Here is a 72,089-nt window from a genome sequence, read left to right on the forward strand (position 1 = left end):
TCTTCAGCTCTGGCTGTCGGTATTCCAGCATCACGCCACAGGTTTTCAAGCCTCTCAAAGTCTTCGGAGGTATCCCTGCTACATGCCAGGCAGAGCAGCATCCCCACCAACCAAACACCTGGCGAACCTCAGGAGACCAGCAGAGTTAAAACACAGCAGAGAAGAAGTGAACTCTTTGCAGTAAGTATCCGAACTGCTAGCAAGATGCTAGCTGAACATATCTCCGCGCTCATTCCAAGCCAGGGCTACATAGGGAACATGAAGGAATTCCGTAGAGGCTCAGCTGCAGAGGAGGGCAGAAACAGCCATCCTCATAAGGGCACTATCTTGCCTCACTCCGGAACCCAAATTTCCCACACTATGGTAATTCCTGTGCATTCTGAATGAAGGTTGTAATGTTTTGTGTGAAGATCAGTGCCTTGCCTACAGACTACCAGATGATGGCTTATGTGTGGTAAGACTACTTTACTTTCGATCCCCTATCTTACAATTCTATAGTATTGCATTTTACTTCTTTTTTTAAACTGTGAGTATTACATTTCTCATGTGGTGGGTTAAATTATTATACTAATTTTACATTTTAAACCTGTACTTCTTTGCTTTACTTTGCCACAACCCCGGTTTTAAAATCATGGATCTTACTTGTTAACAGTGCAGCTGTCTGCAGATGGGGGTTTTAGCTACCACTCCATTTGCTTACTGGAATCCATCTTACTCTTGCTTTAGGTACATAGAAGCCTGTCTTCATTGGCTTGTAAATCCACAAAACAGAATCTGTTTTCATTATTCGAGGTCTCTCACTGCCCGGCTGCTCGTCTAATCTGCTGATAGACTTTTATCAGCCTTTTGTGGGAAAGTGATTTTACTTCCAGTATGGTCACAATTTTTTAGCATTGGCAGTTTAGTTAGTATTTTAAACTGGGTCTTTTATATTTTTCAAAATCAGTTGGTCGTTTCTTTATACTGTTTTACTTTTTTCTATTTTAAACTTATACCCAGATTTGCAAAGGTGTCCCGCAACACAGCGCAGCACCCTGAGTTGCTGTGCTGCATGACAGGGAGAGACAAGGAGAGTGCCATATCTACAGAGATATGGCAAAGAAGAGTGCCCTATGTACGGAGATATAGCACTCTCCTCCCCTTTCCCTAGCGTCACTGCAATATTTTGCTGAAAAGCACCATGCACATAACTTTGCACCATAGTGCAGGGTTTTCACACGAGTCTAGCATTGGTTTTGTACTGGATGGATACCTTTCCAGTACAAAACACTATAACTAGACATGTTTTAAAACTTTTCCTACTTTGTAAGTGTGCTGTACAGTACAGCACACATGCAAAGTCAGAAAAGAAAGGAGAAATAAAAGCATTCCTCCTTTTAATGCCTGCGTTCCAGCAGTGTAATTTTATGACTTGGAACCTTGTCTACTAATTCTAGTAGATAGGGTTTGGCATCAAAAGCATGGGTGGTTGCATGGAATGCTCCCTGGATGCTAAGTAACACAAAGCAAAGCTTCAAGCGGGTTTATATTTCTTTACCTTACAACCCAACGCAAATACAATTCTGTATTGATTTGTAAATCCTCAAAAAGGTCTTTAAATGGGTTTGCATCAAAAAAGTAATGCAAACCCTGCAAAAACCTTTGTAAATCTTGGTCTCAGAGTTCTTTGCTTTACTGTGCTGTCTTGCTGCTTGCCTGCTTTAAGGCCTTAATTGTTAGCTTTCCAGGGGCATAATGTCCTGTGTGCCTTTTTAAATCTGTTTCGTCCCCTCTTCTTAGCACAATAGAGACAGAAGTTCAAGTTTCCAGTCCCTGTAGGAGCTGGAGACCTGGATCAATGAGAATAACATCATCTTGCTCTACCAGACCGGGTTTAGGCTATTTTAAATCATTTTTTGTCATCAGCAATGTACTCTTTTGCCAGATTGGGGGCTTGCGGGTTCTTGCATCTGCTCCTTGATAATCATGCATGAATGTTTTTTAGCTGTTTTTAAGTGGGTGTGAGGAACTGACTTATGCCCGTTCACTAGTAGACTTAAATGCGGTGATTGTTTCATGTCGTCTACTGGGAACTGGTGGACACACGCTGTTTTGTCTAAAGGTTCTAACAGCACATGTATTTGCACTTTTGATCCTGCAGGCTCAAATCTTCGGTGACGTAGCCCCTAGCCTGCGTGGTAATGGTGGGCCACTGCATTTGTATTGTGCTGTTATGGCACTTGGCCATTGTAACCTCACATTAGTGTTTAGGTGTCGCCAGGTTACAATGAATTTGCTGCCTCACCATAATACTGTTTTCACTATATATTGGATTTGGATATTGTGAATGATTTTTGAAGATTTAAGTCATCTTGCATACACTTACAATGTTCACATTGCTGGGTTTTAATTAGTTTTTTTGTGTACATATATTGTGTATTGTTTCTGAGAAAGCACTGTAAAGATTTTAAGTAATCATGCAATAATATGAATCAGTCCATCTATTGCAGAAGTCAATTTTGCTTTTGCTGTCTGTCCAATTTTTCTACTAAGAGCCGAGCTAGATATTTGATCCTCTATCTTGGGTCTTTGGGCCACATGGTAGGCTCTTCATGCATATGAGTTCTGTTGCTGCATGGTCAAGCTGCCCCACACAAAATGCAAACCCATATTCACCAATCTGCACCCTACAGGGATGCATAGCACTAAGCGCCAGTTGTACAAAACATTTTCATGCAAACACACCAAATCATAGCTGGCAATGCTGGAAATGGTACTGTATGTATCAATTGTTTATCATTCTAATTCCAGTGTCAAACCATTGTAAAGTTACCAAACCCCAGTTTGGGAATGTTAACTGATTTACAAAAAGGAAGGGGCCTCATTTGGATCCCTCACCATTCTCTTAGTGAATTGTGCAAAAACGTTCCATGGAATTAGGCAGTGGTCGAGGTGAGCACTTGTAACTCTCCAAGAAACGTATATCTATTTAAGGAAATCTCTCTACATTTAAAAAAAAAAAAAAGTTTTTGATTTAAATAAAATCACAGACACGGTGATCTACTGGCCCTTGCAGGCCACAATTTCTTTTGTTGCAGGTAATTGGTGTGAGCTGCAATTTGCATCCTACCTAATGAATATTAATTAGGTAGGACTGTATGCCACCCGATTTGAATTTTGATGACCCGATTACATAGGTCAGTTTGAAAAATTCAAAACTACTGATAAAAATACCGGTCACAAATCTGACCGGTTTCTGAAACCCGTTTATTAAAAACCTCTGACTCTAAATTCGGTCTGTTTTCCCCATGTTAAGTCACAGACTCACCAAAACCGTAGTAAGCAATTTAATTCCTTCAATAATTCAAAGGATCTATTGTCTCAGCACACTCTGGTAAAAACTGCAACATTTGCATTGTTGACTAATTGAGATCCCTCACTCAGGGCACGAAGCATATTATCACTAGCGGGCTTTATTTGTATTTATTCCTTTGATCTGATGCAAAAAGTCAAAATCTATTGGATCCCACATGCTATGTTAATAAATGCACTGTAAATGGTAACACATGCTTAGGAAAAACATGACGTGACGATCGATCTCATTTTCTCAGTTCTTGTTATAACAAAAACAAGGGGAGATGCAATGATAATTAAATAATCTCTTTCTCAGCATCAAATAGGTACTGTCAGAAAGGCGCAGTGTATGTTCGTGACATATTTTCTCTCTTCTATGTTTTGTTGACTCTACTGTAACTGTTTTGGGCATAAGATTGCTTTTCCTCAAGAATTACCAAATCCATTTCTTGTTTATGTAAATCTTTAGGTGGAAGACCTGACTGATCTGTCCTCCTTTTCATCTCAGCTTTTTATTTACAGATGCTTGGTTTCACTCATATGGCAATTGGTCATAGGACTATGGACTGCCCTATTCTCATTTTTACTGAAGCTAGCCTATCCGGTTTGAATACTTTCACTTAGAAAGATTGACGGAAATTATATTAAATGTTCCTGATTGTAGGTCCATGTCCATATAATTTTGTCCTTGATTTTACATATATATATATGACATTAAAAATGTACATGAAAAGTAACTTGAAAGTGTTCTCTCCAGTCATTTGCTCCTCCAGTCTGGAAATATCATATGAAGACTCCCATTCTTGTATTGCTGAGGGTGGATCATCTGGCATCTCTCAATCTCAACCGTAAATCAACATGAGCTCATACCACCTTTTAGACCTGACAGCCTTAGGGTGGTCACCCCTAACTTTTTGCCTGCCTCCCTCCACTTTTTGGACACTGTTTTTGCAGGTTTTAGGACTCTGCACACATTACCACTGCTATCCAGTGCTAAAGTGCATATGCTCTCTCCCTTAAAACATGGTGACAGTGGTTCATACCCAATTGGCTTACTTAATCTACTTGTAAGACCCCAGTAAAGTGCACTACATGTGCCCAGGGCCTGTAGATTAAATGCTACCAGTGGGCCTGCAGCACTGATTGTGCCACCCACATAAGTAGCCTCTTAACCATGCCTCAGGCCTCAATTGCAAGGCCTGTGTGCGCAGTTTCACTGCCACTTCGACTTGGCATTTAAAAGTACTTTCCAAGCCTTAAACTCCCCTTTTTCTACATATAAGTCACTCCTAAGGTAGGCCCTAGGTAACCCATAGGGCAGGGTGCTATGTAGATAAAAGGCAGGACATGTACCTTTGCAGTTTATATGTCCTGGTAGTGTAAAACTCCTAAATTCATTTTTACACTGCTGTGAGGCATGCTCCTTTCATAGGCTAACATTAGGGCTACCCTCATATACTGTTTGAGTGGTAGATTCCGATCTGAAAGGAGTAACAAGGTCATATTTAGTATGGCCAGAATTGTAATACAAAATCCTGCTCACTGGTGAAGTTGGATTTGGTATTACTATTTTAGAAATGCCACTTTTAGAAAGTGAGCATTTCTCTACACTTAAATCCTTCTGTGCCTTAAGATCCACGTCTGGCTGGGTTAGTTGACAGCTCCCTTGTGTATTCCACTCAGTCAAACCCAAAACACGGGATGCTCAGTCACACCTGCACACATCTGCATATTTAATGGGTCTTCCTGGGCTGGGTGGGTGGAGGGCCTGACACTTACATGTCAAAGGACAGTAGCCCGCCCTCACACAAAGGACTGTCACACCCCCTACTGGGACCCTGGCAGACAGGATGGAACTGAAAGGCAACCTTGTGCACTTCTAAGCCACTCTTTGAAGTCTCCCACATTTCAAAGGCACATTTGGGTATTTAAGCAGGGTCTCTGACCCTACCAACTCAGACACTTTTGGACAAGATACCACTGGTGAAGAATCTCTGAACCAGAACCTGCAACCTGCCAAGAAGAACTGCCTGGCTGCCCAAAGGACTCACCTGACTGCTTTTCTGCAAAGGACTGCTGCCTGCTGTTGCCCTGCTGCCTTGCTGTCTTCTGGCTCTGCTGAGAAGTGCTCTCCAAGGGCTTGGATAGAGTTTGCCTCCTGTTCCCTGAGGTCTCAGGACCAAAAAGACTTCATTTCTGCAAAAGAACTCCTCGTGCGGCGAAAATCGATGCACAGCCTGCAAGAAGAGACACTCAGCCTGCATCACAGTGAGAAAATCACAGCACGCCGAACCGGATCGATGCAGCCCAATTTCCCGAAGAAGAGAACGATGCAGCGCCAGCGTTGCGACTGGAAATTCGATGCACAGCCCACTGGATCAATGCAAAGCCAAGCCACAACAATGCAGCCTGACTTCCTGAGAGGAACCAAAGCAGCGCCTGTCGTGCAGCAGAAATTTACACGCATCACCCATCCGATCAAAGCAGCCCCTGTGACTTCGGCCTGTACTCCCAGGATTTCAATGCATCGTCCCCGGGGCATCCACAAACCCCGCAACTCAAAGAGGATCCCAGTCTACATGCTGGAAATCTACGCAGAGCCTGCCCTGCGTGAAAACTCAACGATGCATTGTCTGTGTGCGCCGGACAAATTGACGCACACCTCCCCGTTTTCCACGCATCTCCTCCTCTGCGGTCGCTTGCGGAGGGTCTGAACCTAAACCAGGTACTTTGTGCTTGCCTGAGACACCTGTTGCTTTTTAAAGACTAAAGACACTTATAATTTTTACAGTGACATCTCAACGTATACTCATTGAATCTTGATCTTATTGACCTGCATCTTACCAGATAAATATTATAAACTTTTCTAAACACTGTAATGTGTATTTTTGTGGTGTTCTACTGTGTTATTGTATGATTTATTGCACAAATACTGTACACATTGCCTTCTAAGTTAAGTCTGTCTGCTCAGTGCCAAGCTACCAGAGGGTGGGCACAGGATAATTTGGACTGTGTGTGACTTACCCTGACTAGAGTAAGGTCCTTGCTTGGACAGGGGGTAACCTGACTGCCAACCAAAGACCCAATTTCTAACACCACCCCAAGGTCATTTTTGTGTTTGTAGTTTGGTCAAAAACGGAGTGGGACTGACCTTTCAATTTTTCAAGCCTATAAGTGAGCACTCCTTAAATGTGGTCAGCTACATCACTTCACTGCATACTCTGCATTAGCTACTGATAAAACAATGTATCAATTTAAAGGTTTACTGTGCCAAGCACTGGGTCTTGGATGATTGATCTCCTCTCATTATAAAAATAGAGTGTATAGGATGAAATAATACACTGTAATAATTATATTGTGTAAGATACTTGCTAGTAGACCCCCCCCCTTTTCTGACTGAAAGGAGCATTCTGATTGCATGGATTGCTCATTCCTTGATTCTTTAATACTGGAAGGTGGCGTATTTGGAAGCTGGCTCTTCTATGTTTATTTTATTAAAACAGACTTGTATTGAAGTTGCTTCCATGGTGGTAAAACTTAGAGTCATGTCAAAGGTGGGGGAGGTGACAGAAAATTGCAACCCCTTGATAACTGCCATTGAGCATCTACACTCCTGTACTGTAAGTTCTTCCTCACAATGTAATTAATTTTTTAAAAAAGAATTCACAATTTGTGAGTAATAATCAAATAATTGTGAAGTACTTATCTCTATCCTATGATTCTTTTCAGGGTGATCAAGTCTAATTGAATGGGGCCACTCACTCACTCACTCACTCACTCACTCACTGTAAAATTGGAGTATATCTCGTTTGGGTGGAGTTGGGACATACACTGTTAATGAGCCCCTAGTCCCTACAGGGCATACGTTCAGGAGAGATTAAACGGTTGATCTAAGAATGTACTCGTTGTTTGATGTATTTCTCCATTACATTAAAAAAAAATACTATAAGTCATCTAATAGTGCCAGACACTTCAAAGTCTCACAGTGGGAGGCTGCCCATTTAAAATTCAACTTCATACATGGGTGTGCCAAAATACCAGCATACTGACTCTCAGGTACACTCAATATGGATGCCTTTTAGAAACCTCTGTTATTAGTAAAGGTGGGTGGCTACCCCTTAGGTGATAAATGCAGCCCATATCAGGATAAACCACTAAAGTCACTAAATTAACCTGAGCTCAACCCTCTGGTAGCTATGACAAAGAGCAGACAGGCTTAACTTAAGAGCGATGTGTAAAGTATTTAATCAGTACCAAAACAATGATCAAGTTAAAATATCATACAATAAAAATCCCAATTCAATTTAGAAAAATAGACAACATGTTAATAAAAACAGTGATACCAAAACTGACAAAAATCAAAAGGGAGGCACCAGCTATATGAATTTTTAAATATTCAAATACAAACAGCATGTGAGAGTGTTAAGAGCTCAACTAGTCGTAGTAGACCGGGACCTGGGGCAATTTGAGGCTGAATGCAATGGAGTGTGTATGAAATACAGAAACCAAATTAACTCTGTTGGAGGTTTTACCTTAGGACTTAATCTCAAAAATGGAAGTCAAAACTCATCAGCAGAGCATGGCAGCAGGCTGTAGTTGAACAGGCTCCACAAGGCTAGATGGCCATCAGACAAGGTCACAGTGGAGCTATTGCTTTTTTCTGGGAAAGCTTTGAGCAGGGGAAATTTGAAACTCATGCCTAGGAAAGGTCACTTGTGGCCAGGTGGCACGTTGGCCTGGTCAAGATTTCTTCATCCTCACTTAGTCACTTTTTTTGGAGCTCAGATTAATCTAGCATGGCATGGCAGCAGGTTGAAGGCAAAGAGGGCTTCACAACATCAGATACTATCTCTACGAGGTCCAGCCAATGAGGATGTGCCATTGCGGTGAAAACCTAAATCTTCATCTCAGCAGCACTGGATCTGGGTCAGAAAGGCTTGACAGTTTGTCCTCTGGAGGTCTTTGAAGCCAAAATGTTTTTAAGTACCAGGTATTCAGAAGTGGTAGTAGAAGTCCAGCCATATACAGCCAAGGATTGCAGAACCTCAGGAACATCAATTGTGGGTCCGGATTCCACTAGTAGGGTCCAGGGCAGGTCCAGTTGAAAATGGCCAGCTAGGCAATTGCAGAAAAGGCCTCTTGTAGCTTTTGTGTCCATGTAGCAAGAAAAGAAGATCAGCCTTTTGACTCTTGGAGTCCACTTCTTTGTCCTAGGTACATGAGAGTACAACCCAGTCCTTCAGGGCTCTTCTCAGGACACAGACAGCAGGTTCAATCATCTTTTGATCTTTCTCAGGTTCAGTAGTGTTCTGAGGAGTGTATTGGAGATGTCACATTTATGCCTGGCACAGATCGAGGGGTGGGGGTAACTCCAGTCTCCTCCCTAACCAATGGGACAAAAGTTTCCAGGCGTTCCCCTACTTCATTTGAAGCATTTCCTATGTGCTTCACTGAAAACAATAATATAGGACCCCTCTGTACCTAAATCCAAGATAGTAAACACATTTTTCTCTTGTGCAGAGCACCCACCCTAGAGGCGTGGTCAGGAAAATGACTAGTGTAAACCAGCTATGGGGGCAGCTCCCTGCCACAAAAGAAAGAGCCTGTCAGGGTGTCATCTGACATCTGATTTTGACCCTTTTAAAGTAAATTAAGTTCCTGAGCACTTCTCAAATGATCTTCCTGTCACAGGCACAAAACATCTCTCCACACTCAGACCTTTGTCTTCACGCTGGGAGCAAATTTCATGCCTCATTCAGGGTTAGAGCACTTAGAGGTCTACAGCTGGAGGCTAGGGCAAATTAGCCTCTAGAAGCTTTAGGCAGGAAAGCTGTAGCTATTTAAAACTACATTTTCCTTAATATTTATTAAAAATCTGGCTTCACCATTCATCTGAGATTTTGATAAATATTAGAGAGGATTCTTCAGTTATGGTTTAGATGTTTCCTAGTCAAAGATAGAAGCATTACATTAAATGCACCCCCATGTTTTTCTACAGAACAGTCAGCCTTGCTATATAGTAAATAGCTGCTAGGTTCTAGTCACAGTAAGAATTTGTTTAACATTAACTTCCTACATGTACTCCTTTTAAATACCATGCTCTTTGCCTTTTCAGCTACTGGGCCTAAACTCTAGTTGCTTATTAATGCTTACAAAGAAGGTTTATTTTGACAGGTCAAATCACTGTTTTTACATTGTTACAGATAGACTACAATGGTATTCTTGATGCCCCATGTGCACTGTCATGCGAATAATTAGAACAATAAGTACTGCAGTCCTTTAGTAGAATTTAACTTACAGGCCCTTGGTACATATGGTACCATTAACTAGGGATGTATACATAAGTCATATGTGCCAATTAGGAGGTTACAAAATCAACCATGTTAAGAGGGGGAGCACAAGCACTTTACTACTGGATAAGGGTCCAGTTCATAAAGTTCTACGGCCAGCAAAAACCGAGAGGGCAAAAATATGGGTGTATACCATGCAAAAGACTGTCATTAACTACACGGCCTCTTTGAACTATGAAGGAAATCATGCCTCTGTGGCAACCCCAATTATACCTCTACAGGAAACACTGCTTCTGCTGACAGGGGTAACAGTGTTAGTGTTACCTGTGGGGCACAAGAAAGGGGAAAAGGCTACTTTTTTTAAACTTACATGCATTAATACATGCAGCATGGCCAAAAGGAGAAGCTTAATAAGAATAGATTTTCCTCAAACTGATTACACATAGCTAGAGCACATGGTTAAATTCTCCAACCCAGGTGTAAGACATTTGAATTACCACCTTTAGCAAAACTGTGTCTGCATTGGCTTAGAAAGTAAGAAAATGTTCTTGGTACATGCTGTAATGTATCTAGATTTACATTCAGCATTTGTGAAAATTGGTTTGTTAAGCATTTGCTCAGTAAGAAAAGAAGTGGTGCTAGAGAGCAGAAAAAACATCTATTTGTCATATCCAGAGTTCATTTGTATGCCAAAATATTATCCACAAAAATATGACAACATTATAATATCCTGACAAAAATATAATCAACAAAAATAGAAATTGTACATACTTTGTATTTAAGATTAAAAACAATTGAAAAATAATTGTGGACCAGCATATTGTCAAAAAAGCAAATTCCCAGATTTATTAAGGTTTTACATCACCATTGTGGCATGCAAGGTCAATGATGGAAAACTTAGAATGAGATTCACCAAACCTTGCATGTTCCTCTGTGGCTTGGCAAATAGGGAGTAACAAAAGACAATGCACTTACAAAGAGGAAGATGCCTCTAAGGATTGTTTTTGTGCAAGGAAGTGTCCCTTCCTGTACAAAAACAATCCTGCCTGTAACGCAGGCTCCCTTCCATGGCACAAGGGTGCCTGCATTGGTGCCTGGCCTCGGATTGCGTGCCAGCACAGGCAGAGGACAGGAATGCAGCATATTCTGTTACATATGGCTCATTCCTGGCCTCTCCCTTTCACACGGTGCAGCAAGTTGTCCTACACAACATGTTATGTCAAAATTGAGAAGACATACTATGTGAATTTAAATCATAGATATTTTGAACACTCGAAGGAATGGTGCAGTGGTCAGTTAATAATCCGCAGTGAAATGCAGTTTCTAAAAAAGGATACACCTGTTTTGCAGACACTGTATTTGTTCCTCAAAATTCATATGAATACTACCCACCCCATGGACAATCCATTGTCTCATCTAAAAACAGTGTATTGGAGAACACTTCCAATTACATTGATCATTTTTTTTCTTTCCCTTTTCTACAAAATGTAACATCTTATGTAAGGGACACCAAAGATTTAATAGCAAAAGTACAGAATTTGAATTGGGATGAATCTTACTTCAAAGTGTGCTTTGATGTTAAGAGTCTTTACATGAGTATCCAAAACAAAGATGGCCTTGGGGCATGTAATATTTTTTGCTAGCCTGGAGTATCAATTATTTAGCACGCACTCCCATGTTATTTCAAATGATTAAGATCTGCCCCTCCGAAAAAATTTAATTTTTGGGCCTTTATTGTATAAACAAGTTCAAGGCATAGCTATGGGGACATGCTTTGTCCCCAGCTATGCCAATTTTGTGGATGGCTGGTGGATGGAGCAGGGGCTGGGATACTAGCATGGAAAAGTGGACAGAACAGGTAGTTATTTGGTTATGAAATAGTGATGATGTGTTTTGCATTTGGAGTTGACAGAAAGATGAATTGCATCAGTTTGCAGCAGTTGTGAATCCGAATGTTTTAAATTTGAGATTTTCAATGAATTGGAGTAAGGATGCTGTTGAGTTCTTAGCTCACAGATTGGCTGTAAAAGACCATATTCTTGAGATGGAATTTTCAGGAAAGGCACTGTGGGTAACTCAATCCTACACACAGACAGCAACTACCCACCTAACCTTAGATGCAGTACTCCCTGTAGTGAATTCCTCCATGCAAACTGGGGGTGTACTCCAACAAAGTTTTGGGTGTGGCAAGTGAGAGAGACAGCAGATAAGGTCAGCAGAGATGAAGTCTTGTTCACATCCAAATATCGGAGGAGTGATAATGAGAATTACCCCATCCACTTTATCACAAAATGCACCCCTGGATCACATAAGCTAAGAATAATATTGCAGAAGTGGTGGGACATCTTCGTACAAGACCTCGTTTTGTAGACCGGGGCTGGGACACATCCCTCTATAACTAACCAGAGAAATAAATCCCTTAAGGACATTTTGGTGCATAGCTTTCCCAGACCCAAACAAAGTAATTGGTTACAAAAAAGTAAAGGGTTTAGCATTTGTGGTCACTGCAGGAGACTGTGTTGGCATGCACACACAGGAGGTTCTGAATAACCAAAGCACATCATCATGTGGTGTGTGTTAGTGGGAAGTGGTATATTGGCATCACCACTCTTCCTGTTAAAAAATGCATACTAGAACATTGGTGAGTGATAACACACAGCCAAACACTTTACAGAGGAACATGATAGAGACTGCAAAACAGGCCAAATGTTTTGCATTGATAGAGTACCTAAAACATCCAAGAATGGGGAGCGGGATGGTGTCCCTCAGAAGGTTAGAATTTAAATTATTCTGCAAGCAGGGAGCACAGCCGCCCAGGGGGATGAATGTTGATGAGGAGCTTTTTAACCATTTATGAGAATGGGTTCCACAGGGCCGCTCATCCAGTTGTGAATAGAGAACCATATTACTGTAGTTTTTAGTATTTATGTTGTTGGAATAAGGTGGTGGTTTGTTTAGAAACATAATCACTGTTCGCGATTGTTTTTAACTATTATTTTCCAGATGGATTACTATATTGTTACAGAGCTGCTTGATTGGTGTAGGATACAATTGGAAACATGTGACTTCTTCATTACTGTAGATATCAATGGGTAGATGTGGATTGAAATTCTAGCTACCTAAAGCCTATATTGGATCTGAAATAATTTTTATGTTAATCAAATTTGGAAATATTTATTTTCTTTTCATAATGCAAAATAACAATATGTGCAATAAGGTTATGCAAGAAATTCATTATGAACAATAATATGTTTCGATTATGAGATTCATATTCTGGCTACTTCTGCCTTTGTATGTTTTAATTGTGATGATTAGCAGTTATTATATAAATTATCTCATTGCGTAAGCGAGATCAGAATTGATAGTCTATGCACAAAGTGATAATTTTTGTTGTTAACTCATGAAAAGAATTATGAGCTATTCTAAGCACACATGACTAGCTTTACTGATTTTTGGTACCAAATAAAATCATTAGCTACCCTTTAAATTATGCTCTTGGCTAAGTGAGATGAGGAGTGTCAATACATTCACAAGATGATATCTTTTGTCTTCTTATTAGCAGGAATCAAAATTGTGATTGATCTTTAAACACATGAGTAATTTTGAAACCTTTTGAATTTCATTTGAAGAACTTTTGGAAAGCTTTGGTATTGTTTTTTCTTAGACATATGGTGTGCAACACAGTCTGCTTTCACTGGTTATTACCATTGTTGAAACATTGAAAAATGGAACAAATTACCTACAAGTCATGTGATCATGAAACATTGGAAGACAAAATTCTATGGAGCACAAAACTTCTGTGGAACATACTGGACATAAGTCGTCAACTATTATCTGCACACAGAGTCACTCTTCCATACAAAGATTTATAACACCTTCAATACCTCTGCAATCCTATGATGCATTAGGAGAAGATGCGTTTTGTAAACACTTACACCCATTAGTTGGACACAGTCTATACAAAATGAGGTAAAAAAGTAATATGGTAGTTACCGCCATCCTGTGACCTGTAAAACAAATTAACAACTCATTGGATTATGTAATCAGTGATGTCATAAATGATGTCATTAGTGATGTCATAAATTATGTCATAGAACATGTCATGAGTGATGTAATATGTGAGGTCATAAGCAGTTCATGGCAAGGCGCAAGTTATAGTTAGCTCTGATAACAATAACTGATTAATTTCTGTGTTTTGTTTTAGCTCAAAGCGTTACAGTTATCACTGACATATGCAGCTTACTAAAAAGTCAATTTAACTTTCGGTTTTTTCAGTGAATTTCTAAGGTTTTTTAAAAAACAGAAACAGATCTTTTCATCATACCTAACTATAATTTTACTTTAATCTTTGTATTTTTCAGTCAATTTCTATGTTTTTTTTAACAAAAACATAATTTAACACACCTATATGCAAGGTTACTTTAGTTTTTGGTTTTGTCTAGTCAATACTCTACACTATAGCTGTGTAAAGGACAAAAAGGTAATGTCTCTAGTGACTTTGTGTGTGTGTGTGTGTGTGTGTGTATTTTTGGAAATGTGGTTGTTCCTAAAGCGCCTTCATACAGATTTCAGTGACAAAATCAATCCTCATATAGAGAAGATAACAAGACTAGAGACAAACAGTTGAATCTCCACTTCCTCTTAATTATATGAAGTAAGTGCTTCGTTGTTTGGTGCAGATCCCTCAGATTCCTCTGCAACACAAATGTGCCATCAAAATTGGCAGGAAACAAGCTCGAGTCACTTTGGTAAGATGAGATGTCCATTAGGCTGGGAAATGACAGTAATGCAGTTGCATACTACTTATTAGGAAGAGGGTGAGCCAAACGGGGGAGCTAGTAGGTGATTTGGCACCTTTACATACTCATCAGCAAGTAAAAGGGGGGACTGTAGACTTTGCCAGTAGATGACAAGAAAGAACCCACTCCTCTTGGACAGTTACTACAGAAGAGATTCTGCTCTAATAAATCAATGATGCATTCACCACAATCAAGGATTTCAGATTTCAATGTGCAATCGTAGAGAAAACACACTGTCCATCAGCCTGGAAGATAGCAGGAATGCCATCGCATAATACTAACATGGAAGGTTTTGGGCCTAACAGTCTCAGATTGTAGGTGATTGGGTGCCTTTGCATCATAGTAGCAATTAAAAGGAAGAACCGTGGACTCTGAACTGAGACCATATTTTGAAGAGACGAGGGTCCGCACAGCCCCCTTCTTTGAGCCTATTATGGCTTTAGGAACCCATTCCTTGGAGCAAGCATTATTCAATGGGGGGTGGTCTCGTGCCCACCAAGGGCACCTACTATGCACATGTTTGAGGATGCAGGGGGAGCCCCAGGGCCCCCGCCACCCCAGCTGGCTCTCTGTTTGGTGCAGGAGAAAGCATTGCTCATTCATCAGTGATGGCATGGAAACAGAATACAAGTCTGCTCCCAGTTGGCCTGAACATTTTTAAAGTCCCAGTCAGCTGGGAGAGGACTTTGGGGGTCATTCTGACCCTGGCGATCATTGACCACCAGGGTCAACGACCGCGAGAGCACCGCCAACAGGCTGGCGGTGCTCTCAAGGGCATTCTGACCGCGGCGGTTTGGCCGCGGTCAGAAAGGGAAAACCGGCGGTCTGCCGCCGGTTTTCCGCTGCCCTAAGGAATCCTCCATGGCGGCGCAGCTTGCTGCGCCGCCATGGCGATTCCGACACCCCATACCGCCATCCTGTTCCTGGCGGTTCGGCCGCCAGGAACAGGATGGCGGTATGGGGTGTCGTGGGGCCCCTGGGAGCCCCTGTAGTGCCCATGCCAATGGCATGGGCACTGCAGGGGCCCCCGTAAGAGGGCCCCACAAAGAATTTCAGTGTCTGCTTAGCAGACACTGAAATTCGCGACGGGTGCAACTGCACCCGTCGCACCCTTCCCACTCCGCCGGCTCCATTCGGAGCCGGCTTCCTCGTGGGAAGGGGTTTTCCGCTGGGCTGGCGGGCGGCCTTCTGGCGGTCGCCCGCCAGCCCAGCGGGAAACACAGAATCACCGCGGCGGTCTTCGGACCGCGGAGCAGTGTTCTGGAGGGGGAACTCTGGCGGGCGGCCTCCGCCGCCCGCCAGAGTTAGAATGACCCCCTTTGTCTTTGCTCCGCTTTGGCAGGAGTTTTAAAAATGCTCCTGCCAGGTGGGAGCAAACACAAGGTTCCCTTACTGCGCTGGTGTGGATGGAGAAAGTTCTGTGTCCTGGGCCTGGGCTTCCTGGGACACAGCATGTGAGCCAGCCCAGAGTATAGGATCCCCGGGGCCATTAAAGGCTCAGGTGGGGGTCTGTGTGTCCCCTCCCTTTTTAAAAAAGTGACAGCCCTTGGAGATGGGTCCCCCATGGCCTTTTAAAGGCTTGGGGAGGGGGCCCACATGGTTCCCTTCCCCATATTAAATACTTTGGGCCCTGAGGCGAATCTGGCTTGGGGTTGTTGGCCACACATCCCCTTCCCTTATTTATTAAATCAGGCCCCAAGTGTTGAGGTCCCTGGAGCAGAAACTGGGTCAAAGAAGTGGTCAAATGCCCATCTCCTGATGGTTATTAAATCACACCTCCTGGGAATGGGGTCCTTGAAGCTGAATATGGCTCAGGGAGGGGGCTGCAAGCCCCTCCACTTATTTAAACAATGTGGCCCCAGACAGCCATTTTGGGGTTTTTGCCACTATCCTGCTGGAATCCAGTGGGATTGTGAAAATAACTGCTGACCATTTTGGAGATTTTGCCCCCAGGGGTGTTCCTCAGGGTCCCCCCATGGGCTTTAGGGATACCCTGCCCCCTTAAATGATATTTCTTTAAAGTTCAGGACAGGGGACTAAGTCCCCGAGTCCTGTAATAAATGCCAGCAGCATTTTTCTCATGTTGCTGTTAGCCAATCAGAGCACTCACACCCACAGCAATCTGATTTCCATGGGAGTGAGATGGCCCAAGGGATAAAACCTCCCAAGGCCAAGCAGATCTCTCTTTGTAAAAAAAATGCGTTCTATAATTGCTCAAAAACTACTAAATGCTATCAAATCACAAAAAGCATATTCTGGGGACCGAGATCTAACTTCCTGCCAAATTTGTTGTAATTCTGTATAGCAGTTTTTGCTGTAGTCCTGCCTAAAAATGTCTATGGAAAATGCATTGGGGTTTTGCCTTTTGGGATCCCTCTTTTCTCTTACCCCCAGCGTGATGGATCACCCCGAAAATTTACATGCACAAAATAGGCAGAGTAGTGGAGATTTGTTAAAGGAATATATATATTTTTATATATGTATATACACATATAAATATAGAGAGAAAGAATAGATAGATAGATAGATAGATAGATAGATAGATAGATAGATAGATAGATAGATAGATAGATAGATAGATAGATAGAAAATGGTCAAGTGGTCATTGATAATGGCACGTTCAGACTGCTGGTGCTAGCGTGGAAGTTAGACCTAACTATACCTAAATGACCTAACTATAACTACCCAGTGGCGACCCCCACTCCAACAGCACAAATAAATATCGCTGCACTCCAGGGGCCCTATTACATATAGGGTACACTTTCCCAGATTCACAGTGTGCAAGCAGGAAAAGTTCACCCTATTATGTGCAATGCATGCCCTCAGGGTAGCTGCAAACTCATGCTGCCCTGGGGGAATCTCAATCAAATGAAATATGGAGTGGCTCTGAAGAAGTTGCTTCATATTTCATTGAGCAAGCAGCAACCTGCCTGCAGGAACTTCACTATATTGTCTTTAATAGGATTTATCAACACTAAACCAATGTGATTCGGCCCTCAAGGTCTTTCTCATGTTTGATGTGTCCTTTCTTACATTTAATTTATAGTAACAGCCAACCTGCATTTAATGATACATTTTGGAAACTGAAGTACAATTGTATAATTACCTAATTTCTGCAATAGTTAAAATCAAAATTAAATCCAACTATTGTGAGATTGGCATAGATTTTTAACCTTAGCCGTTTAGCATAATATATAACTAAAAATGCTACATTATAATCATCAAAAAATATTTTTGTGATATGAAGTAATAATAATTATAATCATTTGGAAACATTCATAAACATTTCATTGGGTAAGCCCTTAACACTCTTTCTATTTATGCTTCAATGGCTTATCGTTTGAGTATACTGTATAATCTTCAATGTATTTCCTTTTATTTCTGATTACATTCAATTAGTCATTCAGTTGCACACATATGTGTGTAAATCATCATCCAGACTGAGCCCATATGACATATTTGTCCTTTATTTGATAAAACTACAGGACCTCATATTCCAACTCATTGATGCTTGCTCTGCAGTACTCCACACACAAGGCATTGCAGACCTCATCACTTATCACTAGCGCCCTCTTCATCATAGAAACATGTTTTACCCCTACATTCATATACATCCTAGATGTTTTTCTTCCCACTGACTACATCATTCATCATGGGAATGTGCACATAAGAAGGAAGGATGCCTCGCTGTCCTCCATAACACCTCCTGGTTGTGCATCCTAGGCAACCAAGTAACACTCAACTCTATGCAGCTGCTTACGTGCCATTTCCACCTCTCTGCAAATCAGCCCACCACCCTCTATCTCATCTACAGGCATTGCAGGCAGGGCAAGGATTTCATTGATGAATTCTCAGAATTCCTTGACACCTTGTCTCTCTGACATACCCATACCACCCTCTAAGGTGACCTAAAATTCCCAGGCAAAATTAGTTAAAAAAATAAGATACACCATCCTCAACCTCATCGACATACTGAAGGTAGTACCGCATGTCAAACAACCAATGTACTCCAAAGGCAGTATCCTTGACCCTGTCTTCACCAAAAGCCTAGCTCTTGCAGATTGCACCAACATATTCCTCTCCCTCAAAGCCACTTCTTATAAAGATCATCTCTTACTCTCATTCTTCACCAAAGCTCTCTCTGGGGATGCTCACTCACCCCTACTCAACATTCTCGATGCCTCCTTCACTCAAGGAATCTCTCAAGGTAGGCACAAACTTCCACTACAAAAGAAATGTACACTAGACCCTAATGACCTCTCTAACTATCGGCCCATCTCTCACCTACCATTCATCAGTAAGATCATTGAAAAAGCAGTCTGTTTATACTCCAAGATCACAATAATGCTAATCACCTCCTGCACAACTGCTATGGAGTCTCAAATGAGATTCACCAGCAATGTCCTTCATTGGTTCTCTTCCTACTTTTCCAGCTGAAACATGGGCACCTCCAGGTGTCACTAGATCCCTATCACCTGTGGAGTCCCCCAGGGTTCCATACAGTTACCTCTCACGATCAACTTCAACATAAAGCCACTTGGTGCTCTACCCACAAATAAATACATTAAGATTCATCAATAAACTGATGATACACAACTCTGCCTGAAAGTCTCCTGCTTCAGACATTCAGTGCCTGAAACCTTGTCTGCACATTATCCATACCAGGATGGTCACCACCTATTTGAAGCTCAACCCAATCAGGAGAGAATTCCTGTTGATTGCCATGAATAACAAACAAGGAACAGCACAAACCTTGCTCAATGACATGAACCTTGACTGCTTTGAACTCTAACTTTCACTGAATGCCTAGTCACTTAGATTCACCCTGGACAACAACTTTAACCACAACAAAGTCATTGCCAAAAAATAAAGGTGAACTACCAGCTTTCTCTTCTAAGGAAAGTGAAACCATTTCTCCCTGAAAGACACTTCATGACTGTGTTAGAGCTTTCATGCTCTCACATCTTGATGACGGTTACACTCAACTCTGTTTCCTCCCAAACACTACAGTGGCACTACGTAAGGACATCCTACATGCAGCAGCACATCTCACACAAGGCCTGAAGAAATCTGATCATATCAGCATTATCCCAAAGAATTCCATTGCCTCCCCTTGTCAGCCTACACCAACTTCAAAACCAGCTTCATTATTTACAAAGTGATCACAACAAGCACTCCACATTATTTTGCTGACAAGCTCACCATCTCTGGTGGTTCTCAACATACCCACAGACAGGACATTATCAGAGTGTTGAATTAAGTAGCTATAATTCACACACACACCCCACCATGGGCAGTGTTGTCATCATTGATTTCACTTTAGATTTTGCAGGTATGTTATCAATGATGCCATACAAGATGTTTTGAGTGATGTAATATCTTAAGTAATCTGCAGTTTATGGCCTGCGTACAGGCCCTGTGCCCAACCCCCTGTGAATACCCAATCCCTCTTTTATCATACCCCCATCTCCCGGGTCAAAATACAATAAAAAATGGGAGAGGGGATGCACCCCTCCCCAAGCCTTACCAGGCCAGTGTACTCCATCCCCTGGGGACAAAGTGAATTATTAAAGGAAGGGGCAGCTCCCCTCAGATTCTCATATGGTGTGTGAGCCAGCATTGCTTCCACCCGGATGGTGCAGCTATTTATGCTTGCTCTGTCTAGGTGGGAGCAATATATGTTTCCCTGTCCACAGGAGTCTGAGCTGCTGCAGGGAGTGAAGGCATATTTTACCCCTCTTGGTGGGAGATTTAAAAATGCTCCTGATAGCAGGAAGCAAACATATGTTTCTCTGCCCGCACTGATGTGAGCAGGGGAACTACTCTGTCCCAGGGGTTGGCTTCCAGGGGACAGATTAATTAATCTGGCCACAGGGAATCGCGTCCCAAAGGCCCCCGGGTGATTGGGTCTTTGGGACCTTTTAGATGGATTTTGATAAGGATAAAGAAGTTGGATTGACCACAACACCACAAATAAAGGATGGTCAGAATTTGAATGAATTAACTTGAATGACTTAAGCAATCAGATTATAGTACATACATATAATATGGGTTAGGTAGATGCCGGAATGTTTGATGAAGAAGCCCACTGGGGTATTATGAAGGATGAATTGTGTATAAATAAAATATTTTGTTGATAAATAATTGATTTAACGAGCATTGCATGATGGTAGTAATTGACCAGCAAATGCACTAGGATTATTGATTGTATTATTTTAATATTTTTGATTATGGAATAGTTAGTATCCATTCAATATAATTTAAAATTACGATTTCTGTTAAATAAATATTGTGCATCAACTTATTTACATCACTCCAAAAATGTTTTTAGTACTCTGTTTTTTAAATCTCTGCGAAAAGAACATATCATGGAGGATGAATGTATATACTGGTGTTGAAAAATTGTGTCTGTTTACTATGAACAAGGTTACTTTGTAGCCAAAACATGTCAAGTCCCACAAACTAATAAAAACATGGAGCATTACCCCGCCGGAGTTGTGGAGCCTGTTTGTTCAAGGGTGGCGACCCTTAAAGAATCCAAGCACCATAGCCATTTTTTAGCGGGTTGTCAAAACCATTATCAACTACAGCTTGTACAGCCTGCAGCATGTGTGTGTGTGTGTGTGTATATATATATATATTTTTTATATATATATATATATATATATATATATATATATATATATAAAAAAATGTATAGATAGATAGATAGACAAATACAACATTAAAAAATAATTTGATAACAAAATATATTAATTCATTTCATCAATATATAAAATAGTAAAAAATGAAAACACCAAAAAACAAACAACATTAAGGCCCTCATTATGACATTGGCGGTAAGCGCCGCTTATCGGCATGCTGACTGCTGCCAACATACCCCAACCGCGGTGCTATACTGCTACACATATTATGATCCACACAAATAAATCCGCCACTACACGGACACACAAACAAGACGTCAAGCCCAAGGGTCAGTGATAAAATGGCAGTACCAAAACCCACACAGTTACGCCAACAGAAATACACCCACAGCATTATGACCCACAAATCACCGTGGCAGCCATTCAACCGCACTAAACCATTGGCGGTACATACCACCGCGCTCAAAATACATACAAACTAACAATACAACACCACATTGGACAATTCAAACTACACACACCTGACACACATACACACACCACACCCACACCACTATAGAACACACACCCACACTACCCACAACCCTTTAGAACAAAAGAAATTGACAACTGAGATAGAGACACGCCAGGAACACCCACTGAATCAGAGCCACAGAACACCATCACCCATACACCATTCACGCACCTCACAGCACACACCCCAACACATCACCCCACACACCCTCACACACACCACACACATTACACCCATGGCACCACAAAGACACCCCAGGTTCTCTGAGGAGGAGCTCAGGGTCATGGTGGAGGAAATCATCTAGGTAGAGCCACAGCTATTCAGATCACAGGTGCAGCAGACGTCCATTGCTAGGAAGATGGAGCTATGGCAGAGAGTCATGGACAGGGTCAACGCCGTGGGACATCACCCCAGAACAAAGGATGACATCAGGAAGAGGTGGAACGACCTACGGGGAAAGGTGCGTTCCGTGGTTGCAAGACACCAGATAGCTGTACAGAGGACTGGCGGTGGCCCCCCACCTCCTCCCCCACAACTAACAACATGGGAGGAGCAAGTCTTGGCGATCATGTATCCTGAGGGCCTGGCAGGAGTAGCAGGAGGACTGGACTCTGGTAAGTCAACTCTTTACTACTTTCATCCCCCCACCTGCGTGCCACCACAAACTCCTACCCCTACCCTCACCCTCATCACTCCACCACCTCACATATACCCCACCATCACAACCCACCCATCCCAATACCATGCCCTGCATGCAACACCAATGCATGGACCCCCATCACAGACCTGCATGGACACCCATCACCACAACATGCACACTAGTGACAATCACTTAGCCAACCAAATCACAACTCACACAAACCAAAGCTGCCTTGGTAATAACAACCATAGAGTGAAACATACCCATGCACAAGATGTCACAGGCAGAAACAATAACACTGCATTTACATCCCTACAGGACCCCCACATATCGTCACCAGAGAGGAGGTACCAGCAACATCCCATCCCCCTCCAGAAGAGGCCCACAGTGATGACAGCAACTCTGCACACCTAGATCAGGATGACCAACCTGGCCCATCAGGGACCTCTGGATAGTCGGTGACCCAGCCACAGTCCCAAACCACCACACAGCCTCCCCCCTCAGGAAATACCACCACAGCACCTACCCATTGGGACCATACCTCTGTCCCCAGGACACGTCAATCAGCAGTTTGTCTTCCACTACAGCGACCCCAGACAACCCCACAAACACAGGATGATCAGGGAAATGGGTTCAGGGGACAGAGGCACAGGACAATAGGGGACCTGGTTGGACAGCTGTGCGACAGGGGATGGACAGGCCAAGGGAACTGACTCTCCACGAGGCACTCACTTACATCCTGGGAGCATATCACCATTCCCAGGAGACCATGGGCCAGGTACTGGCCAAGTTTCAGGAGAACCAGCGGCTGTAGGAGGGACAGTACCTGGGGATCAGGGAGGACCTGGGGGACATCCACACCACCCTGGTCACCATTGCAGGGGTGCTGACAGACATGGCCAACACCATGAGGAAGGCAGTGTCACACCAATGGGCCCCTGGCACTAGCCACACCGAAGAACAGCCCTACACCTCTGCCGACACTAGTGGGCAGGAGGCCCCACCACAGGAACAACAGGCCACCACCACCCCTCCTCCTGCAGAAGGAAAACCACCACGCAAAAGGTCCCTGTGATCCAGGCTTAAGCCAGAGAACATTGCCAAGACCCACTCCAGGAAATAAGACTCTCCTGAATGTCACCCTTGTGTCCCACTCTGTCTCCCTGTCCACCTTGAACTGCCATTGCCCCACTCCCTATGCCCCCTTGGACAATGCATCTGTGATACCAATAGATTGGACTCTATCCTGGACATTCCTCCACCATCAACCCAGCCCATTGCAATACCCCCTACATTTATTATCACATAAATAAACACCCTTGGAACTAATACAAGTATGGAGTCTGTCAATTGATGAAAAACTATATTAGTTTAACATGCTGTAAACATTGCAATTCAAATGTACAGTTATATATACATAGGTATGATCTGTAGTGGGCAGCAGTAAACACACCAGGAGCAAGAGTGGGGCACAGATATCTGAAAATAGAGATGCCAAAGGATACAGTAAGTGCCCATAGATTTTGGAAAATCAGTCTGCCATGTACAATGTCCAACACAAAACTGCAATGGAAGGTGAAGTTACAGTGTCTTACCTGTGTGTCACTGGAAGTACTGTTGAATTATAGTAGTTCTGTTGTCCACATCCTCTTCTTCTGCCTCCTCTTCGTCACTGTCCACAGGCTCCACGCTGCCACACGCCCATCTCCAGCCTCATCCTTCTGCAGGAAAGGCACCTGGCGTCTCAAGGCCAGGTTGTGCAACATGCAACATGCAACGATGATCTGGCACACCTTCTTGGGTGAGTAGTACAGGGATCCACCTGTCAGGTGGAGGCACCGGAATCTGGCCTTCAGGAGGCCAAAGGTGAGCTCAATGATCCTCCTTGTTCGCCCATGTGACTCATTGTAACATTCCTCTGCCCTTGTCCTGGCATTCCTCACTGGGGTCAGTAGCCATGAGAGGGTGGGGTAACCAGAGTCACCTGTAAACATCAAGGGATACCTGTTAGCCAGACACTCACCCTTAGGGCCAACCCCACACCCATATACCAACAGGCACTGGGTGGGGACCATGGGCTCACCTATAAGCCACACCCTGTGCCTCTGGTGTTGAGACATCACATATGGGATGCTGCTATTCCTCAAGATAAAGGCATCATGGACAGAGCTAGGATACTTTGCATTGACATGGGAGATGTACTGGTCCGCCAGGCACAATATCTGCACATTCAGAGAGTGAAAGCTCTTTCGATTTCTGAACACCTGCTAATTTCTCCGGAGTGGGACATAGGCAATATGTGTACCATCAATAGCACCAATGATGTTGGGGATATGTCCCATTGCATAGAAGTCAGCCTTCATTCTGGACAAATCCTTCACCTGGGGGAATACGATGTAGCTGCGCATGTGTTTCATCAGGGCAGACAACACTCTGGTCAGCACGTTTGAGACCATAGGCTGTGACATCCCTGATGCCATGGCCACTGTCGCTTGGAAGGAACCACTTGCCAAGAAATGGAGCACTGACAGGACCTGCATTAGAGGAGAATACCTGTGGGCTGGCCGATAGCTGAAATCAGGTCTGGCTCCAATTGGGCACACAGCTCTTGGATTGTGGCCCTATCAAGTCTGTAGGTTAGGATAATGTGCCTGTCCTCCATTGACGCCAGGTCCACCAGGGGTCTGTACACGGGGCTATGTCTCCATCTCCTATTCATCCTCAGCGGTTGAACCCTAGGGTGAAAAACGGTGAGCAGATGGTCATTTTCAAAGATATACTCAGATTAATATGCCTTGCTTTTTTTTACAGAAATATAATGTAAACGTGTAGGTCCATTGATGTGCCTATGTCTGCTGTGACGCAGTTAGGTGCCATGGCCTGTGCCCCCCTGAAATGGCAGCCGCCTGACCTGTGAGGAGGGACAAGTGGAAATTAGGTAATTACGCTGATGTTGTGCGTCATTGCAGGAGGCGGTCGATGACAGCCATGCAACACATCATTGGTTATCATTGGGGCCTACGGGTTCCCAGAGCCAATGGTGATGTCGGCCGGCAGTGACGGTACGCACTGCCGCGGACGTGACTGCCATTTTCTATCTGTTCACTCTAATGCTACCTAACCTTCAACAGGAGAGGACCTACACTGCAAGTGCTGCTGTGATCTGTGTCTGGAAGCGACCATGGCTCGAGTGTCTGGGGAAAGGGCCCCTGCCTTCACTTCCGAGGAGTTCGAGAGACTAGTGGATGGGTTCCTACCCCAGTACCCTTTACTTTATGGTCCTCCAGACAAACAGGCGAGTTCACTGTGAACACGATACGTGGGGCATGAATATATGGAGTGCTGTGTGTGAAAGCCGCATGTGGGGGGGGCTGAGGGGTCCTGGGCAGAGTGCTGAATGTTCGGTGGGCAATGTCTGTGTGTAAGGGGACAGGAGGGATATGGTGGGCCATGAATATAACAGTCCAGATGGTATGAATAATACCTTTTCTTCTGTATCTTTTTCTGCAGGTCAGCGCCCATCAGAAAAAGGATATTTGGGGTGCCATCACCAAGGAGGTGCGGACCCTGGGGGTCTTTGACAGGCAGAGCACCCACTGGTGCATACGGTGGGAGAACCTGTGCCGCTGGGCAAGGAAGACGGCGGAGGCCCAGTTGGGGCTGGCCTCCCAACAAGGAAGGGCTGCCGTCGTACCCTGACCCCCCCTGATGTTCTGCATCCTGGCGGTGGCCTATAAGGAATTGGATGGGCGCTTGAAGGCATCACAGCAGCCACAAGGAAGTGAGTACAGATTCAGAATCATGAATTTGTGCGCGTTAAGGTGTTACCAGGGTGGGGGATGTGGGTCTGTGGGTGCCCCTAGGCCAGAACGAACATGGCAGGGTAGGTTCCATGATGGGCAAGCTCAGAAGCACTCATACCCCAATAATTCTAGTGGGCATCTACTACTGGGCAGGGTCCTGTGGGTTTCAGGTGTGCAGCTAATGACATTGTACCCCATGGCCTGGTGACTAGCATTGTAACTGATAGTGCATGGCCTAGTGCATAGGGCAGTTCCCCGTGAGTTGTGTACACCAACAGTAGTGTTGTTGCTGGCACTGACCAAGTGTATCCTCTGTCTCTCCCCCCCTTTTTGTTTTGTCACCCTGTCCTTGTGTGCATTAGCATCATCAGGCGGAGTAGCAGACAGAGGCACTGGCGACGGAGGGAGCTGCATCCGACATGGGCCTGGAGGCCGAATCCACCGACGGTGAGGGCACCAGTGGGACAGAGGGCGAGGGGAGCACCACGACGGAGACAGAAGGGGACAGTTCTGACAGCGACACCTCCTTCGATAGAAACTCCCTGGCAGTGGCGAACACCACTGTGCCCACCCCAACTACAGGTACAGCCGCCACCCCCTGAACCAGCACCGCCCTCCCAGCAGCCCCTCAGCGAATTTCCCGTGCCCCCTCACAAAAGAGGGTGGGCATCTCCTTCGCCCCAGGCGCCTCAGGCCCTGCCCCAGTCAGCCCTGTTGCCCTCAGTGAGGAGGCTACTGACCTCCTGAGATCCCTCTCTGTTGGGCAGTCAACCATACCGAATGCTATCCAGGGTCTAGCAGGGCATTTGCAACAAACAAATGCATACCTGGAGGGAATTCACGCTGGCGTGGCTGCCCAACAGAGAGCATTTCAGGCTCTGGCCAACTCACTCAAGGCAGCCATTGTCCCTGTCTCTAGCCCCTCACCTCCAACTTCCTCTACCCAGACCCATTCCCCTCAACCCCAGCCTATCCCAAGCACACCTTCAGACCTGCATGCACCCAAATCAACACACAGAAGTGGCTCAGGCAAACACAAGAACCACACTTCATCCCACAGGCACTCACAAAAGCACCATCAAGATGCAGACACACCAACATCCACTGCCTCCACTGTGTCCCCCTTCTCCTTGTCGTCCACCTCCCTCCCAGTTGCGTCTCTACTCACACCTGCATGCACTACATCCTCATCTACTACCTCCATCACCAGCACACCTATCACAACACGCCCCTCACTGGAAGTCACCACCCCCACATCCATGCACATGTCCCCTGTGCCCTCTCCCACTGTGTCTATGCCCCTTCCTCCCAAAGTACACAAACGCAAGCACTCAGACACAGCAGACTGACATCTCCTACCACCATTCCCTCTTCCTCCACTCACAAACCTTCACCCTCTTCCAGCCCCGGTGTCCCTAAAAGGCTTTCCTCTCCACCCTTGACCTACTCCCTCCCCTCGCTGTCCTTCACTTCGGACCAGGGTGGGCAGAACCCAGGCCAGCACCTCAGTCACCCAGTCCACGGCCATTGTAGTTTCTGCAGCTACTGCAGGTGTGAGAGGCTCCAAGGAGGCACCCGTCAGCACAGCCACAGGGCAGGAAGGGGACAACAGCTGCCAAGACCAATGTAAAGGGAACTGAAGCTGCAGGCAGGAGGGATCTGGTGCCTGGGGCTGGAGCAGCATCTGGTCAAACAACACCAGCCATGGCGCTTCAGCCATCCGAGGCTGCAGAGGAAGGGCTGGAGCCTCCCCGCACCACTGACAGCACCGCCACCTGCACCGCCATCAGCACTGCCACCTGCACCGCCAGCAGCACCACTGCCAGCAGCAGCAGCTCCAGTGGGCAGCCGTCTGAGGCTGCAGGGGAAGGGCTGGAGCCTCCCCCACCACTGACAGCACTGCCACCTGCACCGCCAGCAGCACCACTGCCAGCAGCAGCAGCCCCAGTGGGCAGCTGTCTGAGACTGCAGGGGAAGGACTGGAGCCTCCCCTCACCACTAACAGCACCGCCACCGGCACCGCCGCCAGCACTGCCACCTGCACCGCCAGCAGCATCACTGCCAGCAGCAGCAGCTCCAGTGGGCAGCCGTCCGAGGCTGCAGGGGAAGGCATCCACTGACCCCCTCCTTGCCAGGATGAAGCACATTGGGCACAAGACCCCCTCCAGAACCAGTGGAAGAAGTCATCCACTCACCCCCTCCTTGCCAGGATGAAGCACACTAGGCACAAGGCCCCCTCCACAGCCAGTGGAAGAAGGCATCCACTCACCCCCTCCTTGCCAGGATGAAGCACACTGGGCACAAGGCCCCCTCCAGTACCAATGGAAGAAGGCATCCATTCACCCCCTCCTTGCCAGGATGAAGCACACTGGGCACAAAGCCCCCTCCAGAACCGGTGGAGAACCTATACACTTAAGAGACTGTGGCTTTGCACTCCCTAGGACCAAGCAGTGGGCAACCCACCCACTTGAGAGACTGTGGCTTTGCACTCCCCAGGACCAAGCAGTGGGCAAACCACCCACTAGAGAGACTGTGTCTTTGCACTCCCCAGGACCAAGCAGCGGGCAAACCACCCACTTGAGAGACTGTGGCTTTGCACTCCCCAGGATCAAGCAGTAGGCAAACCACCCACTTAAGAGACTGTGGCTTTGCACTCTCCAGGACATCGCAGAGGGCATGTAGCCTCCTCCAGGAGCAGTGGTGTTGTACCATTTTCCGGCTGAGGTGCCCCACCATTCCCTTTCCCCCTGAGGTTCCTGTGTGTTTTCGACCTGATGCCCCTGCAGTGTTCTCTCCATATTGAGGTAGGAGTCAAATGTGCCCTTGATCTATGTGTTATGGCCATGTGGGCAACTGACATTTTGGAGTGGGCATTGTCCCTCCATTTGTATATATTGTACATTCTGTTTAGTGCTTTAAGGACGTATTTATCTAAATTTGTAATATCACACTCACTTTAATCAATTCCTTTTGTCCTTGCGTTATTCCTGAGGGTTACGGGGTGTATATGTGATGTTGTTGCATCAGATTGTGTGTATGGTGTTGGGGGTGGGGGTGTTTCGTGTTGCATGTGTGTGTCACTCTCTTCCCCCCCCCCCTTGTGTGCTAGGTGCAATACTCACTGTGGTTGTCTTCTTCACCGTTCATGTTCCTGGTGTAGGAGGAGGTAGACCAGCACTGGAAATATGTGCAGTTTGGGTTCCATGGCGTTGTGGTTCTTCCTTGTGTGTGTCGAGAGGTGAGTTGTTTCCCTTCTGTGTACTGTTCCCACTGTGCTTTTGATGGCGTTGGTACCACCCCGGAAAAGGTGGCGGATTGGTGTGTCATTATACAGTGAGTGGTACATTGTCTGCCGTCTGGCTGTTGGCGGTTACCGTCGTGGTGTTTGTTGCTCCGCCCGTGGCGGTTGGAGTGTTAAAGTGGCTGTATGTGTTGGCGGTTTCCACCATGGTCATAATTAAATTTTTCTTACCACCGGCCTGTTTGCGGTATTACCGCTGCTTTATCACTGACCGCCAGGGTTGTAATGAGGGCCTAAATCATTTGATATAAAAAATAAACACTTAATAACATAAATACTATCTCACCAATATTGGGAAGCATGCTGGACTCCGGAATGGTTAGATTTACTATTCTGACTCCAGTAGCAAAGCGCTGGTCTTTGAAGGAGTTAGATTTGCTATTCCCAGTCCATTCCAAACAACAGCAGGGAAAATATTGTACTTTGAAGGGGTTATATTTACTATTCCCACACAAGATTTAGCAACAGTAGGGAAAGTGTTGCATATTAGACTTTGGTTATAGTGCTTTTGCCAATTATTATGAGAAACTGCATGATTCCCACACATCTGATATAAGAGAGCTGTAGAAAAACTTTATTGGGGACCTGAACCCTCCTACACTGTCTCCTGAAGACATGGAATGCCTAGAAGGAGGAACCACTGGAATGCTTCATTTATCTCTCCATATCTTAAATACATTTTGATGTCAAAATGTTGCTGAAAATCATGGCAAACAGACTGCGTAAAGTGACATCATCACTGATACATGAATCAGAAGTGGGATTCATTCCATAACATTCACCTAGAAACCACTTAAGAACAGTGGAAAACATCCTTTGGCAAATGAGGGATATACCCCTCGATTAATGGAAGATGTATTCAGCATCAAATCCATTCTGTGTATACCCCATGAATGGAATGTAAGGAATCAACTGCAATTAATAATGGCCTTAGGAGACTAACACAGTCAACTCACCTTAAAAATGGATGGCCCGATTCACAAAGATAAATGTAGACCAAAAGTCTAAACTTAGACCAAAAGTCTAACTTTACCACAAAGTTAGATTTTAGGTCTAAACTTAGATTTTTGGTCTAAACTTAGACTTTAGGTCTAAGTTTTACCTTTGTAAAGTTCAGGCAGTTGAAGACAATTGTCAGATACCACATAGCACTTTCAAGAAGAAGTGCTTTGGGTTGTGCTTATAGAGCTGTCCATACCAGAAGCGGTTACTCATTAAGCTACCATGTGGGGCTCAGAACAACCTCATGGGTCTTCCAAGAGCACAAAGATTGAAGGCAACAGTTGGGTCTGTGCTGCTTGAAGATGGCGACAAAGGGCCTGATTTAGAGTTTGGTGGAGGGGGTTACTCCATCACAAATGTGACGGATATCCTGACCGCTATATTATGATCCCATTATAGCCTCTGGAGAATGTACCACAGTAGACGGGATATCCCCCACGGTTGCGATGGAGTAACCTGTCCCCCAAACTCTAAATCAGGCCCTAAGAAAGAAGAAACCATTCCCATTAATATTGAAGATGATCCTGAGACTCATATGTCAGAAAACTTCAAACAGGATTCGCTTAAACGTGATCATTCAACAGAGTCAGGGAGTACACTACTCTCAACGTCAATAAGTGTGGCCAAACAGTTGATGAATTAATGGAAAGACTCAACATGTTCCTCAAACACTGTGAGCTCTAAGAGCTTGATGTTGAAGAAGTCATGGGGCGTAGAGTGATCGATGGATGCTTGTCCGATTCATTCAGACAATGAATGCCGAGAGAAACTCTTAGTCTAGAGCTAATGTTGATGGCTACCAGAGTTGACGAACATGTGGAGGCTGCCTGACATAGAGGCCAGAGGTGCCCAGAGCAAGTCAGTCATGAGTGTGAAAAGTAATTCTACTTTACGAACTTATCTTTTGACACCACACTCGACGACAGGTGAATGTCCTGCTACTTTGATGTTCGGGAGAGCAATGGCAACCAAGTTACTTTAATAAACCACTGAAAGAAATAGAAGTGACAACATGATTTGTACAAGGGTCTTGGTTCATAAACAAAAGATGAAAGTCTATGCAGACAAGAGGTGACATGCAAAAGAAATCTCATTCAAACAAGGAGCTTTGGTGATCACTCAACAGATTCGGAAGAGAATATATGATGTTCCTTACAATGCAGAATCTTTCCAAGTAGTGTCTACCAAAGGACACATGGTGACTGCTCAACGACCTGGGAAGTCCATTACCAGAGACTCTTCTCACTTCAGGCCTGTATTTCATCGGTCATCAATTTGTGATGGTGAAAGAAAGACTGCTTCTGAAAGCTCAATGACAATTGCTGATTCCTTACTATTGTTGGCAATCACTCACATTTAAGATGACAGTTTACAGCTTCCAGTAACCAGATTGGGTTGACAGATCAAAGTGCCAAAAAGTTTATTTGAAGAGCTATAGTTGTTCATGTTTCTATGAATGTGTTTTTATTAGGGTTGGGCAGCGGACTCTGCTCCGCTCGTGGAGTTTGCAGAGTTTTTCCCACTCCCCTTAGAGCGTGAAGTTCTGAAAAACTCTGCAGAGTGGAACAGAGTTTTTTCCTTGCTCGCGCTTGTCAACTGTGATTTGGCAAGAGCGAGCAAAGAAAATCCTTTTCAAGACCATCTCCCAACTAGATTATTGACCGCAAGTGGTTGCAGATGGTTGCAACTGCTCGCGTTGAGAAATCTTCTGTTCACATTGAGGTAGTTGTCACTTGGGTAGAAAATGAACTCGAGCAGCAGAAAAGAAGCAGCGCCTTCTTGTGCTGTGTAGGAAGCCATTTGCACAGATTTTTCAGTTTGCGCCATGCAAAAAGCCTTTTGCGATGCACATTCACAATTTGCGAGTCGGTACCGACTCGCAAATTGTGAATGCGACTCGCAAATAGGAAGGGGTCACACTGGTGGTAACCTATTCGCAAAAGGGTTAGGAAAACGGAAAAGGAAAACGGGTTGCAAAATAAAATTTAAAAAGCTGCTTTATTTAAAAAGCAGTCACAGACATGAAGGTCTGCTGACTTCAGCAGGCCACCATCCCTGTGAGTACAGGGACTCGCTATGGGGTCGCAAAATGCGACCCACCTCATTAATATTAATGAGGTGGGTCTTTGCGACCCCATGGTGAGTCGCAGACGGTGTCTGAGACACCGTTCTGCATCAGGATTTGCGATTCTGAAATTGCGAGTAGCACCGACTCGCAATTTCAGAATTACAAATTCTGACATTGATACATCTGGCCCTATATGTTTTAATATTTCCTTATTTTTCTCTTGTGACACTGTTTCCGATTCCCAAAATACCATTGTGAGATTTGCATATGTTGGTGCAAAAGAGGTCCCCATAGAAGTTCCTTGTTTTTGTAAATAATATTTACCATCAAATATAAAAACATAGTGGGTCAAGCAATTCTTCAACATTTCCAATAGCATCTCTGTCTGTTCTAAGAGACTAATGGACCTGGATTTTAAGAAATATTGACAGGCTTCCAAGCCATTTCATGCCTTATTGAGGTGTAAAGGGAAACTACATCAAATGTAGTCATTATGTAATTATCTCTCCAAGGTATGTCATTGATTCTATTTAACAAATCCACAGAGTCCCTTAAATATGATGGGAGACTCAAAACATATGGAAACAAAAAGATGTCTATGAATCTAGAAGCGTTCTCAAGTAATGATCCAATGGAACTTACAATTGGACGTCCAGGGAGATTAGATTTATATTTTTGTGTACTTTAGGCAAAAAGTATATTGTGGGGATAATTGGATGTTCCGTTTTGAGGTATCTGTATTCTTCCTCCTCAAATAATCCCTTGTCTAACCATGTTTGCAGTTTCTGATGATACTCCACAGGATCATTTTCTAATTTACTATGGTTTTTAAGTGTTTTCCAATTGTCTCTTAGTTTCTTTAATATAATTGATAAAGTCCATCACCACAATGTTCCCTCCTTTAATCAATGGTTTAATAACAATTGTATTGTCTTCACATAAATGTTTCAACGCTCTCCAATCTTATTGTGTCATATTCATATATCAACGTTTATCTGATTTTTTGATAATTCTAAAGCCATCTTTGTTAATCCATCTGTCATTTTCTCTAGGAAGATATCTATGTTATTACCAGCCGGAAGTTGAAGGCAAAATTGTGACTTAGGTTTGCATTGGCTAGAAATAGCTGTATCCGTTGGTAATCCCAGAGTGTGACACAGTTCATAATCAGATAAAATCCGATAAATCTTTATAGTCTGTTCCACCAGGTTTTCCCCTGATTCCTGTTCTAAATCCAGCAGAGTTCTCTATGGTCCCAGGTCAGATGTATCTAAAGGAGAAATCCGTAGGGGTTTAGTCTTATCCTGTCTCTGAATTTTTGATGCATAGAATTTTTTTCAATTTTAGTTTTCTAGAGAACTTATATAAATTGATTCTGGCAGTCGCTAAATCCATAATGTAACTGGGCAAAAACTCAGTCCCTTAATCAATAATCTCAAATGTTTGTTCTCAAGTATTTTGGAGGAGAGAGTGATCACCACATTTTCTTGTACTATTACTTCATCCACTTTTAAACTTTTCCTCATCTTTTGCCCCTTCCTCTTCCTCTGGGATGTCCTTGTGCCCGTTATACACATTTTGTTTTGTGCTCCTCTTCCGCGCCTTCTTGTCTCCATTTGATAGAGCGACATTTCTCCCGAAAAATCCAATTTCGGTCCTACCATTGTTGGTGAGTCATCCCCTGAACTTACATCAGAACTTTCAATGCTCTTTTCCAATGGATCTATCCATATTTTGTTTACAATAGAAAGAGTCAAAGCGTTTTGCAAAGGTGTATATCCTTCCTGTGGAATAATCTAATTTATTACTATTGAATGTCTTTGCTTTTTTCAATTGTATCTCCTTTTCATGTTTTTCCAATTTTTTTCCATTTCTTCAATCATCTTTCTCACATCTTCCGTGGCTTATAAAGAGTGTAGTTGATCTTCAATATCCTTCATTTTCGATAGGGTCTTCTCCAATTTACCCTCTGCCTGTATTTTAAGTGTCTGCATCAGTTTCATAGAACATTCTGTTGTATCTGTTTGCCACTGTCTGAATAAATCCAAATCCATATCATTTAAACTTGGTAACACAAAGATTCTCAGTCCCTTTGGGACTCTCCCACTCTCATTATATTTTTGTAATGTGGCTTTCTCCCACCACTTGTTGGTCTCCATTATTTTTGCTTATTCCAACTTTATTAATATATTGAGAGGTAACTCACAATTTTTCGAAGTTGAAGGTTCTTGCACATTCTTTTCTCCTCCCTCCTCAAATGAAGTTTTCATGATTTGTTCCTGTTTAGAAATTCTTTCAGTCATAATTAGCGATCCAATGGTAATTCTGTAATTATGTAAATAACTCAAGTCTGGATGCACCCTACACTCTAATATAATATATACTTTTGTATCCACTCAGGTACTGGAATTGGTTCTTTCAATTAGTCGTTACTTAATCCATTACAAAATATAAAACCACATTTGAGAAAACTCGAGGTACACTTTCAATGTCTGGACCTCAGATGCTAAAATGTTGAAATTCTGTTTTTCTCAAAGGATGCCTGTATTTCATATATACCTTTAATTGTTGGTTTATATTGATGTCATTGTTGCCATTGCTGATAATCCTATTGTCATACATAGCATCATGTGTGATGTCTTCAACGTAGTGTAGGAGCCATGTAAAGCTGCATCTTGACCTCATTGTCCGATTTTCACAACCTTTTTCCAGTTTGACAAAATATTGCAAGGTATTTATTAAGAAACCATGTTGTCTGGGCTCTGTTTTGACATCAATGGATCTCACTGAATGAATGGATTACTGAATGAGATTCTATAAAGCATAGCCATAATCTCAAACAGCATCCTTGCATGAAGATTAGGATTGTAAGAGGTAATGAAAACAGACAGAGATTAGCCTGGAAGAGAAATATGTAACTTTTATAAATACAAGATGACTGGCTTCCTTTCTGAGTCTAAAACATTGAACTCCCTCTTGTGTTGGGGTAAAAAAAAAAGCATTGTCAAAGTCAGTGGGTTTTACCTTTGGGGCTCTTTGGACTTTTGGGGGTATACACCAATCTTTTTTCTTTAGTAACTCCAAAACTTCTTCACAGATTTACACCAAATTACAAAGAGGTCTTTCTGAACCAAGCTGTAACTTTCTGCCAAATTTGGTGTGATTCCATTCAGCGGTTTGAGCTGCAGTCATGTATAAAATCCCAATGGGAAATTACATGGGGAAAACGTGTTTTGGGAATTCCTTTTTTCTCTGCCCTCACTTGACGAATCACCCGAAGCTTTCCAGACAGCAGCTGAAGTGACCGTCACACTAGTTTTAAAAACGTTGTGATGATTTGTCATACGGCATCAAAGATATTAGCAAAAAAAAAAATGCTTTTCTCATGGAAAGAAGGTCCCAACAATAACTCCATACTGGTGACCTCCCCCATCAATTTTTTTTTTGTCTATCTATCTATCTATCTATCTATCTATCTATCTATCTATCTATCTATCTATCTATCTCTCTATCTCTCTATCTATCTATCTATCTATCTATCTATCTATCTATCTATCTATCACTGGCAGTCACCAGCATAGTTAGGACATATTTTCCATAGGAAAAGGTTTTTTTTACTCGCATGTAAGTTTGATGCCGTTTGACAAATCTTCTAAATATTTTCCAAAAAAGTGTCCTTCTGGTGTGTCTTATTTTGCATAGTAAGTTTCGGGGTGACTTGTCAAGCGGGGGCTTAGAAAAAGGGGGGGGTAAAAAAAGTGAGTTTACTATGTTAATTCCCATAGGGATTTTCAACACGCCTAGAGCTAGAACACCGCTGAACAGAATTACATCAAATTTGGCACAAAGCTCGCTGTTGGTCCAAAAAGTGTGCTTTTTAGGTTGAGTGCCCAAGCGCTTTCACCTGTTGTAAGTATTGAGGGCTTTTAACCACACCCCTCTCATTTCCTACACTTTCATTCATTCCAGAGCTTGCCTTTCAAAAATCATTTGATGTCATTGGTAAATGCTTTATGTTTGTCTTTCCTTGAGGCTGTTTTTGTCACGCCTTGCAGCCTGTCCTTGTTCCATGGATTATATCACTTTTGCCAATTATACTTCAGTGTGGGCAACAAAAAAAAATCTTTTGTCTCTCCCCTTTGTGCTGCATGGCAGCCGTGGCGCTCACAGCGCAAACTCAATGGCAGTATTGGAGCGCTGGTCACATTGTTCACAGTTACCTAATCAGTCATTTCTTGTGGCTCTCCCCTTAAAACACCTGAAATTGGTTAATGCTTTAAGTAAAACAGAAATATTCAAAGCGAAAGCGGCTTTGCTGGCCCAGTACTACAATATTCACTGTGCTCCATATACTTGTCCCTTGATGCTTTGCAGGGCATTACTTTCACAAAACATTTTTGCTCATAGCTCAGCCTGTGGTGGTCCTAGGGTACTTGGGCCACCGATAAAACATTCCACAAAAATGCTCTTTTTGTCTACATCATCTCTGGGTCCCCACTCCAAGTTAGTGGGGACCCCAAAATATTAACCCCTCCCACCATTCAGTGTATTTTTAAGTGTTCCCATGGCAGGAACTTTTGTTTTACAGCTGGGAATATTTATGTTTTAAGGGTCTTGTTTATAATGTCTTTGCGATAGGCTTGCTATCTCTGAAAATCTGTAATGTTCTCTAGGGACTAAATATCTGGTTATACTGCACTATTTAATGCCATTTGCTTTTTGTTTGGTTATGCCTTCTAGTGGCTAACTATATAGTTACGTGACTATGGTTCTCATCATGACATTGGTGGTAAATCCCGCTAACCGCCACAGTGATGGCCTCCAACATACGGCCACGGTGGTGAATAGCCATATTATGACACACACACACACACCAATCCGACAATATACTGCCACATATACAAATCTGCCAGCTCAAAGGTTGGTGTTAAACTGTCTGTACCAACACCCATACCGTTACGCCAACAAAACAACGCCCACTACATCATGACTCACGAATCACCACAGTCGACATTCAATGGTGGTAAACCATTGGCGGTGTACACTGGCGCGCTCAGAATGGACACCCAAATGCTAAACCACACAACATTGGCCAATACCAAAAACACACACCTGACACTCATACACACACCACACACACCCACCCACAGTACTATAAAACACCCACCCACATCACCCACAAACCTTAACGAATACCAGTTATTGCCACCAGACTTACACCAAGACCACAGCTAGACACTCACACCACATACACCCATACATCCGTCACGCACCCCACTTCGCACATCCAACCAAAGTACCCACCACCCACACACTTACACATGCCACACAACACCCATGTCCCCACAAAGGCACCCCCGCTTCACAGTTGAGGAGTTGCGGTCATGGTGGAGGAATTAGTCAGGTTAGAGCCACAGCTGTTTGGAGCACAGGTACAGCAAATGTCCATTGCAAGGAAGATGGAGCTATGGCAGAGAGTCATTGGAGGGGTGAACGCCGTGGGACAGTATCCAGGAACAAGGGATGACATCAGGAAGAGGTGGAACAACCTACGGGGGAGGGTACGTTCCATAGCAGCAAGGCATCAGCTTGCCATACAGAGGACTGGCGGTGGCCCTTACCTCCTCCCCCACAGCTCACAGCATTGGAGGAGCAAGTCTTGGCATTACTGCATCCTGAGGGTCTTACTGGAGTTGCTGGAGAACTGGACACTGGTAAGTCTACATTTACTACTTATCAACTCCTCTACCTGAATGCCATCTCACACCCTCATCCTCACTTCCATAATTCCAATGCATCCCACACACTGCACCTACACATATGACTAACTCCAGTGCCAAGCCATGCATGCTATACCAATGCATGGACAGCCCTGCATGCACACCCATCACCAAATCATGCACAGCATAGGGGAACTAACAATCCCACAATACATCAACATACACAAACAGAGGTGGCAGTGTAACAGCAATGATAGAGGGGAAGCTAGGGATGTACAATATGTCACTGGCATGAAGCATAACACATCACTAACATCCCGCAGGTGCCCCAGCCAATGTCAGCGGAGATTAGGTGCCACAACTAGCCAGTCCCCCAACAGAAGATGTCCCCAGTGATGACAGTAACTCTGGACATCAGGATCTGGATCAACAACCTGGCCCATCAGGGACCACTGGATAGTCGGTCACCCCAGCCCACTCACAGTCCACCACAGAGCATCCCCCATCAGTATCCAACACCACAGCACCTACCCAGTGTCCCTACACCTCTGTCCACAGGACACGTCAATCAGCAGTGTGCACACCTTTACAGGAACCCCAGTCCACACCTCACACCCAAGACAATCAGGGACCTGGGGTCAGTAGCAGTGGGCACACTGTTCAGGGGACAGGGACACTGGGAGGATCGCTGTGCATCAGGGGGAGGACAGTCCCAGGGAAGCTACTTTCCAGGAGGCACTCACCAAGATCCTTGGGGCCTACCAACAATCTCAGGTCACGATGGGTCAAATCCTTGACAACATGCAGGAGAAGAAGCGGCTGCAGGAGGACCACCATCAGGAGATCAGGGAGGACTTGCAGGCCCTCAACACCACCATGATCTCCATAGCAGAGGTGCTTGCAGACATGGCCAACATCATGAGGGAATCAACAGCACAGCAGCGGGCAACTACCACTAGCCAGTCTATTGACCAGCCCTCCACTTCTTCTGCGGCTAGTGGGCAGGAGGTCTCACCACAGGACTCACAGTCCACCAGCACCCCTCCCCGCGCAGAAGGTGAACCACCCCATAAATGTCCCTTGCGACCCAGACAGAAGCCAGAGACACTTGCCAAAACCAAGACCACTGCCAGGAAATGAGACTCTTCTGATTGACCCCCTTGTGTACCACCCTGTCACCTTGTCCACTTTGAACTGCCCTTGCTCCCCTTCGTATGGACACTTGGACACTGGACCTGTGCTACAAACAGACTGGAGCAATACCCTGGACGTTTTTCTACAATTACCCCATTCCATTGCACTTTTCCCTCAATTTTAGAGCACTACATGAAACACTCTTGAATACAACTTGCCTGCTAGTATTTTATGTGTTGAGAATGTGCATTTAGAGGAACAGTCACATCTAGTGCAACTGATCTGAACACTGTGATAGCATACAATTAATGACTTATAACTCTCTGTAGTAATCACATCAGGACACTGTTGTCACATCAACAACATCTATAAAATGACAAGCCATAGGTGACAGTAAGTTGAGGTGCAAAGGAAGAGAATGCCATCATGCTGCAGTAACACAGATGAACTCAATAGTCAGAGCAATGATCTGTTCCACTGTCTCACCTGTATGTTATTGGAAGTATTGACATATAACTGATGTTCTGTTGTCCACATCCTCATCCTCTGCCTCCTCATCCTAACTGTCCTCAGGGTCCACTGCTGCCACAGGGGCATCTCCAGTCCCCTCCTCCTGCAAAAAAGGCACATGTCATCTGAGGACCAGGTTGTGCAACATGCAGCATGGCACTTCTATCTGTCAGACCTTCCCGGGTGACTAGCACAGGGATCCACCTGTCAGATGGAGACACCTAAACCTGGCCTTCAGGAAGCCGAAGGTCCCTTTGATTATTCTTCTAGTTCACCCATGTGCCTCATTATAACGGTTCTTAGTCCCTGTCCTGGCATTCCTCACAGGGGTGAGGAGCCACAATAGGTTTGGGTAGCCAGAGTCACCTGCAAATATTGAGGGACAAAATTTAGCCTAACACAATGCTATGGTGATGACACCTGAAGGCATAAACTGACATACAGTGGGTGGAGACTCTGGCTCACCTATTAGCCACACCCTGTGCCTCTGTAGTTGGGCCATCACATTTGGGATGCTGCTATTCTTTAGGACAAAGGCATCATGCACTGACCCAGGATACTTGGCAGTGACGTGGGAGATGTACTGGTCTGCCAGGCACAGCATTTGCACATTTATTGAGTGGAAACTCTCCCAATTCCTGAACACCTGTTCATTCTGGCAGGGGAGGACAAATGCAATATGTGTACAGTCAATCGCCCCAATAATATTGGGGATATGTCCCATTGCATAGAATCCTACTTTCACAGTGGCCACATCTTCCACCTGGGGGAAAGCAATGTTGCTGCACATGTGTTTCACCAAGGCAGACAATACCCTTGTGAGCATGATTGAGAACATTGGCTGTGACATTCCTGCTACCAAGCCTACTGTCACTTGTAAAGAACCAGTTGCCAGGAAATGGAGCACTGCTAGCCCTTGCACAAGAGGGGGGATCCCAGTGGGATGACGGATAGCTGATATCAGGTCAGGCTCCAATTGGGCACACAGCTCTGTGATTGTAGCCCTATCCAGTCTATAGGTGAGTATAATGTGCCTGTCCTTCAGTGTAGCACAGTCCACAAGGGGTCTGTACACAGGAGGTTGTCTCTTCCGCCTATTGATCCGGAGCGGTAGGTATCTAAAGGACACAAGAGTGAGTAGGCTGTCACAATTTGAACAATGGAACTACCACCTCAGTGTACATACAACATCAATGCAATGGGACAGTGGAAATGGCAATGTATGTGCAATTCTAGACCAGTTATGGATAATCTGATCGTTGTCCACCACCATGTAATGGCGACTGCCTGTCCTGTATCTTGGAACAGTTGGAAGTGAGGTAACTCCGCTGACATTCGGAGTCGTGGCGGAAGGCGGTCTTGCACCGCCGTGCAATTCCTCATTGGCTAATATGGGGCTATATCAAGTACAGTGGCCAATCGGGATCAGTGCTGGTGGTGACCGGCACGGATGTGACCACCATTTTCTATCTAAATCCTCACTTTTTTCCTGACTTTCCACAGGACAACACCTACACTGCGTGTACTGCTGTCACCTGTGTCTGGAACCTACCATGGCTCGTGTGACTGGGAAAAGGCCCCCTGCCTTCACTTCAGAGGAGTTGGAGCGACTGGTGGATGGGGTCATACCCCAGTATGGACTGCTGTACGGGCCTCCAGACCAACAGGTGAGTACACCTTGGGCATGATGCATGTGGAAAGGATGCATGGAGATGTGTGTGCAAGCATCGTGTCATCAGAGGGGGAATGTCTGGTGGTAGTGTGCATGGTGGGCACCAGGCGATGTGTGCACGAATGGAGATGGAAACAGGATTGGTGGGCCATATGTGTGACAGGCTGGATTGTATGTGTAATGGTGTCCTCCCGTCTGTATCACCTCTGCAGGTCAGCGCACATCAAAAGAAGGGATTGTGGTGTGTCATCGCCAAGGACATGCGGACCCTGGGGGTATACAGCAGGCGGAGCACCCACTGTCGGAAAAGGTGGGAGGACATAAGACGCTGGGCATGGAAGACCGTGGAGGCCCAGCTGGTAATGGCCTCCCAACAAGGAAAGGGTGCCCGTCGGAACTTGACCCCTCTGATCGCCCACATAGTGGCAGTGGCCTACCCAGATCTGGATGGGTGCTTGAGGACATCACAGCAGCCACAAGGGGGTGAGTACAGTGGGCGTTACAACAATAATTGGTAGGTGGCATTGGAATCGGGTGGTGGGTGTGAGTTAATTGGTGCCCCTTAATGTCAGGTCAAACATTGCAGCGTGATCTAGTTCAAGGGTAATGGGTGTATAGCAAATCCAGGTAACCTAGCGAGGTTGCATTCCATGTCAGACAGGGCTCCCAGGAGGGCTTAGTGGGTCCGAGGAGGGGTGCAGTTGGTGGTGGTAGGCACTCATCTTGCTGTGGCATCTAGCCAATTGAATGTCAGTGCCGTGCATAGTGCTCAATCCTGATCCCTGTGTGGTGTTGGCGGTGTAATTGACCCAGTGCTCCCTTTCTCTCTCTCCCCCTTTTTTCTTCTGTCATCCTGTTCATGTGTGCATTAGCATCATCTGGTGGAGGAGCAGGAGCACCGGTGACAGAGGGAGCTGCATCCCACAGGATCCCGGAGGCAGAGTCCACTGACGCAGAGGGAACCAGTGGGACGGAGGGCGAGGGGAGCACCACAGTGGAGACAGAAGGTGACAGCACTGACTCAGATGCCTCCTCCAATGGAAGCTCCCTGGTGGTGGTGGACACCTCTGTGACCACCCCAGCTGCAGGTACAGCCGCCACCCCTGTGACAGCACCACCCTCCCAGTAGCCCCTCAGGGAGTTGCCCGTGCCCAGGAGGGTGGGCATCTCCTTCGGCCCAGGCACCTCAGGCCCTTTCCCAGGGAGCCCTGCTACCCTGAGTGAGGAGGCTATTGACCTCCTGAGATCCATCTCTGTAGGGCAGTCAACCATTGTGAATGCTATCCAGGGGCTGGAATCCCAGATGCAGCAATGCAATGCGTTCCTGGAGGGCATCCACAGTGGATTGGTGGCCCAAAAGAGATCGATTCAAGCTCTGGCCTCCTCTCCGATGGCAGCCATTGTCTTTGCCATCCCCCATCCAACTACCACTTCCCAGTCCCAGTCCCCTCAACCCTAACCAATTCCGTGCACACATAGAGACAAGCATGCACACAAGACATCACACAAGAGTGGCACAGTCAAACACAGGCACCACACTTCAGTCCACAAGCACTCACGCAAACACCAGACAGTTGCACACACAACCACATCTACTGCCTCCACTGTCGTCGTCCCTCCTCCTCCTTCTCCACCTCCCTCACAGTCAGGTCTACACTCACACCTGCATGCACTGCTTCAACATCCACCAACATCCACCACCAGCATCACCACACCAAGCAGCACACACACCTCACTTGAAGACACCTCCACAACATCCATCCACATGTCCCCTGTGTCTTCCCCCACCCTGTCTGTCCCCACCTCCTAAAGAACACAAACGCAGGCACTCAGACTCCCTAACAACCATCCACCTCACATCAGCACGCTGCCCATGCACCTACACCCAAGTCCAGCAGACGTACTCCTCCAACAACCACTCCCACTCCCTCAACCTCCACTCCCATCTCTCTCCGCCCCACCATCCCTAAGAAGCTTCTCCTTGCCCAACTTGACCTCTTGCCACCCCCCACCCCTCCTACCCATAAAAGCAGTAATTGCAACTTTGTGAAATTGTATTGAATGGGTGTTGTTTGTAATGTCATTGCAATAGGCCTGCTAGTCTTGAAAATGAGGTGCCTGCCCACTTCCAAAACAATGTCCCAGCACAGTTCTGTGGGATGTTGTCAGGAAACAAGTTGGGCCTTGGACTGTGCCCTGTTGCCATGTGGGCCATTTGTATTGTAGACTGGCATTGGCCCTTTGTGGATATATCTCTTTGTTATCCAATTGGCTCATTTGGTGGCTGCTCCCATTCAATAAATTCTCAGTGCTGCCTTACTGTAGTCCTTGCATTATTATGATGTATGTCGTGTGCCATTGTTTTTCCTCTGCAACTGGTTGTGTATATGGTGTGTGTGTGAATGGTGTGTGTGTGTCATTCTCCTTTTCCTCCCTCCCTCCCTCCCTTGTGTGCTAGGTGGCTGTACTCACTGTCGTCATCTTTGTCGGCGTTGGTGTTTCAGTTGGAGCATGGCGTAGAAGAGCATCAGGGAGACTTGCAGTTCCGGTTCCATGGTGCCATTGTTCTTCTCTGTGTCTCTGATGGTGAGTCTTTCACCTTCTGTGCAGTGTTTCTGCCAGGCTTTTGATGGCATTGGTACCGCCCCGGAAATCGTGGCGGATTTCAGTGTCATGATATGGTGGGGTACCTTGTCTTCCGCCTGGCGGTTGGTGGCTACAGCTGTGGTGCGTGGTGTTAACACCCTGGTGGTTGGTGTGGTACATTGGTTGTCTATGGGAGTTCTCACCTCCAGGGTCTTAATTTGGGGGTAATTACCGCCAGCCTGTTGGTGGTGTTACTGCCACTTTAACTGTGACCGCCAATGTCATAATGAACACCTATGTTTCTTCCAAATTCTGTTTTATGGTGGTGTCTTCCAGGGGCTGTTCTGAGCATTGCAGTCATATCAACATACAAAAATATTTGTGGCACGGAAACGTGCCCCATAATGCTTTGCAGGGCCTTATTTTTACAAGGCATTTTTGCTCATAACTCAGCCTGTGGTGGTTCTAGAGCAATTGGACCACCTTCAAAACAATGATCATAATGTGCTTTTTCTGTCTACATCATCTATGAGTCTCCACAATGTGCTAGTGGGGACCCCAAAATAATAACCCCTACTACCATTCATTATCATTTTAGGCTTTCTTTCAGCTGGAAATTTTGTTTTACAACTGGGTGAAATTGTATTGAATGGGTGTTGTTTGTAATATCATTGCAATAGGCCTGCTAGTCTTGAAAATGAAGCTAGGCCCTAAATATATGATTGCACTGCATTACTTTCTCCTGATCTTTTTTCATGTGGTTGTGCTTTCTAAGGGCTGACTGTATGGTTACATGACTATGGGGGTCATTCTGACCCTGGCGGTCGACGACCACGGAAGCACCGCCAACAGGCTGGCGGTGCTTCCTTTTGTATTCCGACCGCGGCTGTGAAGCCGCAGTTGCCCAGCCGGGTCCGGCGGTTTCCCGCCGGATTACCCCCGGCTGGGAGAATCCTCCGCCATGGGGATTCCGACCCCCTTCCCGCCAGCCTGTTTCTGGCGGTTTTCACCGCCAGAACCAGGATGGCGGGAACGGGTGTCGTGGGGCCCCTGGGGACCCCTGCACTGCCCATGCCACTGGCATGGGCAGTGCAGGGGCCCCCTAACAGGGCCCCAGAAAGATTTTCACTGTCTGCATGGCAGACAGTGAAAATCGCGACGGGTGCAACTGCACCCGTCGCACCCCTGCAACTCCGCCGGCTCCATTCGGAGCCGGCTTCATTGTTGCATGGCCTTTCCCGCTGGGCCGGCGGGAGCTCCTTTGGCGGGCGCCCGCCGGCCCAGCGGGAAAGCCTGGAGCGGCCAAGTGGCGGTTCCCGTTTGGCTGGCGGCTACCTCCACCAGCCAAACTCGGAATGAGGGCCTATGTTTCTTCCAAATATTTTTTTTTTTTGTGATGGTCTCTAGGCACTGTTCTGAGCATTGCAGTCAAAATACTGTAATATATGCGGCACATAATGCTTTGCAGGGCTTTACTTTTACAAAACATTTTTGCCTGTGGTGGTCTTAGGACAATGAGACCATCTTAAAAAAAACGCTCTTTCTGTCTACATCATCTCTGAGTCCCGACACAAGGTTATTGGGGACATCCAAAATATAACCCCTCCACCATTCAGTGTCTTTTAAGTTTTCTCATTGATAGAGGAAGAAGGTAAATGGAAGTGCTTTAGTTATATGCAAGGCCACTCGAATTATAAGGCAGGAAAAGACGAAATTATGAGGCAGGGTTGACTAATTTATGTGGCAAGAAAAGTCCCGTTATGAATTTACAATGACAATAGCTCTAACTCAAGCAAATGTGAGACCTACTTCATTGCAAATTTGTGTTCTACATATAAGTCACCCCTGTGGTAGGTCCCAGGTAACTCAGAGGGCAGGGTTCTATGTAAGTAAACTGCAGAACATGCACCTATGTGTTTTATATGTCCTGGCACTAAAAATCTCACAAATTTGTTTCTCACTACTATGAGCCCTGCTCCTCTCATAGGCTAGCATTAGAACTGACCTTGTATACTTTTAAGTGGTAGATTCTGATTTGGAAGGAGTAGCCATGTCTTGTTTGATATTGCCAGTATGATATAGAAAATCCTTCTTACTGGTGATGTTGGATTTAATATTATTATTTTAGAAATGGCACTTTGAGAAAGTGGGCATTTCTCTGCACTTCCTGCCATCTGTGCCTTACAGCGTGTCTCCAATCCATGGTTGGTCTTTGCTGGGTGACAGCTCCCCTTGTGCATTCCACCCAGCCAGCCATTACCTGAGGACACTCAGCTGCATCTGCATTCATCTACATACAGATGGGATTCCATGGGCAGGAAGGATTGAAGGGCCCTTTCTTACACTTCAAAGGCCAGTGTCCTGCCCTCACACAAAGGACTGATAACCTGCCACAGGGCTCTGGTAGACAGGGCTGGGTTGAAAGGGGAACTTGTGCACTTCAAAACCACTCTGACGTTTCCCCCACTCCAAAGGCATTTTGGGTATATATACTGGGTCTGTGACCCTCCAAAATCAGACACTTCTGGACCTGCAACTGGACTCTGTCAGAGGGATTGTGTAGCTGCCCAAAGGACTCCTCTGGACTGCTTTGCTAAGAAGGACTCATGCCCTACTTGTTGCCCTGCTGCCAGATGGCCCCTGACTCTGCTGGAAAGACTCTCCCTTCCCCACAAGTGTTCTCCAAGAGTTTGGTTTGAGCTTGCCTTCTGTTCTGAACTCTCAGGGCCACAAAGACTCCACCCAAGAGAAGAAAATCCCTTTTCATCGGAAAATCGGTGCAACACCTGCAGAAATCAACGTACCACCTGCCTCGCAGCTGAAAATCGCTGCATCACCTTCCAGGTCAATGCATCGCCTGTCCTTCTTACCAGTACATTAAGGATTTTCACTGCATCAAAATATCCCCACATCACAGTGAGGAACCAAGGCTGTGCTCCTAGAAATCGACACATCACCTTCCATCGTGGAAAGAAACAACACATCGTCTGTGCCACGCCATGAAATCTGACGCAGCACTGTATTTTTCTTCACATCTCCTCCTCTGTGGCTCACGTGCATCGTTATTTTTGACACATCCTAGGTACTCTGTGTGAAAAGGACAAGGATTGAGACTCTTTTAAATCTTTAAAAAGTTATATCTTGACTTGTGTATATTGTATCTTTGTCATTTGGTCTTATTTTGTTCAGATACATATTATCTATTTTCCTAAACTGGTGTGGCATACCTTTGTGGTGTTTTCACTGTGTTACTCTCTGAGTTATTGCTCAAATACTTTACACGTTGCCTTCTAAGTTAAGCCTGCCTGCTCTGTGCCAAGCAACCAGAGAGTGAGCACAGGAGAATTTGGATTGGGTTGTAACTTACCCTGACTAGGGCTGTGGTCTCTACTTGGACAGGGTGCATACCTCTGACATGGTGCATACCTCTGCCTGGTCATACCTCTGCTATAATGATGCTCTGACGGGATGCCAATAGAGTCAGCTTCAGGGTCCGGGACCATGTTGAAGTTGCCTCCTATAAGCGTGAGACCCTCAGGTAACTTTGCTATGACTTCTGTGAGCACCCCAAAGAAGGAGTCCAGAACTGTGGCGGGAGCATAAAGACATAGGAGGTTCAATGGTCAACCTTCCACAATGCTGGTGAGGGTGAGGTACCTACCTTTGGGGATCATGCACTGTCTGGTTAATCATCATAGGGAAGGCACTGCATTGGAGAATTGCTACCCCATGGGATGCCCCGGCATAGCAAGCATGCTAGATCCTATTCTAGCCCGGGAATACCAAGAACTGACAAGTATTATCCATTAGGTGTGTCTCCTGTACCATCAAGACTGAGAGTAGGAATTGGTGGGCTGAGCACAGTACTGTGGAGTGCTTGACATGGTCTAAAAGGCCATTAATGTTCCACGACATGATGTGGTAAGATGTCATGATGAATCAGGGAGTGGGTGCAAAGACATGACATGTGGTCCACCAGGGATACCTGGCGCAATCGGCTTTAGAGTGCGGTGCACTAATGTAAAGCTTCAGTGGTACGACTTTGTAGACAGCTGTGTTGATGTGATGTGATAACCTAAATAATTGCAGAAACAATTGCCCCAAAAACATGCAATCAAAGAACCCGCCATTATTGCTCCAACCCATATTGCGCCCCCAAGAAGCATCTGTCACCCTTAAACTTGCAACAAAACTTAAACCCAGTATATCTCCAGACATGGAGCGGTGAATACCTCTATAGTGCAGGAGTGTATAGCTGCGCCATCATGGTCTGAATTTAGGTTGGTTCAGATCCATCAGTGGACAACGGGGGGTGTATCTTGCTGTCTTTGTCCAGCTATGATCAATGTGTTCATATGTACTCTAGTGTTCAACTGTAGGTCAGAGCTCTGGGTTGGTGGCACCAATGAGCCAGAGCTCGGTTAGGGTGTTTTCACATGTGTATTGTGTCACCATTAAAGGGAGTAGGCATGGACCTTTTTCATACGTCTCTAATGCATATATGACATGCAAAATCATGACAAGGTCTCCCCCAGTAGGCGCCCCCTTATCTGTTACCCCACCTCCAGCTGCTCCAGGGCCCGTAGCATACTGGCCAATGCAGGGCTGTGAAGAGTAAGGCTTCAAAGTTTACCTTTCCCAATAATTGCAGCGGGGGAACACAGCCAGCACATGTCAGGGCTTGGCCCCCTTGCTACAAACTTGCAGCAGCACAAACGGCCAGGCACTGGGAGATGATATGTAGGTTGCCAAGAAGCATTGAGCTACAGGAAAGTGGAACCCAACAGTAGGACATTGGAAGGTCTGCAGGTTGTCGATATCTGCTTAGGAGGCTTTTAGTTGGTTCTCTCCCCTTGCCATACAGATCAGTCCTAAGCTGATGGGGGTAAAACCAGTGTCACACAGTGCCTGCCTCAGACTCCAATCCCAAGTCATAGCCACCACACGCACAGCATGACTATACTTGCTCACCAGACTGTGTGGGCTCACCAGATGACAGACAATGGGCCAAAGGGTCTCTACCTCCAAGAACAGGAGGAAGGAGCATCAGGCATCAGGCTGTTGTCAAGTGTAGCAAAGTTGGGCCCAGCGTGGGAATGGTCAATGACACTCCTCCCCTTTCGACATTTCCAGCTGTGAAAAACAATCACTGTTGGGGGTACCCCGTGCTCCTCTATTTACAAGAGTGCTTATGGGAGCCATGTTATATGGAGGCTCCCTTTGAGCGACCAGGCCTCTGTCCTCCAGAGTGTCAGATAGATGAGCCAAGTCCAAGCCTGGGGGCTGAGAAGAGGACGATGCTTATTAGTGTATATCAACAGACCAACTTGCCTCCAGTGTCAGCCCCAAGCGGCCTTCCCTGTCAGCACGCAGCCACCCGGCTCCACAAAGGCTGTCACACTGTGCTCAAACACCCTCCTCTTATTGCCCCATCCGTATCTCTCACTGCAGATTGTAGAGAGTAGTATGTGCAGCCTGATGCAGCCTGTTGGTCAGGATGTTGGGACGTGTCTCCCACCGATCACTGCTCCATCTGTGTTGCAGTCGGACAGCAGGTCCTCAGCCACCATCTTAGTTCAGGGCTCAGCATCTGCGGTGGCACTTATCCCCCAGTGGATGAAATCAGCATTGTTTCCCACGATGGTGGCACATGGGAGGGCAGCAACATTGGCATATCAAGTCTGAATGTCAGGAACTGTGCCAATTGAAGGTGGATGGCGGCAGATGATGGAGGGGTCTGGCTTACTTTCAGAGTGCAAACTGCCATCTTGACACCCAAATGAGGTCACCACCCCCAACCTTACCCTTCATGAGTTAATTTGCAGCAATTTCATGAAGTAATCAGATTACTTTTTTGCTACAATATGGTAAGGGCTTGGATTTAAAAGATTTCTTAGCCTACCTAGTTGCTTCTAAATGAAGCACAAGTAGGCAACAATTTGAGCAGTCAACCAGCTCGATTGTGGCTAGACCAATCTCAACACCATGGTTATCAAACAGCCTAGTATGTGCCCTTTATTGTACACAACCTAACAGGCATTTTTTTGAAAGTCCAATCTTCCACCTTAGATGACAGCCTGCAAGCCACTTTATCCAATGGCTCACCACACCAAGGTTTAAAGCCACCCAAAATTATCAATTAAGAATTCAGCCATATCAGAGATAGGTGTTTCCAGACATTTACTTTCCATATTTGGACCAGACTTAGGAGGTTCGTAAGGTAGGGTAAGAGCTCAAAATAATGTTTCAATCCAACAAATGCTTCACAAAAACACACTTTAAAATCAACCTGAAAACCCTCCCTTTGTGTCTTTTACAGTAAAACAACAAGGACTGCAGAAGAACGTCACACATCTTGTATAAGGTTTTTAGTTCAGCTTCTTGGTCCATGCCCCATTTGGAAATCCTCATTTTTTGAATCCCATATAAAGCAGTGGCTCCAGACAAAATACAAGTATGCTTCATTCAGGAAGGATTTAAGATATTGGGGGTCATTACAACCCTGGCGGACGGTGTTAAAGGTGCAGCAATACCGCAAACAGGCCGGCGGACCAAAAAAGGGAATTATGACCCTGGCGGAAACCGCCAACAAAGACAGCCACTTTAACACACCGCCTGCCACGGCGGTACAGACAAGCAGCGCGGCGGTCACCGCCAACAGACAGGCGGAAGGCAATGTACCGCCCATAGTATCACAACCCGCCAATCCGCCACCTTTTCCGCGGCGGATTCACCGTGGATAAAAACACGGCGGAAACAGTTACTGCAATGGGAAAACGCTCACCTCAAAACATCCCACGAGGAACGAGGACTCCATGGACCCCGAATTACACATTCTTCCGGCCCTTGTATTCCTACTCATCTACGAAGACCAACAGCGGCGCGGCCGAAGACAACGGTGAGTACAGCACCTACGACATGGGGGAGGGGAGAGGCAAAAGTTAGGGGGACACCCACAAAACACTCCCACCCCCACCCCCAACCTCACATATTACAACATACACACCAATGCATCCAAAAAAATCACAGTAACAACCCACAATCCCCCCGGAAGAATGCAAAGACAAAGCGAAATCTGATCAAACATTGTAATGTATCAATATACATGTCTGTCAAAAATATACAGATATATAAGAAAATCAGCCAGAAATATATACATTACGAGAAGTAGTGCAGATATGCACATAGCAATGTCCGTGCACTACTAGTCCAAAAATGCATGGGCGAGGCCCACAAAAGATACCTGTCCTCAATCGGAGAGAACACTGCCGGGGCATCAGATAGAAATACTACAGGCACCTCCGTGGGAAGGGAAGGGGGGGGCACCTCAGCCGGATGACTGCAAAGCCAGATCCACGACGGGGCTCCATGCCCATTGATGTATCCTGGGGAGTGCAAAGCCACAGTCTCTCAAGTCTCTACAGTGGGTGGCTTGCCCACTGATCAATCCTGGGGAGTGCAAAGCCACAGTCTCTCAAGTCTCTACAGTGGGTGGCTTGCCCACTGTGCCATCTTGGGGAGTGCAAAGCCACAGTCTCACAAGTCTCTACAGTGGGTGGCTTGCCCACTGTACCATCCTGGGGAGTGCAAAGCCACAGTCTCACAAGTCTCTACAGTGGGTTGCGTTTACCCACTGTACCATCCTGGGGAGTGCAAAGCCACAGTCTCTCAAGTCTCTACAGTGGGTGGGTTGCCCACTGTACCATCCTGGGGAGTGCAAAGCCACAGTCTCTCAAGTCTCTACAGTGGGTGGGTTGCCCACTGTACCATCCTGGGGAGTGCAAAGCCACAGTCTCACAAGTCTCTATAGTGGGTGGGTTGCCCACTGTACCATCCTGGGAGTGCAAAGCCACAGTCTCTCAAGTCTCTACAGTGGGTGGCTTGCCCACTGTACCATCCTGGGGAGTGCAAAGCCACAGTCTCACAAGTAGATAACATCCGCCAGTGGCTCTGGAGGGGGACTGGTGGCCAGACTGGATCAGTTTCCCCGTGAAAGTTCCTGTCCCGTCACTGTCCCAGATGCACATGGGATAAGGATACTTGATGTGGCGGTCTTTACATTCTTACCCAGTGCATGCCCTGTTCAGCGGTGCTTTGCCATGGCGGTGCTTGCCCTGTTCAGCGGTGCTTTGCCATGGCGGTGCTTGCTCTGTTTAGCGGTGCTTTGCCATGGCGGTGTCTGGACTGTTCAGCGGTGCTTTGCCATGGCGGTCTCTGTACTGTTCAGCGGTGCTTTGCCATGGCGGTGCTTGCCCTGTTCAGCGGTGCTTTGCCATGGCTGTGTCTGGACTGTTCAGCGGTGCTTTGCCATGGCGGTCTCTGGACTGTTCAGCGGTGCTTTGCCATGGCGGTCTCTGGAACGGGCATTGGTGTGTGGCATGACGATCCCCAGACTGGGCATTGGTGTGGGGCATGACATTCCATGGACTGGGCATTGGTGTGTGGCTTGACGATACCCAGACTGGGCATTGGTGTGTGGCATGACGTTCCCTCATAGCGCACCGGGGCTGTGGCAGCCAGGTCCCTCCTGGGCACTGACTCCGGCGGTTGTCTCCTGACCAGTGCCGATACTTGGGCCCTTCTGGGCACTGACTCCGGCGGTAGTCTCCTGACGAGTGACGATACTTGGGCCCTCCTGGGCACTGACTCCGGCGGTGGTCTCCTGACCAGTGACGATATTGGGCCCTCCTGGGCACTAACTCTGGCGGTGGTCTCCTGACCAGTGACAATACTTGGGCCCTCCTGGGCACTGACTCCGGCGGTGGTGGTGGTCTCCTGACCAGTGACGACGGTGCTGGCAGTGGCGTCTCGACCGCTGGGAATGATACCGCCCTTCTCCGCTGTGAGACTCACAACAGGCTGGGCAGACTTCCTCTGGCCCTTCCCCACCTTTGGTGGAGTCACAGCTGACTCTCCAATCCCCTTGGGACCCCTGTGAGTTGTTTTCCCACCAGGAGTCTTCACACGGTCCCGTCGTCCACTTTCCAATTTCAGAGCCTTTACAGGGGGTGGGCTGCCAGTGCCTTGGCTCCGGGTCATACTGCCTGACCTGGTGGCCAGTGCACTCCATATACCTTGAACAGGCACCACTGGTATTGGAGGCTTTTTGGCTGAGGCGCTACGACAGGACTGATGAATTGGAGGGGGAGTGGGGGCAAAAAGGTCAACTTTACACAGGGACAGTCTGACGAACACTGGGATGGGTAGTTGGAGGGGTCTGGGAGTGGAGGAAGAGGAGGTGGTTGTAGGAGGTGTCACTTTAGGTGTTTTGGGTGCAGGTACTGGAGGCTGTCGTGAGGTGGATGGATGTTGGGTGTGTGGTTGCCGGCGTTTGTGTACTTTGGGAGGGGGCGTCACAGACACACTGGGAGAGGACACAGGGGACGTGTAAATGGCAGTGGAGGTGGTGAGTGCAGGTGAGCGGCTTGTGGTGCTGGGTGTCTTGGTGCGATTCCTGGTGCCTGTAAATGTGGTGCATGCAGGTGTGTGTGTAGACGAGACTGGGAGGGAGGAGGGAGAAGAGGAGGAGGGGGACACAGTGGAGGCAGTGGATGTTGCTGTTTCTGTATGTGGGTGAGGCTTGCGTGAGTGCCTGTGGGTTGTGTGGTGCCTATGTTTGCTTGAGCTACTTGTGTGTGTTGACTTGTGTGCATGCTAGTCTGTAGGTGTGTTTGGGATGGGCTGGGGTACAGGGGATTGGGTCTGGGTGGAGGAGGTTGGAGTGGGGAGGCTAGACACAGGGACAATGGCTGCCATCAGTGCTGAGGCCAGAGATTGCAGGGTTCGCTGAAGGACAGCCTGACCAGAATGAATGCCCTGCAGGAATGCATTACCGTGTTGCAACTCTCGTTCTACACCCTGGATGGCATTCACAATGGTAGACTGCCCAACAGTGAGTGACCTGAGGAGGTCAATGGCCTCCTCACTGAGGGCAGCAGGGGTGACTGGGGCAGGGCCTGAGGTGCCTGGGGCGAAGGTGATGCCCACCCTCCTGGGTGAGCGGGCACGGGGCGAACGCTGAGGGGCTGCTGGGAGGGCGGTGCTGGTAGGGGAGGTGGCAGCTGTACCTGTAGAAGTGGGGCGCACAGATGGTGCCGCCACCAAAAGGGAGCCCCCATTGGCGGACGAGTCCGTGTCGCTGGTTGGTGATCCGGTGGCCAACGTGAAGCTCCCCTCGCCCTCCGTCCCATTGGTGCATTCTGAGTCCGTGGTGTGGCCCTCCATGGCCATGTGGGATGCAGCTCCCTCGTGCTCCGATGCCACTGTACCTCCGCCTGATGATGCTGATGCACAAAAGAACAGGGAGAGCACAAAAAGGCAGGGGAAAGACAGAAGAACAGGTTAAGTGCATGGCATACCACTACCGTTGGCAGACAAGACAGACACAGCAGCCCCCTGCATTATGCCGTGCTCCTGGCCTCTGTATATGCATTTCCTGGGATATGGCCTACACCGCTATGGTGGACATCTGCACAATTGGATGCCACAGGGGCAACTATACTTGTACTTGGCACTGTACTGAGGTGGGGTAGAGTGCCACATGGGCTGCATTACAGAGGGGCCTAGTCTACGCATTTCTGGCTGGCCTAGGTACACCCACAGCCCTCCTCCCCCACCCAGACCCCTCCACTGCGCGCAAAGTCCGCAGAATGAGGTTGTACTCACCCCCTTGTGTCTGCTGTGATGCCCTCGAGCGCCCATCCAACTCCGGGTAGGCCACCGCCAGGATCCGGAACATCAGGGTGTCATAGTGCGACGGGCACCCCTCCCACGTTGGGAGGCCATCCCCAGCTGAGCCTCCGCCGTCTTCTTGCTGCAGCGGCGAATGTCCTCCCATCTTTTACGGCAGTGGGTGGCCCGTCTCTGGTGGGCCCCCAGGGTCCGGACGTCCTTGGCGATGGCACGCCAAATGTCCCTCTTCTGGTGGGCGCTGACCTACATGACATGCACAAGGGAAGAGGAGAAGTCATTACCAACTGCACCGTCGATGTGAGTGGCCCCCCTCCCTACTCTAGCCATGTGGCCCATTCATTGACATGCATTAATGTTCCCTGAACTCTGCCCTCTTCCTTCTTCCCTCTTCCACCCAGCCCTCTCCACCCAGGCCTAGCCCATACAACGTGCTCCCTGTGTACTAACCTGTTGGTCTGGAGGACCGTAGAGTAGCGTGTACTGGGGGAGGACCCCGTCTACCAGTTTCTCCAACTCCTGAGCAGTGAAGACAGTGGCCCTTTCCCCAGACGCAGCAGCCATCGTCGCTTCCAGACCGAGGTCACAGCAGCACTTGCAGTGTAGGTCCTCTCCTGTCGAAGGTCAGGTATCTAGTGATTGAACAGATAGAAAATGGCGATGACGTCCGCGGCGGTGACGTCCGCGGCGGTGCGTATCATCACCGCCGGCGCACCTGTTCATTGGCTCCTGGGACCCATAGGGTCCTTTGTGAACCAATGCAGCATTGCGCTGCGGTCTACGACCGCCTACCGCGACGGTGTGCAACGCCAGAACAGTTACCCCACAATCCCATTGTCCCAGTGTAGAGGTCAGGCAGCCGCCATTTCAGGGGCCCACATGGCTTCATTTAATTCTGCGTCACACATAGCTAGTCCTACACTCAACACACATACAGGAAGGGTTTTGTGTGTGGTGTCGTGTTCTGTGTAACTGTGGGTACATACCTGGATGAAAATTGACTTTATCGTCGCTCTTGTCCTTCATAGGCGCCGTCAGCTGGGACATGTGAGAAGATGGCGGAATCCTCCGGTGTACCGACCGCTGGTGGACCTGTTGACAATGGAAGAGCGACATGTCATCGTCACCTACAGGTTTGACGGTGCCACAATCCAGGAACTATGTACACAGTTGGAGCCAGACCTGATGTCACCAATCTGCCATCCCACAGGAATCCCCCCTGACGTGCAGGTGCTGTCAGTGCTCCATTTCCTGGCAAGTGGCTCTTTTCAGACAACAGTGGCCATGGCATCAGGGATGTCCCAGCCTATGTTTTCCAACGTGTTGTCCAGAGTGTTGTCTGCCCTGCTGAAACACGTAAGGAGATACATCATTTTCCCTGAGGTGGAGGATTTGCCTACAGTTAAAGGTGACTTCTATGCCCTTGGACATATCCCCAACGTCATAGGTGCCATTGATGGGACCCATGTAGCTCTGGTCCCCCCCACAGGAGTGAACAGGTGCACAGAAACAGGAAGAGTTATCATTCTATGAATGTACAGATGGTCTGTTTGGCAGACCAGTACATCTCCCAGGTTAATGCTATGTTCCCTGGCTCTGTGCATGACGCCCACATCCTGCGGAATAGCAGCATCCCTGATATGATGGGTCAACTCCAGAGGCACCGTGTATGGCTATTAGGGGACTCTGGTTACCCCAACCTTTCCTGGCTACTGACCCCAGTGAGGAATCCCAGGACCAGGGCAGAGGAACGCTACAATGAGGCCCATGGGCGGACTAGGAGGGTGATCGAACGCACCTTCGGCCTCCTTAAGGCCAGGTTCAGGTGCCTCCCTATGACAGGTGGTTCCCTATTCTACTCACTGAAGAAGGTGTGCCAGATCATCATCGCCTGCTCGATGCTTCATAATTTGGCTTTACGACGCCAGATGCCTTTTCTGCGGGAGGATGGTCCAGATGACGGTGTTGCGGCAGCTGTGGAGCCTGTGGAGCCTGGGGACAGTGATGAGGAGGAAGCTGAGGAAGAAGACAACGACAACAGGGAGTCAGTCATACCGCAATATTTCCAGTGACACACAGGTGAGAACATTTTCAGATTTTACATTACATTCACTGTCACACGTCTTCCTCTATCCTGTGTGTAATTACTTGGGATTATTTGGTAATTGAGTTGTTTCTTTCCATTACGGTTTCACAGGTGTGGTTCCCAAGTGTGTTATCTACTTGCATCCTTCAAGGACTTTTGATTTGTGACATTGGTATGTTGCTTTTACATCTCACAACACATTTTCACACTGTCATTGATATTACATTTTAACAAATCATAGACTGACTCCAGATTGTTTTGTGTTTCAAGGGTGTTTATTGCAGTGCTCAGAATTGGGAGGGGGTTGTTAAATGGTGATGGGTGATGGCGGAAGAATGTCCATGGCAGAGTCCAGTCTATTAGTCTCACAGGTGCACTGCCCATCTAGGCATAGGAAGAGGAGCTGGGGCAGTTCAAGTATGGACAGGGTAACAAAGTGGGGCAGTGGGAGGACAATCAGGGTGGTCTCATTTCCTGGCGGGGGTCTTGCCATCTTGCTCTGTCCTGTTCCTGGATCTCAGGGAATGCTTGCGGGGTGGTTGTACGTCTGCAGGGGGTGGGGTGCTGGTGTGGTGGTCCTGTGGCGGGGTGTCCTGTCCACTAGTGCGGGGGGAGGTGGTGGGCAGTTCATCGTCCATGCTAGTGTCAGGGGCCCCTTGGAGTGCCACGGTGTCCCTCAGGGTCTGCTGTATGTCCTTCAGCACCCTTACGATGGTGCCCAGGGCGGAGCTGATGGTCCTGAGCTCCTCCCTGAACCCCAAATACTGGTCCTCCTGCAGGCGCTGGGTCTCCTGAAACTTGACCCGGACCGTGGCCATCGTCTCCTGGGAGTGGTGGTATGCTCCCATGATGGAGGTGAGGGCCTCGTGGAGAGTGGGTTCCCTTGGCCTGTCCGCCCCCTGTCGCACAGCAGCCCTCCCAGTTCCCCGGTGTTCCTGTGCCTCCGTCCCCTGGACCGTGTGCCCACTACCACTGCCCCCAGGTCCCTGTGTTGTTGGGGTGGTGGCTTATCCTGTGTTCCCTGTAGTGGTGGACACACCGCTGATTGACCTGTCCTGGGTAGGGAGGTTTGGGCCCGCTGGATGGGTGCTGTGCTGGTGTTACCAGAGGGTGGAAGGTCAGTGTTGGGCTGTGCCTGTGCGAGGGGAACCGACTGTCCTGAGGCCCACGATGGTCCGGGCTGTTCATCAGGCTCCAGTAGGGCAGAGCTGCTATCGTCACTGTGGGCCTCTTCTGGGGGTGGAGTGGTGTTGTCTGGATGCTCTGGTGTGGTGACCGTCCTTCGTGTTCCTGCAGGGGCATAAGAGCATGATTATTGCATGTGTGTGTTTCATGGTGTGCAATGGGTGGGTGACCGTGTACCCCAGTGCTAGCATTCCTGTGTGGGGGCTTGTGTGATGATGGTTAGGGGGTTGTTCTGCGTATGTGCAGTGGGCATGCTTAGGTGATAGGTGTCCATGCTTCGTTGTGTCATGCAGGGCTTGGTGTTGGGATGTGTAGTTTGTGTTATTAGTACATTAGTGAGGAATTGGGGTGATAGGGGAGGGTGTGAGGGTGAGGGTGTGTGATAGCATGCAGGTAGGGTGGGGGATATGTTAGTTAAGATTTGACTTACCAGTGTCCCATCCTCCACCGACTCCTCCGAGGCCCTCTGGATGCATGATGGTCAAGACTTGCTACTCCCATGTTGTTAGTTGTGGGGGAGGAGGTGGGGGTCCGCCACCAGTCCGCTGAACCGCGATGTTGTGCCTGGAGACCGTTGAACGCACCTTCCCCCGTAAGGTCGTTCCACCTCTTCCTGATGTCCTCCCTATTTCTTGGGTGCTGTCCCACAGCGTTGACCCTGTCCACTATTCTTCGCCATAGCTCCATCTTTCTGGCTATTGATGTGTGCTGTACCTGTGAGCCAAATAGCTGTGGCTCTACCCGTACAATTTCCTCCACCATGACCCAGAGCTCCTCCTCGGAAAAGCGTTGGTGTCTTTGGCGTGCCTTGGGGTGGTGTGTGTGATGTGTGGGGCGGTGTGAGTGTTGATGTGTGTGGTGATGTGTAGTGGTGTGTGGTGTTTTGTGCTTGGATGTTGTTTTGGTGATGGTGTTGTGTGCCTCTGCGTGGTGGGATTGTCTGATCTGTGCTGTGTCTCTGGCCTTCGTGATAGATTTTTGGTCATAGGGGTTTGTGGGTGATGTGGGTGTGTGTTTTATATTGCGTTGGGTGTGTGGGAGTGTTGTTTGTATGTGTGTCAGGTGTGTGTATTTTGAATTGTCCAATGTGGCGGTGTTTTGGAGATGTGTGTGTATTTTGAGCGCGGCGGTGTGTACCGCCAATGGAATACCGCGGTTCAAAGACCGTCGCGTGGATTCGTGGGTCGTAATAGCATGGGCGTGTTTCTGTTGGCGAGGAGGTGGAGGTTTTGTTTTCGCCAGTTTATCACTGACCTTTGGTGTGGCGGACTTGTGTGGGTGTCAGAATTTCGGCGGTTTCCGAGATGTGTGTCATATTAGCTGTGGCGGAATTCCGCGGCGGTGTATTGGCGGTCTTCTGCACGGCGGTAAGCGCCTTTTACCGCCAATGTTGTAATGACCCCCATTGTCTGTTAAAATGCAATTCTCTGTTTGGTACACTTTTTTCTTAGCTCGTCCCTTTTTCTACTACTCGGATTAGCCTTTCTTCACTGTGATCTTTCTCCTCTAATAATTTAACTGTCAATTCTCCCACATTTCCAGAATCATTGTACATACAGACCACATGGACTGTATTAATTACACATTCCAAAGTATATTTTTCACCTCACCTCAGTATTTGCTCTAGGCATTAGACTACATCATGCTTCTTGAAACTTTTTCTTGAAATATTGCATATAGACTTCACTTTAATACTGAGGTGAATCTGTCTTTGTGGCAGATTGGACTCTTTGTTAAGCAATGTGGTTTACATCACAATAGTCCCCATTCTCCTAGTTTGTTTATATTTTATTTTTGAAACAATATGTTTTTGTGACAGTGTAAATTCTATTATTGTCTATACCAACTCTGAATGTTATGTTACCTACCCTTTAATTTAAGGCCATGTTCACTCTTCTAGAAGTAGTCTACAATTTAACGTCACATGCACTATTGTTGAAGTAAAGTTGTACTACTGCCTCATGTGGGACTCAAAATTCCAGGACTCCCTTCCATTGATCAAGAAAGGGCATGACGGCCCAATCACCTAGAACTTTTTAGTGCCATCAGAAGCCCCACTGTGCAAGAACAGAACCTTGCATTGGAGCAGTAAGAGGGAGCCCGTGTGCTGATCCAGATGGGGCATGTGGTCCCAATAACGTTAGTGCCATCAAACATCCCACTTGGCAGAGGGAGAAGCCTGCATTGGTGCCACAACAGGGTCTCCAAGTTCCAGGACCCCTTGTGTTGCTTCAGATGGGACGTGGCGGCCCAATTACCTAGAGGTGTTTAGCACCATCAGTAGCCTTGCTGCGCAGGAAGTTCCAGGAGTCCTTGTGTTGATTCAGAAGGGGCGTAGTGGGCCAATCATCTAGCCCTATTTATCGCAATCAGTACCCTGCTGAGCGTGAAAAGAAGCCTTTGTGGGAGCAGTGAGAGGGACTGCAAGTTCCAGGAGGGCATGTGTTGATTCGGAAGGGGCATGGTAGCCCAATCACTTAACTCTACTTGCACCTTCAGTAGACTCAATGTGCAGGGAGCGAAGCCTGCGTTCAGGCTACAAGAGAGACCCCAAGTTCCAGGAGTCCTTGTATTGAGCCGAAAGGGATGTGGCGGCTGTAGGAAGTTGGCTCTGTATGCACTATTTCAAAGTAAGGAATAGTATGCACAGAGTCCAAGGGTTCCCCTTAGAGGTAAGATAGTGGCAAAAAGAGATAATTCTAATGCTCTATTTTGTGGTAGTGTGGTCGAGCAGTAGGCTTATCAAAGGAGTAGTGTTAAGCATTTGTTGTACATACACAGGCAATAAATGAGGAACACACACTCAGAGACAATTCCAGGCCAATAGGTTTTTGTATAGAAAAATATATTTTCTTAGTTTATTTTAAGAACCACAGGTTCAAGATTTACATGTAATACTTCAAATGAAAGGTATTGCAGGTAGGTACTTTAGGAACTTTGAATTAGCAAAATAGCATATACAGTTTTCACATAAATCACATATAGCTATTTTAAAAGTAGACCCTGCAATTTTCAACAGTTCCTGGGGGGAGTAAGAGTTTGTTAGTTTTTGCAGGTAAGTAAACCACCTACGGGGTTCAAGTTTGGGCCCAAGGTAGCCCACCGTTGGGGGTTCAGAGCAACCCCAAAGTTACCACACCAGCAGCTCAGGGCCGGTCAGGTGCAGAGGTCAAAGTGGTGCCCAAAACGCATAGGCTTCAATGGAGAAGGGGGTGCCCCGGTTCCAGTCTGCCAGCAGGTAAGTACCCGCGTCTTCGGAGGGCAGACCAAGGGGGTTTTGTAGGGCACCGGGGAGACACAAGTCCACACAGAAAGTACACCCTCAGCAGCACGGGGGCAGCCGGGTGCAGTGTGCAAACACGCGTCGGGTTTTCAATAGGTTTCAATGGGAGACCAAGGGGTCTCTTCAGCGATGCAGGCAGGCAAGGGGGGGCTCCTCGGGGTAGCCACCACCTGGGCAAGGGAGAGGGCCTCCTGTGGGTCACTCCTGTACTGGAGTTTGGATCCTTCAGGTCCTTGGGGCTGCGGGTGCAGAGTCTTTACCAGGCGTCGGGATCTGAGGAACAGGCAGTCGCGGTCAGGGGGAGCCTCGGGATTCCCTCTGCAGGCGTCGCTGTGGGGGATCAGGGGGGGGCAACTCTGGCTACTCACGGTCTCGCAGTCGCCAGGGAGTCCTCCCTGAAGTGTTGGTTCTCCACAAGTCGAGCCGGGGGCGTCGGGTGCAGAGTGTCAAGTCTCACGCTTCCGGCGGGAAACGCAAGTTGTTTCAAAGTTGCTTCTTTGTTTCAAAGTTGCAGTCTTTGGTGAACAGCGCCGCTGTCCTCAGGAGTTCTTGGTCCTTCTAGAGCAGGGCAGTCCTCTGAGGATTCAGAGGTCGCTGGTCCCTGGGGAGACCATCGCTAGAGCAGTGTCTTTAGAAGTGGGGAGACAGGCCGGTAGAGCTGGGACCAAAGCAGTTGGTGTCTCCGTCTTCTCTGCAGGGTTTTTCAGCTTAGCAGTCCTCTTCTTCTTAGGTTGCAGGAATCTGAGTTCCTAGGTTCTGGGGAGCCCTTAAATACTAAATTTAAGGGCGTGTTTAGGTATGGGGGGTTAGTAGCCAATGGCTACTAGCCCTGAGGGTAGGTACACCCTCTTTGTGCCTCCTCCCAAGGGGAGGGGGGCACATTCCTATCCCTATTGGGGGAATCCTCCATCTGCAAGATGGAGGATTTCTAAAAGTCAGAGTCACCTCAGCTCAGGACACCTTAGGGGCTGTCCTGACTGGCCAGTGACTCCGCCTTGTTTTTCTCATTATCTCCTCCGGCCTTGTCGCCAAAAGTGGGGCTGTGGCCGGAGGGGGCGGGCAATTCCACTAGCTGGAGTGCCCTGTGGTGCTGTAACAAAGGGGGTGAGCCTTTGAGGCAGTGTGAGGTTGGCATGGCACCCTGAGGGGAGTGCCATGTCGACTTAATCAGTTTGTTCTCACTAGCACACACAAGCTGGCAAGCAGTGTGTCTGTGCTGAGTGAGGGGTCCCCATGGTGGCATAAGACATGCTGCAGCCCTTAGAGACCTTCCCTGGCATCAGGGCCCTTGTTACCAGGGGTACCAGTTACAAGGGACTTACCTGGATGCCAGGGTGTGCCAATTGTGGAAACAAAAGTACAGGTTAGGGAAAGAACACTGGTGCTGGGGCCTGGTTAGCAGGCCTCAGCACACTTTCAAATCAAAACTTAGCATCAGCAAAGGCAAAAAGTCAGGGGGTAACCATGCCAAGGAGGCATTTCCTTACACAACCCCCCCAAATGAAAGAGGATGAGACTAACCTTTCCCAAGAGAGTCTTCATTTTCTAAGTGGAAGAACCTGGAAAGGCCACCTGCATTGGCATGGGCAGTCCCAGGTCTGTGTTCCACTATAAAGTCTATTCCCTGTAGGGAGATGGACCACCTCAACAGTTTTGGATTTTCACCTTCATTTGCATCAGTCATCTGAGAGGTCTGTGGTCAGTTTGAACTACAAAGTGAGTACCAAAGAGGTATGGTCTCAGCTTCTTCAGGGACCAAACCACAGCAAAGGCCTCCCTCTCAATGGCACTCCAACGCTGCTCCCTGAGGAGTAACCTCCTGCTAATGAAAGCAACAGGCTGGTCAAGGCCATCATCATTTGTTTGGGACAAAACTGCCCCTATCCCATTTTCAGAGGCATCTGTCTGCACAATGAACTGCTTGGAGTAATCTGGAGCTTTTAGAACTGGTGCTGTGCACATTGCTTGTTTCAGGGTGTCAAAGGCCTGTTGGCATTCTACAGTCCAGTTTACTTTCTTGGGAATTTTCTTGGAGGTAAGTTCTGTGAGGGCTGTCACTATGGATCCATATCCCTTCACAAACCTCCTGTAGTACCCAGTCAAGCCAAGGAATGCCCTGACTTGAGTCTGGGTTTTTGGAGTTGCCCAGTCCAGAATAGTCTGGATCTTAGGCTGGAGTGGCTGAACTTGGCCTCCACCTACAAGGTGACCCAAGTAAACCACAGTTCCCTGCCCTATCTGGCATTTGGATGCCTTGATAGAGAGGCCTGCTGATTGCAGAGCCTTCAAAACCTTCTTCAGGTGGACCAGGTGATCCTGCCAGCTGGAGCTAAAGACAGCAATATCGTCAAGATAAGCTGCACTAAAGGACTCCAAACCAGCAAGGACTTGATTCACCAACCTTTGGAAGGTGGCAGGGGCATTCTTTAAACCAAAGGGCATAACAGTAAACTGATAATGCCCATCAGGTGTGGAGAATGCTGTCTTTTCTTTTGCTCCTGGTGCCATTTTGATTTGCCAGTACCCTGCAGTTAAGTCAAAGGTACTTAAGAATTTGGCAGCACCCAATTTGTCAATCAGTTCATCAGCCCTTGGAATGGGATGGGCATCTGTCTTGGTGACAGAATTAAGTCCTCTGTAGTCCACACAAAACCTCATCTCTCTCTTTCCATCTTTGGTGTGAGGTTTGGGGACTAAGACCACTGGGCTAGCCCAGGGGCTGTCAGAGTGCTCAATGACTCCCAATTCCAGCATCTTGTGGACTTCCACTTTGATGCTTTCCTTAACTTGGTCAGACTGTCTGAAAATTTTGTTTTTGACAGGCATGCTGTCTCCTGTGTCCACATCATGGGTACACAGGTGTGTCTGGCCAGGGGTTAGGGAAAAGAGCTCAGCAAACTGTTGCAGGACCTTCCTACAGTCAGATTGCTGTTGGCTAGAGAGGGTGTCTGAATAGATCACTCCATCAACAGAGCCATCTTTAGGGTCTGTGGAGAAGAGATCAGGGAGAGGTTCACTCTCAGCTTCCTGGTCCTCATCTGTTACCATCAACAGATTCACATCAGCCCTGTCATGGAAGAGCTTAAGGCGGTTCACATGGATCACCCTCTTGGGGGTCCTGCTAGTGCCTAGGTCCACCAGGTAGGTGACCTGACTCTTCTTTTCTAGCACTGGGTAAGGGCCACTCCATCTGTCCTGAAGTGCTCTGGGAGCCACAGGCTCCAAAACCCAGACTTTCTGCCCTGGTTGAAATTCAACCATTGCAGCCTTTTGGTCATACCAAAACTTCTGGAGCTGTTGGCTGGCCTCAAGGTTTTTGCTTGCCTTTTCCATGTACTCTGCCATCCTTGAACGTAGGCCAAGTACATAGTCCACTATATCTTGCTTAGGCTCATGAAGAGGTCTCTCCCAGCCTTCTTTCACAAGAGCTAGTGGTCCCCTTACAGGGCGGCCAAACAGAAGTTCAAAGGGTGAGAACCCTACTCCCTTCTGAGGCACCTCTCTGTAAGCGAAAAGCAGACATGGCAAGAGGACATCCCATCTCCTTTTGAGTTTTTCAGGGAGCCCCATGATCATGCCTTTCAATGTTTTGTTGAATCTCTCAACAAGACCCTTGGTTTGTGGATGGGATGGTGTGGTGAATTTGTAAGTCACCCCACACTCATTCCACATGTGTTTCAGGTATGCTGACATGAATTTGGTACCTCTGTCAGACACCACCTCCTTAGGAAAACCCACTCTGGTAAAAATACCAATGAGTGCTTTGGCTACTGCAAGGACAGTAGTCGACCTAAGGGGAATTGCTTCAGGGTATCTAGTAGCATGATCCACTACTACTAGTATGTATAGGTTCCCTGAGGCTGTGGGAGGTTCAAGTGGACCCACTATGTCCACACCCACTCTTTCAAAGGGGCCCCCCACCACTGGAAGTGGAATGAGGGGGGCCTTTGGGTGTCCACCTGTCTTACCACTGGCTTGACAGGTGGCACAGGAGACACAAAACTCCTTGACCTTCTGGGACATGTTGGGCCAATAGAAGTGGTTGACTAGTCTCCCCCACGTCTTGGTTTGTCCCAAATGCCCAGCAAGAGGAAGATCATGGGCTAAGGTCAGTATGAACTCCCTAAACTCCTGAGGCACTACCACTCTCCTAGTGGCACCAGGTTTGGGATCTCTTGCCTCAGTGTAAAGGAGTCCATCTTCCCAATAGACCCTATGTGTTCCTGTTTTCTTTCCATTGGACTCTTCAGCAGCTTGCTGTCTAAGGCCTTCAAGAGAGGGACAGGTTTCTTGCCCCTTACACAACTGTTACCTTGAGGGTCCCCCTGGGCCTAAGAGCTCAACCTGATAAGGTCCTAACTCCATAGGCTCAGTTCCCTCAGAGGGCAGAACTTCTTCCTGAGAAGAGAGGTTCTCTTTTTGTTGTTGTGTTGCAACTGGTTCCCCAGTTGTCTTTCATTTTCTCTTGGTAGGTTGGGCCCTTTTTCCAGGCTCCAACACTACTTTTTCACCCTGAGCCTTGCACTGTGCCCTTGTCTTGACACACACCAGTTCAGGGATACCCAGCATGGCTGCATGGGTTTTCAGTTCTACCTCAGCCCATGCTGAGGACTCCAGGTCATTTCCAAGCAAACAGTCTACAGGGATATTTGAGGAGACCACCACCTGTTTCAGGCCATTGACCCCTCCCCACTCTAAAGTTACCATAGCCATGGGATGTACTTTAGTCTGATTGTCAGCGTTGGTGACTGGATAAGTTTGTCCAGCCAGGTATTGACCAGCGGAAACCAGTTTCTCTGTCACCATGGTGACACTGGCACCTGTATCCCTCAGGCCTTCTACACTTGTCCCATTAATTAAGAGCTGCTGCCTGTATTTTTGCATGTTAGGAGGCCAGGCAGCCAGTGTGGCTAAATCCACCCCACCCTCAGAGACTAATGTAGCTTTAGTGTGACACCTGATTTGCTCTGGGCACACTGTTGATCCCACTTGGAGACTGGCCATTCCAGGGTTAGCTGGAGTGGAGTTAGAAGTGGTACTTTTCTTGGGACAGGCCTTGTGTAAGGAAATGCCTCCTTGGCATGGTTGCCCCCTGACTTTTTGCCTTTGCTGATGCTATGTTTACAATTGAAAGTGTGCTGAGGCCTGCTAACCAGGCCCCAGCACCAGTGTTCTTTCCCTAACCTGTACTTTTGTATCCACAATTGGCAGACCCTGGCATCCAGATAAGTCCCTTGTAACTGGTACTTCTAGTACCAAGGGCTCTGATGCCAAGGAAGGTCTCTAAGGGCTGCAGCATGTCTTATGCCACCCTGGAGACCTCTCACTCAGCACAGACACACTGCTTGCCAGCTTGTGTGTGCTAGTGAGAACAAAACGAGTAAGTCGACATGGCACTCCCCTCAGGGTGCCATGCCAGCCTCTCACTGCCTATGCAAGTATAGGTCAGTCACCCCTCTAGCAGGCCTTACAGCCCTAAGGCAGGGTGCACTATACCATAGGTGAGGGTACCAGTGCATGAGCATGGTACCCCTACAGTGTCTAAACAAAACCTTAGACATTGTAAGTGCAGGGTAGCCATAAGAGTATATGGTCTGGGAGTTTGTCAAACACGAACTCCACAGCACCATAATGGCTACACTGAAAACTGGGAAGTTTGGTATCAAACTTCTCAGCACAATAAATGCACACTGATGCCAGTGTACATTTTATTGCAAAATACACCCCAGAGGGCACCTTAGAGGTGCCCCCTGAAACTTAACCGACTGTCTGTGTAGGCTGACTAGTTCCAGCAGCCTGCCACACTAGAGACATGTTGCTGGCCCCATGGGGAGAGTGCCTTTGTCACTCTGAGGCCAGTAACAAAGCCTGCACTGGGTGGAGATGCTAACACCTCCCCCAGGCAGGAGCTGTAACATCTGGCGGTGAGCCTCAAAGGCTCACCCCTTTGTCACAGCACCGCAGGACACTCCAGCTAGTGGAGTTGCCCGCCCCCTCCGGCCCCGGCCCCCACTTTTGGCGGCAAGGCCGGAGAAAATAATGAGAATAACAAGGAGGAGTCACTGGCCAGTCAGGACAGCCCCTAAGGTGTCCTGAGCTGAGGTGACTCTAACTTTTAGAAATCCTCCATCTTGCAGATGGAGGATTCCCCCAATAGGGTTAGGATTGTGACCCCCTCCCCTTGGGAGGAGGCACAAAGAGGGTGTACTCACCCTCAGGGCTAGTAGCCATTGGCTACTAACCCCCCAGACCTAAACACGCCCTTAAATTTAGTATTTAAGGGCTACCCTGAACCCTAGAAAATTAGATTCCTGCAACTACAAGAAGAAGGACTGCCTAGCTGAAAACCCCTGCAGAGGAAGACCAGAAGACAACAACTGCCTTGGCTCCAGAAACTCACCGGCCTGTCTCCTGCCTTCCAAAGAACTCTGCTCCAGCGACGCCTTCCAAAGGGACCAGCGACCTCTGAATCCTCTGAGGACTGCCCTGCTTCGACGACGACAAGAAACTCCCGAGGACAGCGGACCTGCTCCAAAAAGACTGCAACTTTATCCAAAGAAGCAGCTTTAAAGAACCCTGCAATCTCCCCGCAAGAAGCGTGAGACTTGCAACACTGCATCCGGCGACCCCGACTCGGCTGGTGGAGAACCAACACCTCAGGGAGGACCCCCGGACTACTCTACGACTGTGAGTACCAAAACCTGTCCCCCCTGAGCCCCCACAGCGCCGCCTGCAGAGGGAATCCCGAGGCTTCCCCTGACCGCGACTCTCTGAAACCTAAGTCCCGACGCCTGGAAAAGACCCTGCACCCGCAGCCCCCAGGACCTGAAGGACCGGACTTTCACTGCAGAAGTGACCCCCAGGAGTCCCTCTCCCTTGCCCAAGTGGAGGTTTCCCCGAGGAAGCTCCCCCTTGCCTGCCTGCAGCGCTGAAGAGATCCCTTGATCTCTCATTGACTTACATTGCGAACCCGACGCTTGTTCTAACACTGCACCCGGCCGCCCCCGCGCCGCTGAGGGTGAAATTTCTGTGTGGGCTTGTGCCCCCCCCGGTGCCCTACAAAACCCCCCTGGTCTGCCCTCCGAAGACGCGGGTACTTACCTGCTGGCAGACTGGAACCGGGGCACCCCCTTCTCTCCATTGGAGCCTATGCGTTTTGGGCACCACTTTGAACTCTGCACCTGACCGGCCCTGAGCTGCTGGTGTGGTAACTTTGGGGTGGCTCTGAACCCCCAACGGTGGGCTACCTTGGACCAAGAACTGAACCTTGTAAGTGTCTTACTTACCTGGTAAAACTAACAAAAACTTACCTCCCCCAGGAACTGTGAAAATTGCACTGTGTCCACTTTTAAAATAGCTATTTGTGAATAACTTGAAAAGTATACATGCAATTGAAATGATTCAAAGTTCCTAATGTACTTACCTGCAATACCTTTCAAACAAGATATTACATGTTAAATTTGAACCTGTGGTTCTTAAAATAAACTAAGAAAAGATATTTTTCTATAACAAAACCTATTGGCTGGATTTGTCTCTGAGTGTGTGTACCTCATTTATTGTCTATGTGTATGTACAACAAATGCTTAACACTACTCCTTGGATAAGCCTACTGCTCGACCACACTACCACAAAATAGAGCATTAGTATTATCTCTTTTTACCACTATTTTACCTCTAAGGGGAACCCTTGGACTCTGTGCATGCTATTCCTTACTTTGAAATAGCACATACAGAGCCAACTTCCTACACCTTGTCTCCAGTTTGGTGTCCAGGCTGATTACAGCTACGACACCAGGCATTTTTGAGATCAAAATTTTTACCCTTGTACCCAAAATTGGTTTGTGAAGAGGCTCTGGGCCCACCCTCCTGTGCAGGTTTTTGGGGACCTGTAGAAGACTCTTTACTATTTTTACCTTTGGATGTCTCAACACTCTTCCCCTGGGGAGGCTTTGTGACCCCTTTCTTTTGGTCACCCCCTGTGGAAGTCTTGGTCACCCTAGTCTTGACCCAATGGTCCACCTTCTTTCCCAATTCTTGGGGAGAAATTGGTCCTAGGTCTACCAGATGCTGATGCAGTTTATCATTTGAACAATTACTCAATAGGTGTTCTTTCACAAATAAATTGTACAGCCCATCATTTACACCACTGCCTTGAATCCAACCATCCAGTGTTTTCACTGAGTAGTCCACAAAATCAACCCAGGTCTGGCTCGAGGATTTTTGAGCCCCCCTGAACCTAATTCTATACTCCTCAGTGGAGAATCCAAAGCCCTCAATCAGGGTACCCTTCATGAGGTCATAAGATTCTGCATCTTTTCCAGAGAGTGTGAGGAGTCTATCGCTACACTTTCCAGTGAACATTTCCCAAAGGAGAGCACCCCAGTGAGATCTGTTTACTTTTCTGGTTGCACAAGCCCTCTCAAAAGGTGTGAACCATTTGGTGGTGTCATCACCATCTTCATATTTAGTCACAATCCCTTTTGGGATTTTCAACATGTCAGGAGAATCTCTGACCCTATTTATGTTGCTGAAACCATGGATGGGACCAAAACCCATCTCTTGTCTTTCCCTTTCTATGGCTAGGAGCTATCTCTCTAAAGCCAATCTTTTGGCCATCCTGGCTAGCAGGAGGTCATCTTCACTGAGGCTATCCTCAGTGATTACAGAGGTGCTGGACCCTCCTGTGAGGGAAGCAGCATCTCTGACTGTCACAGTTGGAGTCAGGGTTTGAGGGACCCTGTTCTCCCTAACTAGGACTGGAGGGGGGGGGGAATTCTCCTAAATGTCACTAGCTTCATCCTCTGGGAGGTCATCCTCAGAGGGGTTGGCTTTGTCAAACTCTGCCAGCAGCTCCTGGAGCTGTGCTTTGGAAGGGCTTGGGCCAACTTGTATTTTCTTTATTTTGCAGAGAGACCTTAGCTCCCTCATTTTAAGATGGAGGTAAGTTGTGAGGTTGAGTTCCATCACACTCTCTTCTGCATTAGACAGTATGTTTCTAAAAGTTGGAATGCTTTTTAACAATCTAAAACTATCTCTAGAGCTTAATTCAAACTTTCACAAAACTTTTAAACTCTAAAAGAAATGCTAACAGGGACTAACACAAGGCCCTAGCAGGACTTTTAAAAATTTAGAAAAATAGCTCAAATTTCAAAAATCAGTTTCTAATGACAATTTTTGGAATTTAGTCGTGTGATCAGGTATTGGCTGAGTAGTCCAGCAAATGCAAAGTCTTGTACCCCACCGCTGATCCACTAATGTAGGAAGTTGGCTCTGTATGCACTATTTCAAAGTAAGGAATAGTATGCACAGAGTCCAAGGGTTCCCCTTAGAGGTAAGATAGTGGCAAAAAGAGATAATTCTAATGCTCTATTTTGTGGCAGTGTGGTCGAGCAGTAGGCTTATCAAAGGAGTAGTGTTAAGCATTTGTTGTACATACACAGGCAATAAATGAGGAACACACACTCAGAGACAATTCCAGGCCAATAGGTTTTTGTATAGAAAAATATATTTTCTGAGTTTATTTTAAGAACCACAGGTTCAAGATTTACATGTAATACTTCAAATGAAAGGTATTGCAGGTAGGTACTTTAGGAACTTTGAATTAGCAAAATAGCATATACAGTTTTCACATAAATCACATATAGCTATTTTAAAAGTAGACACTGCAATTTTCAACAGTTCCTGGGGGGAGTAAGAGTTTGTTAGTTTTTGCAGGTAAGTAAACCACCTACGGGGTTCAAGTTTGGGCCCAAGGTAGCCCACCGTTGGGGGTTCAGAGCAACCCCAAAGTTACCACACCAGCAGCTCAGGGCCGGTCAGGTGCAGAGGTCAAAGTGGTGCCCAAAACGCATAGGCTTCAATGGAGAAGGGGGTGCCCCGGTTCCAGTCTGCCAGCAGGTAAGTACCCGCGTCTTCGGAGGGCAGACCAAGGGGGTTTTGTAGGGCACCGTGGAGACACAAGTCCACACAGAAAGTACACCCTCAGCAGCACGGGGGCAGCCGGGTGCAGTGTGCAAACACACGTCGGGTTTTCAATAGGTTTCAATGGGAGACCAAGGGGTCTCTTCAGCGATGCAGTCAGGCAAGGGGGGGCTCCTCGGGGTAGCCACCACCTGGGCAAGGGAGAGGGCCTCCTGTGGGTCACTCCTGTACTGGAGTTTGGATCCTTCAGGTCCTTGGGGCTGCGGGTGCAGAGTCTTTACCAGGCGTCGGGATCTGAGGAACAGGCAGTCGCGGTCAGGGGGAGCCTCGGGATTCCCTCTGCAGGCGTCGCTGTGGGGGCCCGGGGGGTAACTCTGGCTACTCACAGTCTCGCAGTCACCGGGGAGTCCTCCCTGAAGTGTTGGTTCTCCACAATTCGAGCCGGGGGCGTCGGGTGCAGAGTGTCAAGTCTCACGCTTCCAGAGGGAAACGCAAGTTGTTTCAAAGTTGCTTCTTTGTTTCAAAGTTGCAGTCTTTGGTGAACAGGGCCGCTGTCCTCGGGAGTTCTTGGTCCTTCTAGAGCAGGGCAGTCCTCTGAGGATTCAGAGGTCGCTGGTCCCTGGGGAGAGCGTCGCTGGAGCAGTGTCTTTAGAAGTGGGGAGACAGGCCGGTAGAGCTGGGGCCAAAGCAGTTGGTGTCTCCGTCTTCTCTGCAGGGTTTTTCAGCTTAGCAGTCCTCTTCTTCTTAGGTTGCAGGAATCTGAGTTCCTAGATTCTGGGGAGCCCTTAAATACTAAATTTAAGGGCGTGTTTAGGTCTGGGGGGTTAGTAGCCAATGGCTACTAGCCTTGAGGGTGGGTACACCCTCTTTGTGCCTCGTCCCGAGGGGAGGGGGGCACATTCCTATCCCT

The sequence above is a fragment of the Pleurodeles waltl genome, chromosome 2_2, assembly GCF_031143425.1.
Source record: "Pleurodeles waltl isolate 20211129_DDA chromosome 2_2, aPleWal1.hap1.20221129, whole genome shotgun sequence".
NCBI classification, from domain to species: domain Eukaryota; kingdom Metazoa; phylum Chordata; class Amphibia; order Caudata; family Salamandridae; genus Pleurodeles; species Pleurodeles waltl.